This window comes from Pogona vitticeps, chromosome 5, assembly GCF_051106095.1.
Source record: "Pogona vitticeps strain Pit_001003342236 chromosome 5, PviZW2.1, whole genome shotgun sequence".
NCBI classification, from domain to species: domain Eukaryota; kingdom Metazoa; phylum Chordata; class Lepidosauria; order Squamata; family Agamidae; genus Pogona; species Pogona vitticeps.
The window spans coordinates 167,896,172-167,968,260 of NC_135787.1; the positions used below are offsets into that span (position 1 = coordinate 167,896,172).

At 41.3% G+C, this 72,089-nt stretch overlaps 2 protein-coding genes across 8 annotated transcripts; both read right to left on the bottom strand.

The window, feature by feature from the left end:
* Positions 1-1,638: 1,638 nt before the first annotated feature.
* On the bottom strand, positions 1,639-33,798 carry TOM1 (target of myb1 membrane trafficking protein). Of its 4 annotated transcripts, XM_020787667.3 has the most exons (16): positions 33,651-33,798; positions 23,100-23,184; positions 20,990-21,068; positions 19,994-20,143; positions 19,063-19,197; positions 17,951-18,097; positions 16,226-16,342; positions 15,857-15,990; positions 15,719-15,752; positions 14,926-15,040; positions 14,064-14,184; positions 8,057-8,132; positions 7,432-7,494; positions 4,831-4,890; positions 3,466-3,505; positions 1,639-2,817 (listed from the first exon to the last, which is right to left on the bottom strand). In XM_020787667.3, exons 1-16 carry the CDS (start codon positions 33,700-33,702, stop codon positions 2,669-2,671), a joined length of 1,557 nt encoding a protein of 518 aa, XP_020643326.3. In that variant the 5' UTR covers positions 33,703-33,798; the 3' UTR covers positions 1,639-2,668. The 4 variants fall into 4 exon arrangements, with proteins under 4 accessions (XP_020643326.3, XP_072856151.2, XP_020643327.3 ...); XM_073000050.2 differs by lacking the exon at positions 19,994-20,143; XM_020787668.3 differs by lacking the exon at positions 7,432-7,494.
* A 1,902-nt stretch (positions 33,799-35,700) lies between these two features.
* HMGXB4 (HMG-box containing 4) lies at positions 35,701-56,627 on the bottom strand. Of its 4 annotated transcripts, XM_078376197.1 has the most exons (12): positions 56,602-56,627; positions 54,872-54,977; positions 54,064-54,209; positions 52,614-52,731; positions 52,163-52,241; positions 49,451-50,442; positions 48,844-48,925; positions 46,129-46,193; positions 45,754-45,859; positions 44,542-44,711; positions 40,178-40,300; positions 35,701-38,177 (listed from the first exon to the last, which is right to left on the bottom strand). In XM_078376197.1, the coding sequence occupies exons 6-12, from the start codon at positions 50,348-50,350 to the stop codon at positions 38,133-38,135; spliced, it is 1,491 nt and encodes a 496-aa protein (XP_078232323.1). In that variant the 5' UTR covers positions 50,351-50,442; positions 52,163-52,241; positions 52,614-52,731; positions 54,064-54,209; positions 54,872-54,977; positions 56,602-56,627; the 3' UTR covers positions 35,701-38,132. The 4 variants fall into 4 exon arrangements, with proteins under 4 accessions (XP_078232323.1, XP_078232321.1, XP_072856150.2 ...); XM_078376195.1 differs by lacking the exon at positions 52,614-52,731 and having other exon boundaries at positions 56,443-56,625; XM_073000049.2 differs by lacking the exons at positions 52,614-52,731; positions 54,872-54,977; positions 56,602-56,627 and adding an exon at positions 56,443-56,542.
* Positions 56,628-72,089: the final 15,462 nt, after the last annotated feature.

The window sequence follows — 72,089 nt, forward strand, 5'->3', positions numbered from 1 at the left end:
AAGAAGGAAAAGACTATTCTAGAAAACAAAAAGGCGATCTCAATAGAAGCACAAATATTTGTCTTTGCGCTACAGTTAGATATGCCTGAGGGAGTGGCTGTAAGGGAATTTACATATACCACATGGGGATTGCCGTTGGTGTCCTATAATGTCTCAGCAGTTGGGAGTGTCAAGGGCACATCTTGGGCTTGCAATGTGTCCAGCTGTTATTAAACTTTCTCCCTGGCACCAGAAACTGTCTACTATACTCAGCTGACCCACTGTCTGTAGGGAAAGGCAACACATGCAAATCCCATTGAGTAAACCTGTCTGTCATAGCAAATGATTTAGGCTCCTATCCGTATCTATAAACACACAAACAAACACAAGACACCTGATCATTAGTTCCGCTTGCCGGAGCATCTGGGAGCAGAAATCCAAACTTCCTGAAGACCAAATGCTGAGGACCACTGCTCTATGGTCTACAGTGTAGACCATAGAGCAGGCTGTACACCATGGCCACATCCTTTTTGATGGCACTATCTCACGTCACCTCCAGACTTGGCACTAACAATTCCTTTGCATTGCCCTTGATGGCTTATTCTTCTCAGATCCTTACACATCCTTCTCAGATCTTGGAGCCTAGGGTCTGTGAAGTTGTCCACCAAGCATGAGAGGTATGGAATGTGGCCAATGCTTCACAGAATGTGCAGAACTATTTGTGCCTGTACTGTAGTACTACCAGGTAGAATTAGTGGCACAGTTTTGATACTTTTACATGTGCTACTGGAGCAGTATGAGGAAAAGACCCACGGAAGTGTGATTCAAGATCCATTTTTTTAAACATTGCTGCAGTACTACTGCAACCCCTTCTGTGCAGCAGGGATTCCAGTAAGGAGAAGGGAGAGCATCTATCAAAATCCTTGTTCTGAACACTCTTATGACCAATCTTTTTAAGGTTGTATGCTTTAGCATGTAAAGATCCTTTAAAAACACTTGGCACAGTAAACAAAACATTCAATGCACAAACAGGGTCCTAGGCTCATATTTCAAAATGCAGAAGCAAAATTGTGCTTCTTGTACCTGGACCAGTAAGAAGGGGGGGCAGGGGGAAGGAGAATTCAATCTGTTTCCTAACTCGGATGTTGGAATCTGAATCATTATATATTTATGCAATCTTACGAGTTTATTCATACTGTGAGATAATAAAGAGGAAAAAAATATCTTTCCTTGCTATACAGCTTGGAATTGATGGGCTTACTCCAGGATGAAGGCCGTGCAGCCCCTCAAGCACTGTGAGGCTGCCACCACTCCCATCAGCCTTAGTTGGCATGCCCAAATGGAAAGGAACACTTTGAGCTCCAGTTCAATAGCATCGGGGCAGGGGACATGCCCACCTTCTCCACTGCTAGGATAGTGTCAGGAAAGCCATGGCTGATTAAATACAAATTGTGCCTGTTCTGAGCCAAAGAATCCATCCTCCCTCTTTCCTGGCACCAGTTCAGACAGAAACCAGTGAAGGAGTCCTCCTCTGGCTTTGCTCCTCTTCCAGAACACCCCAACCCACCAGCAGCCCAGTTGGATCCTGCTCTTCCCCCTTGATCCCACTGTCCTTCATTTCAGTGAGCAAGATCCAAACATCAAAGAAAGCACAGACTCTTTCTTGAAGATGTATATTATGTTTAATATGGAATATAAAAGACATCTCCCAAATATATGGAATAATTCAACATCTCGCCCCCACCTTGCTCCTGGCCCACCACCTTTGAACACACTTGAATGCCACTTCTCAAGAGTGTTCTCTCCTGGCGCCAAAGACTTTGGCCTACATGGCAAAGGAGGAGATGTTGTGGGAAGGAGCGCTAAAGGAAAAGGCTATGAAAAGAAAAGCCATGATCAGTAAGTCACCATGATTTGTTTTTAAATTCCAAAAGAGAGAGTCTCCGTCCTGGAAAGCTCCAGGGCTGAAGACAGAAAGTGGCCATTCTTGGAGGGTTCTTGGGCCGCTGATAACATGCAGGCACACCCTTTCCCTTATGTTCCAGGATACTGGTACCTGGAGTCTACGCATACAACTCATCTGGTCGATAGGCAGGATTCTTTAAGCATCAAGCTTCATACAAGAAGGGCCTGCCCAACAAGGAGGGATTACGAGAGATCCTGTTGATGTTACAGCCTTGCCTCCTGTCTTGTCACAGCAAAGGGTGCCCACCCATTGCTGGGCTGCCAAGATCAGGCAAAGTACGGAAAAATGTAGGTGAAGTTAAAAGGGAGCTGCTCAGCTTTCATAATTCAGGACAGCTTCTTGTAAGACAGGCAAGAAACTACATATCCCACTATACCAATTTCCAGCATGGGTTTTACAGCTCTTCAATGGAAAGCTAAAACGGAACAGGAAAACACATTTCAGTCGGCTTTAATCCACAGAGGTGAAACCCCAACCCTGTCAACTCATCGGGCAACACATTTGGCAGCTTTATGAACATTTTCCCACCACTTGCTTCTCGCCCAAATGGAGCAATAATTAATCTAACTTCAAAGCAGCCTAGAAAAGGAGGAAGAGGGAGAGGAAAGAGAGTCTCTTGCTCTATTCACTCCCCAACTGCTCCCTGTCCCCCACCCAGAAAGGGGAGTGCAGTGCAGCACACAGGTCCTCTTGCCATCACGGCACACCGATCTGTAGCAGGGCTCATAAAGCAAACATGGCATCATCTTCTTTGTCCTTCTTCCGGGAAGGGGCAGAGCTGGCAGAAAGGGAAGGCGCTCCGGTGGGGGGGCTGGGAAGGTTGGGCAGCTGATCTGCCACCTTGGCGCGTTCTTCCAGGAACTTGTCAAATTCTGGCAACAGAGAACATGGGAGAGAATTTTAGAAGCAGAAGGAATCGAACCAGAGCTGGAAATTCCAGAGGGTTGCTCCTTATGTTGGAGGGGCCACATGAACAAAACACACTGCAGATAATTCTAACATTTATAGTTTGTGAAACTGGAGGTGGAGTCAATTTTGTGCACAATTCCTTCATCTGTGACATTTCCACATCTGCACAGGGCAGTGATGCATCCCAAAAGACTTCCAATGTAGCAATTAAATAACGGAAAGCTGAAAAATATGCACACTATTTGTGTGCATCTTCAAATACAGAAGGAATCCCTTATCTGCGGGATCCGTATCTGCTGATTTACAGTCTGAAAATATTTTTAAAAATCCTAAAAATATATATTTTAAAAGATGATGTTGCCAGAACTAGTCACTAGAGGGAGCCTGAGACCATGCTATGTATAGCATTCGCTAGAGAAATAGCATTGGGTATAACCCACATTTTTTAAATTCACGCTGGGGGGGGGGAGGAGCCTGGAACTGATCCCACACAGATACAGAAGTCCTGCTGTAGTATGTTTTATACACCAGTAAAGATGGACATGGTAGGTGGAGACCATCCCATGCCAGTAGGTGAAGTAGGCAGGAAGGAGGGTTTGGCAGTCACTTGCCTTCACTGGTGACACCCTTTGGATCCACTGTTTCATTTCCCTGAGGAGAGAAAACAAAAGGCAGTGTGGAAATCCTGGTAGATCAAATGGAAACTCAAAGGGCTGAATTCTGTGGACAGAAATTTTCATTCTGATGCAGAAAGAAACCTAGTACAGTGGTGCCTCGCTTGACGATGTTAATTAGTTCCAGTGAAATTGCTGTAGAGCGAAAACGTCGTCAAGCGAAATTAAAAAAAATCCATTGAAATGCATTGAAAATCGTTCAATGCGTTCCAATGGGCGAAATACCTGCAGCCATTTTCTGGTGCCTGTAATGCGAGGAATCTGTCCCTAACACAGCAGGGAGCCATTTTTTACAACTGGCAGCCATTTTGAAACCTGACGACCAGCTGTTTGCTGATCGTGGTAAAGCAAAAAATCGGTCCCTGAAACAGGGAACCGATCAACGTTAAGCGAAATTCCCCCATCTAAACATCGTTTTGCGATCGCAAAAACTTCAGCGTTAAGCAGATTCACCATCAAGCGGGGTAATCGTCCAGTGGGGCACCACTGTACGAGTCTGGCTTGAGCCTCCCATGCAAGTGGAAACTGGTGGCATTTCAAGGGGCAAACAGATGGAATATCGATATCCAGTGTGTGCGCGTGGGGGTATGCTTTATTTTAAGGTGACACTGTTTATCTTTTGAGGACTCCAGGATTGGATGTAAATATTTTACATTTCACCATTAGTCTGGCTTTGAGGGATTCATTATAGCCCTGGAGCTAGCAAAATAAAAAAAAAAGTGCTATGGGGCCACACACAACTTGCATCAGAGAAAGCTCAGTCTCTGTGTGAGGTTAGTGATCATGTTATTCCACCTGGAGAAAGAAACATAAAATGCCCCATCTCAGGAAACTTGAGTGGGCAAGTTGTCTCTTAGTTATACTGCAGCAGCAGCTTGTTCATAAGAGCATGAGAAGTAGTGCAAACAGGAATTAAGAAACTGAGAATTAAGAGTGCAGGAAAGGGTCTTATACTGAGCCAGGCCACTCAATATGGTCTACTCCTAGGGGTTCTCATCTTCGAGTTCCCCGATGGCCCTGACCTTCATACCTGCCTAGCCGGGGGAGAGATACAGTACCAGGATTTGTAGTCTAACAAAAGGAATAGATATGAGGTTGGAAACTACTGGTTCATGCTGACTGGCAGAAGCTCCTTGGGTTTCGGAAAAGAAATCTACACAGAAGCAGGAAAAGAATCTGGGATTTTTGCATGTAAAAGCATGTACTCTCCTGTTCAACTGTGAGGTCCTCCTTCAAGCTGCATGGCAGAATGTTCATAGTCAAAACTTGCTAACAAGCGAGGGCTTTGGTTTGGTCACTTACCACATCGGTGGACAGCCACTGCTCAATATCCTCCATGAGGTTAGCTTGAGGGACAGGAATCTGACAAAGGAAACAGGTAGAAGAAACAAGGTAACAAACGACAGGGAAAGCTCAAATTAAATCCCTTCGTGCCAAAACACTCCTTTTCCTCTTGATCATCCATTCAATTGAGAGCTACCTCCAAGGCATGCTTTAAATCAGCAGAGTTCTTACCACCAAATTCTAAGACAAATCATCTTTTAAGTGATGCCACTGAGAATGAATGGGTCAGTGGTTGCTTGGGCCTGATTTCTCAAAGGTTGACCTTGAATGATACCCATATACATGTTTCTGCAGTCATATAGACAGGGTCTTATGATCCGTATCAGTTAACCAGCAGCATCTGAGTTGACCCTCCAAAGATGACAATGTTGTGCATCTTCATAATTTTGATTGGGTATGTAGCATGAGCTAGAAGTACTCTGCTGATTTTTGTTTTGCTTTTATTAAAATTGCGCAGGAGGAAAAAAGTTTTTCATGATTTTTAGCAATAACAGGAGTGTTGTAAGAGAGGCATTTTTATGTAGCATTATAAATTTTTTTGGAATCCCGTATCAAGACAGTAAATCATAATATTGATATAAAAATGAGGAGGAGGAGGAGGAGGAGGAAGAACAGTCCAAAGCATAAGTAACTTCTGCATTTCTCATCATTTTAGAAAACAACAGTGTTATGCAAATCTTCTCCCAGAAGCAAGCGGGAAACTTCTGACTTTGTAAAAATGAAAGAGAACTTGTAAACCTCGAACGACATTCCAAAAGCAAAGAAAAGTTCTGCTGTGGCTGGTGCTGGCTGCAGGATGCTAGTTTATTATACGGATATAATAATGGAAATACAAAGCCATCCATACACACCCTGCTGTTTTAGATCAACATCTGTGTTAACGGCTAAGATATTTGGTCTCCATCCAAAACAGATTCATGCTCTACTGGATTCTCAGGAATTACATTGGCTTTCCAGGAAATGAACAAGGAGACTTAAGGAAAACAAAATCCATTTCCTACAATGATTCCTTCCAAAATTAATCTCAGTGCCAAGCCAAGTCACGGGAAAGATACATAAAAGGGGGGAAAGTGTTTTCAAAAACAAGGCAGAAGTATGTCCTGGCCCACCACCCAGCACCTTTTTCTAAAGCAAGCAGAAGCTAGTATAAATCTACAGAGGCCAGGGTGCAAAGGAAAATTTCCTTGGGAAAAAAGAGGCAAATTTAAGGAACATACAGCCAAGATTCCTCTTACCCTTGGAACAATTTTCTGGAGCAGAGCAGAATGAGACCTAAACAAGCTTAATGGAACAGTGTGTGTGGGATACCTTGGATATTATCTCAGTTTGAAGAGTAGGGCCTTATCTTTTGGCTACATTCCTCTGATACTTTGAATTGTGTTTCTTCCTTCTGGACCCCCTTAATTAAAATTACAGGCAGCTTGAGGCTGATCAAGTTTCTAGAAGGCATCTGACCTGAGGTGGCATTTACCAACAGCTACAGGGAGTCTTTGGGGGTCAGTCAGGTGGCAGACATGGAAGAAACTTGGTATCGAGTAAGGATATGGAAAGCTGGTATTCCATATATGAAAGCAAACCCTTTCCTGTGATAAGAAAGGCTAAGAGGCAGCCACCTGTTGATTCTTTCTTACTTCAATTAGTGATCTTCCTTGTATTTGTAAAAGGGACGTGGTGGCGCTGTGGGCTAAACCGCAGAAGCCTGTGCTGCAGGGTCAGAAGACCAGCAGTCGTAAGATCGAATCCACGTGACGGAGTGAGCGCCTGTCGCTTGTCCCAGCTCCCGCCAACCTAGTGGTTCGAAAGCATGCAAATGCGAGTAGATCAATAAGGACCACCTTGGTGGGAAGGTAACAGCATTCCGTGTTTAAGTTGCACTGGCCATGTGACCACGGAAGATTGTCTTTGGACAAACACTGACTCTATTTATTTATTTATTTATTTATTACATTTATACCCCGCTTATCTGGTCATATTGACCACTCTATGGCTTGGAAACACAGATGAGCACTGCCCCCTAGAGTCGAAGACAACTGGACAAATTGTCAAGGGGTACTTTTACCTTTACCTTGTATTTGTGAAATGTCTATAGTGCAAGAACAGGGCAGCAAGGGATCACATGACACTGCATGTGCCATCTCTAAATGGTGATGCAACAAGAGCATGTTCTGTTGGCTTCAGAGATGGCTGTTTTCTTCCCAGGAGTAATCAAACTGTGGCCCTTTAGATGTTGTTGGACTGCAAGTCTTCTCCCACCATTGGCTATGCTGCCTTCAGGACAGGTCTTGCTGTCCCAGAACATTTGGAGGGCCCCTACAGTTGTCTATCCCTCTAGTAATATGATTTTAAAAATTAATAATTAGCTTGAGTGCTCTCATCACACTAATATTTCCCCAGGCTGCAGACCCTTCGGGAATGAGAATTTGTACTATCAGAAGGAGTTCCTCGGCTTCTAGACTGCTTGCTGTCAGTCCCCACACGCTGTTCCACCAGGATCACACCCTTGCTTGGCAATGTGGAAGCTCTAGTAGCCTTTTTTCCTCAGTCACAACGTATTCTCACCATTCCTTGACGCACCATCCAGTTTGTGATGGGGGCTCCCTCCACTGAAGCACTTGGCTCTGGCTAGTTAAAAAAAGAGTTTGCTTTGAAAAATGGGAGACTAGGCTCCTCTCGGGATGCCATCTTCCCCGCGATCATCGCAAAGCGAATTTTCCCCATAGGGACCATCGCTAAGCAGTTTATTTATTTATTTATTTATTTATTTAATTTATATGCCGCCCACTCTACCCAAAGGTCTCTGTGCCTCGCTTAGCGATCGCTCCATTGAGCATCGAAATTGCTTAGCGATGGACTTTCTGCCATTGTTAAGCGATCGCTTTTGTGATGGCAAAAAGTCCATTGCTAAGCAATTTCATCCTCAACGGAGCGATTGCTAAGCGAGGCACCACTGTACATCTGATGGACTAGATAAATGCTGATCCTTACTAGTCTTCCCCAACCTGGTGCCCCCCCGGCAGCATGGCAGGCATGCAAGACCCATAATCCCCCACCCAAGGCAATACTGAGTAGTGATGCTGGAAACAGTAATCCAACGTGAGTGGAGGTCACCAGGTTGAGGATGTCTGATCTACATAAACCTACAATATATATCCTGTCTGGTCTTTACAAGTAGTGAGCTACTCACTGCTCCTGTGTTCTGCTGTCTGACATCCAAGGCTCCAGCTAGTCCTTTCCTGGCAAGAGGATCTTCATATTTCACTCTGAAAAACAGACCCAGATTAAAGAGAACACATCCACGAATAGGGCACATCCAACCAGGTAACCTGAAGATAATCTGGCATCCTGTTACAACCCGTACATCCAAGCATTGTCATGGGAATTTGTCAACATACATGTGTTCCTGTGGACAACAGGGATATGCTGAAAAGTGGGGGAAAGGGTGCTGTGAACCTTCCAATGTCAAAAGGATCTCTCCAGTTCATCAATTTTTCAATGTTTTATGCAGCACTGTGACCAGTAGAGGAAGCACTGACCTCCTCCTTCTAAATAAGCTTTCTGTGCCTTTAGGGACATCAACACATAGCCAATTCTGATGATCTGAGCAGCCAGGGTCAATACAGAATGCTGATTAGCTGCAATTACTGGACAATGGAAGGAAACAAGTGAGCCCAAAACAGCCTCTGAGGCTTATATATATATATATTTTTTTTTTGGGGGGGGTAGCCTGTCCCCTAGACATTACTGCTTTTGAAGCAAATTGTGAGTTCGGAGAACAACTGGCTCATCCCTGGCAACCAACCCCAGACTAATTTGATGACTATCTACCGAGGACCACAAATTTCCTCACCACAAGTGCTGACAAGTGTGATGAACCACAGGCTTCCTCCCAACATTGGATCTATAACATTTGGGCTATTGATTGTACAAATAAATTAATTGGTATAGGTGTGTGAGTGAGCAAGCAAGCAGACAAGCTGTATAGCTAGGCTAAGCAAAGATGTAAGTGTGGTTCTCACCCATCTTCAAGCAGTATCTTTTCCATTACTCTAGACTGGTCCACATATGTGTGGATATTTCTAATTAGTGAGCCTGTCAGCACTAGGTTAAACTCCAAAACTGTACCAAATCCCACACAAATTCCTTATGGATTTAGCCAATGTGATCTGGCAGAACAAGGGTCAGCCTGTGCCCTATATTCAAATTCTGGCTTGGCTCTGCACCAAGTTCTGGGCAACTAATCTGCCTCCCCTCAGCCCTAGTTCTGACTTTCAGGGGTGGTAGAAAGCAAAAGCAGATAAGGAATTCTGTGCTTCTGTATCCTCAGCCTTGAGAATAGGCTACCCATAAAAACTGCCCCATATTAGGATACTCAAGCCCTTACAAAAAACATTCATTGCTAAAGTGCATCTGTTTATGTTCCAAGTTAAAAAGCAGCAGCAAGAAGAAAACGGAACCCAGACATTCTAAGTGGGCACCAAGAAAACACAACGTCTGCATCCTGTATGTATTATTCAACTGAAGGTTACTTGCATAATTTATCATACTTTGTATAAATTATTCTGTACTTTTTACTATTTTGCACAAATTTATTCTGGTGTTGCTAGTCATGGGGAAGAAGTGCAAGGGATTACAGAAGATGCTAGAAATCTGATTGTGCTGCCCATCTGTTTTCAAAGTCTCCCACATGCAGTTTGAAGCACAACACCGAAGTCAAAAGTGGCTAGGGACCAACTTTTTAATCCTAGAAACAGGAACACGGCACCGTTGTCAACGTCTGCACTTCCCATGTGCTACTGAAGGACTACTGCTACTTCTACCCCATACCACCCATGCTCATGACTGCAATATACCTACTGATTTTTTCCCAAAACTTTCATTCAGGAAACACTGGTTAAGCATTGCATTACAGCTTGGGCAGACTGCTCTTTCTCCTAATTCATCAGGAGAGACATATCATATCAATAATTTGAACGTTTATGTATCCTTTTGTAGAAACCATTTAAACCAATGTTTTGTTTTCTCCTCTCAAGGCCACCACTACACCCTTTGCATTCTGACTGATGCGGAGTATGTCTTACACAGAAATGCCCGTGTTTCCTTGGGCGATGATGTCCCAGCAGGGAGCTCCCTCAAGCCATGCTTCTTCTCTCCCACCCATGGTCACTGGGAATGGTTCCCTCTCAGAGCCAAAGGATTGGGAAACTTTTGCTCAAACTTTTCAAAGAAGTGCTCGTCGGTGAAAGGCCCGCTGTGCACGATGGCATCAATGACGAAGAAAAGAGCTGCCACCATGCCGCTGACGAGGCAGAAGGGCAGGAAGGGCTTCAGCTGCTGCCACAGATTCTGCATACAGGTGTTCATAGAGCTCCGGGAAGACCACATGTCCATCAAACAGTGTCTCGATCCAACAGTGAACTGTCCCAAGGAATGAGGAGGGACAAGAATGCCTAGGGAGCTGCAGAGCAGACTGTCACAGTCCCAAGCTGGCTTGTTTGCAAGAGGATTGAAGCAGCTGTGTCCAGTGAGAGAACAAGGAATAAACAGACGGTGGCTCACACCTCACCTGACTTAGTTCCCGAAGGATCAGGCTCTGCTGGAGAAAATATGCTGCCCAGTTTCTCTGCAGCTATCCAGGGTGAAAGGAGACGAGCGGGAATGTAGGTCCAGAGGTTGGATTTCAAAATAAGATGGATCTCCAGCTTTTCTGTCTTGTTTCCATAAAAAACTGCTCTACTCCATACTCTCCCCTCAGCGGAGCACCTTTCCTGCCGTCTGGTATGCACATCCAGCATCTGGACTCTTGTGTCCGGAGTGCTCCTTTCTGACGGCGAACCAGGCAGCTCTCTGAGATGTCAGACTCTGCATTGGGCTTTTCAAGACTTCCAGCCGCACTCAGAACCGTGCCAGTGACATCTCAAAGCAGTCTGGCACCTTGCCTAGCTTGCTAAGCACTTGAGCGTGTGTGTATATGTGTACGAGCATTTTGCATTCAGGGGTAACCCAATGTACCCATAGCAAGCATCTGTTTCTAGCATCCGTAGCTGTCACTCAGAGTGCTGCCAGAGAGCTGGTGAAGACCAAAGAACGAGGAAAGTACAATTTCAAGGCAAAATCCTTTACCGACTCACAGTTCTTAACAATTATTTAATGCTTTTCAAGCAGGCAAAGTGATTCTGTTATTTCCCACGGTAATCCATCAACCATGTAGGTCAACCATTCTCACCCTCACATTGCAGATTATCTCCCACTCTTCCTCTCTCTTTGCAGGTGTGTGTTAGATTCTGCCAGTTTTTCAGGGGGTAGGTAGGTGCTAAATGATGGTGGATGAAAAACATTCTGCCTCAAGCAGCAGCAGTCCTTCTTTTGGTAGCCAGTAACCACTATGTTGTTTTGGAGGAATCTCTACAGAATATTACATCATCATGAGAAGAGGTTCCTAAGAAAACGTAACAGCCCCCTCCCCCACCAGCCACACTTGAAACAATGCTAATAATACTAGCAAATACAGGGACTTCTGATGGAGAAAATGTACAGTGGTGCCTCGCATAATGAGCACACCGTTTAACGACGAATCCGCATAGCGATGTGGATTTTGCGATTGCTTTTGCAATCGCATTGCGATGTTTTGAATAGGCAAAACATCGCATTGCGATGATCGGTATGCGTTTTGCTTACCGATCTTCGCATTGTGATGTTTTAGAAACAGCTGATTGGCGGTTCCAAAATGGCTGTCGAATCAACAAAATGGCCGCCCGCAGCGTTTTTGCGCTGATTTCTCGCTTACCGAGGCGGCGAAAATGGCGGCCCTATGGAGGATTCCCACTTAGCGATGAGTTTATCCCCCATAGGAACGCATTAAACAGAGTTTAATGCGTTCCTATGGGGTTTTTATTTCCGTATAGCGATGTTTCTGGATAGTGACGTTTTTCCTGGAACGGATTAAGGTCGCTATGCGGGGCCACTGTAGCTGCCATCATCAACAGTTTTGCTAATATTTTATTTTATTTTATTAGACTTATATACCACCCATCTAGAACATGACTACTCTGGCCGGTTTAGACAAAATACAAAAGCCAAAGATGCAAATATAATAAATGAAAACATAAAGGCATTACAAAATGAGGTGGTGTACAAGGGGGTGCTGATAAGTACTGAGCCTTACCCAGAAAAAACTGAGCTAGGAAACTACGAGTGTAGTCATAGTACACTGTACGGGGGGTCCAAATGGTAGACTACAGAACCTAAATTCATGTCCCACAAAGAACCAGGAAATTCATTGGGTAGCCTGAGGTAATTTCTCACCTGACCTGCCTCACAGGCTTATTGTGAGTATAAAAGGGGAAGATGAAGAACCATTGAAGGAATACATTACAATTCTTACTATCCCATAAATCACTTGGTTACTGCCAGGAAACACAGATGGTGGAAGCAAAATAAATTAGACATGTGGGGGGACGGATCGTTTGGGCTGTTTTCTAGCTCTTGAAATTGCCCCAAAGTTCAGCTGCTATGTTTCCTAAGGACCTTTGGCCCACCGGCTAGCAGCTCATGCTCTCAGCTTAATTTACCAGCTCTCACACAATCTAGAATTACCGTAACTGGGACAGTAAGGACAAAGAAGGCATATGACCTAAGTTGTAAACAACACTGCACGGTACAAGGGAAAGCAAACTCCCTCCTTGTGGGAAGATCACTCCCCAGACAAAAATAAATAGAAAGACCCAAACAGACATGGTAGTTTCTTGCGCACATGAGATCTGCTTGCAAATGGAAAGAGAAGAACACACAACAAAAATTCTGAAAATCCCATTTTCCACTGCATTGGAAAAAGCACTGTGACATAATCTAGCTGCAGTATTAGGCAAGCTTTTGTTCAAAAGCACAGCCTGTAAGAAACAGCCCAAGACGAATTGAAGCATTTGCCTTGTCTGGAGGTTATTCTCCGGGACTTCCCAGTATTCTGTGGAATGCTGAAAAACCATTCTGCTCTCCATTTGCACCATACTGTTAAAAAATAAATTGTCCATTTCCTTGCAGCCACCATTCCTTGAGAATATTAGAGAATAAGAACAGGCTAAAGAAGAAAAAGTAATGGAAGATAAAATATGCAATAAAGATGTTTCAAATCACTGTTCTATGTCTGTGTGGGTGGAAAGGGGGACGAGACCGTCACCAACAACCTCTTCTTTTCTAAAAATCAGAGCAGAGGTTTGCAATTAGAGCCAAGACCTGGAATTCCATCACCAAGGAGAATTCAAACTAGGAAATCAAAAGCGGGCATCGACCAGGCTAAGCAGCTCCTGTGACATTGCCTCCTGTACAACAAGTAAATGGAAAGCAGTGGAAGAGCAATGACATATATGTGTGCTTTGTCTTGCCAGGACAAACTGGAGACAAGCGGGAGGAACCTTGGTACACTTGGCATGAAAACCATTCATGACCTAGGTGCCCTGGGCTGGCACCCAAGGCCCCAGGGCAGAGGAAAGAGAAAGGACAATCATCCAGATATTACTGGATGGGAACTCCCCTCAGCCCTAGCCAACATAACCGAGGGTGGGGAACCCTAGGTGTTGTAGTCTAGTAACATGTGGTGGGCTGAACCTTCCCCACCTACATCTAATGGAGGTTCTACTTTACTTGCAAGTTTGCTGCTTGAGTCAACGCAACTCTCTTAGTCAACTGTATCCTTCATACTGTATACAAAGTCAATGTAATATACTGGACAGAGTGTTAGATTAGGACTCAGGAGAAATGGATAAAAATCACCACTCTGTCATGGAAACTCTCTGGAATGTAGCAATGGTAAACACCTCCTTGAAGATCTCATGTCCTTTGGAAACCCTGTTATTGTAAGTCAGAAGAGACTTGACAGCACTGAACAACAGCAACTACAATCCTAGATATACCATGGACTTGAGTTCCATGGCCCCTCCCTTCTTCTGTACCTGTGGCACGCCAAACTTTAAGGCTCAGCAACTTGCTTTGGTATATGAACAATACATCAAGGAGAAACTACGCACTTTTTTTAAAAAAATTGCATCAATGCAGTGAATATAAACCAAATTTTGTACTGACCAAATCTTAAGCTTCTTTAACATAAAGAAATTTACATGATTGCACTTGTTTTGAAAACTGCATTCTGGAAGGTTCACAATCATCCTTAATTCATTACAGACAATTTTGCCTCTTACTCTTTCCGTTGCTCTGCTAAGGAGCTGCCACGGGTCAGTGCAAACATGTCAAACTCTTCTTCCAGCTTTCCTGAATTGTTGAGGGACTGCAGACCCGCACTGACACTATCAGCACCCAGACCTGCAAGGTGTAAGAGACAAGATAAGAAGTTAACATCTAACACTTTATGTTGATATTAGATTCTGGAAGTTTGATAACAACAGAACTCAACTCCTATCTTGTCAGAGTTACGAATAATATGAAGTAGCATTTATGGATCCTGCCAAAAAGACAGGATTTTGCTTTCCAAAGTTATGAATATTCAATCAAACAGCATAAATGTGCTTTGTTATTGTTTAGTCGTTAAGTCATGTCCGCCAGGCCCTCCTGTCTTCCACTGCCTCCCGGAGTTTGGTCAAATTCATGTTGGTAGCTTTGGTGACACTGTCCAAACATCTCATCCTCTATCGTCCCTTTCTCCTCTTGCCTTCACACTTTTCCAACATCAAGGGCTTTTTCAGGGAGTCTTCTCATAAAATGGCCAAAGTACTGGAGCCTCAGCTTCAGGATCTGTCCGTCTAGTGAGCGCTCAGGGTTGATTTCCTTCAGAACTGATAGGTTTGATCTGCTTGCAGTCCAGGGGACTCTCAAGGGTCTCCTCCAGCACCACAATTTAAAAGCATCAATGAATATTCAATCATCAGCATAAATGTCCTAGCTCTGGTCTAATTCTGTATTGAAAGAATTATGCTGTTTTTTAAAGCAAAGAAATACAAAGAGAATGAAGAGAGGTAGTCTGAAGGCCAGAATCATAGCATGATGGAGGGGGAGAGGGAGGCTGACACGGTATGAGATTGCATAGCATAAGGCTAAGTTACTTACTCATTCCTGCAAGCTGCGATGACAGCGTGTTGTTGGGTTCTGTCTCTCTGGTCGCTGGTGTAGTGCTAGGTTCCACATCAATCAAATTGCCAGCATTTTCTGTATTATTTTGTTCCTTTAAAAAGACAGAAAGTCCACTTGCTGTTCTTGCATTACTCTCGAATACCACTACATTTCTGTTCAAACAGGAGGCTATCTAAGCGCTTATGTGTTTTGAATATTTGGGGATATGTAAAACCCTATCCATCACTCATAAGCCTGTGAAATGCTTAGTACAAATATATAAGTAAACTATGCAAGCAAATACTGTATCATTCATTTTATTCACTTTTAGTGTTCACCGTTAATTGGTCCAAGTGCCTTCTGAATCAGTTTAAAAACAAAGATACCTCCCTGCATCTCTTCTGTTGAAATCAGTGGGAATTGGCTGTACAGAAGACTCCTTTAAGTCTCCCTCTGGCTGAGACAACAAAACTGTAGCAGGTGGCACATAATCATGAATACAATTGTACCTGTCAGGTGCTGAAATGCTTTCTGAGTTATAGATCCCTAGAGTATGGCTATATTACACCCATCAGGGAGGGATCTGACTAGAATATAGTCATCTTGAAACCCTTTTTGGGTGCCATGGAATCAGCATCTCCAAACACAATTTAAAATATTTAATTCTGAGGACTGTACCTTAAGGTCCACACAAGCCCTACAACAGCTATCAAGCTGACCTTATTTTCCTGACAATTGCTGATAATAAAATGTTGTTTGCCTGCTTTAAAAGAATGGGAAGCTGAATCACCTTAGGAGGCTGTCCAGATCGAAGCCGTTCAAACCTATGGAGAAAAAGGAAGATAAGTGTCAGTGGAAAGGCTTGAACCACTCTGCTTCTGAGAGAGAAGAGGACAGAGCAGGACAAGGAAAAGGGACTGAGGAATACCGTTCATGGCGCAGGAAAATGTTGTTGAGGTTGTCATTGACAATGAGCAGCTCCTCTGTTAGCTGTTCATTGAGAATACGGGGGATCAGCTCCAGCACACGCTGCTGCATCGCTTTACACGTCCGGTTCAGTTCCTATCCGTAGCAAGAGAACATAGACTGTGAGAACTGAACCAAGGAAACTAAGCCAAGAAGTGAAAGCTAGTAAGCAGCCTGGGCTAAAAGTCCATTCCTGCTGTTCTTGGTTATCGATACAATGGGTTTTGTTTCTTGGCTAAAGCTAAGCCCACCTCAGCAGCGACTGTGTTGATCCAAATTAAATCCCTGCTCACAGCAATATAGGCAGATGCCTGTTCCAGCTTCTTCTTACCTGGAGCAACTCAAGATCAGAGGGGTCAGCTTGTCCCGGCACTAGCTCTGTTAACATCTCAGACATCACTTTCACATTTCCATTCACCACTTCTAGTTCACTGCGTAGTTTCCCAATCTGAAAGCACATGCATTCACATAAAGCCATTAAATCTAGCCAGGCCTTTTGTCATTAGAGAAAAAAGTCACTTGAAGTAGCCTTGCATATTGTGCAGCCCCAGCTGGACCTCGCTCAATGTACTTTGGTCTTTCCAGGATTTTAGGCAGATGACTTTCCCTCCTTTGTGATCTGTGATTCTTTAACTGGAAGAGGGACAAAACCTGAGACATATAAAAGGAAGTCTTCTTCCTCACAAACATTTGAAAATTGGATTTCTTTGACTCCTTTTTACAATTCTCATAGAGTTCTCAAATAGCCACGTAACTTGAAATATGCCCTGCTTCCTACTCCTGTGGCTTAAGCTTCTTGCTACATCCCTCCACTTTTCTACCAAGTATGACCTGTAATCGCATGGATGGGTGACTGCCTATGGGGAACAACACACAAAATGGACTGAGACAAGTTTAGCCAACATGGCTAAATGGGCAAGGGTCCCCCCCCCCAGGAGTTGGCAACTTGTGGCCCACAGGCCATGTGTGCAGCTATCCAATTGTATAGGCTGCTCAAAGTCTCCCTTCCACCTCATCTTTTTCAGAGGGAGGGAGGAAGGGAGGATTGTGTTACTGCGCTCTAGAATAATATTTTTCATGAAGCCAGCAATGATCTTCAGCCATTTCTGGTTTGTTTTTTCACATAGAAAAATGTCTTAGACAAGGCACTTTATTTTTACCTCTGACCTACACCTGGAACAAAGGGTTAATACTGACCTCTCTTAACATCAAGGATAGAAATTTTATCTCTTCCTTCACTAGTGAGGGGGAGCTAAGCTCTGGTGAATGAGTCAACCAAGGACTTTTTCCTAAGAGAACAGCTACAGGGGAAGAGGGGATGAATCTGTGTCCCTTAAAAGCCCAAAACATTTGCTGAAGCCTGGGATTTGATTTGGCTCCGGGGTTGCCGGGTGGAAGCATAGGCAAAACAACATTGTACCGCTCCCCCATCTTCAGATCTGGGCTCTGAGAAAAGGTGAGGAACACCTTGCCTGGCCACAGGGTGTCCTGGGATCAGAGCATCTAGCAGGCAAGGAGGTCTGTTACCAGCTCTGGGCAGCTAAGGGGTTATGGAGACATGAAGACCGGCCTCTGCCCATGATGAACATTCAGAGATGAAAATGTCCACTTAGTGCAGAAGCAAAGCAGATTTGACTTGCATTTGCCTTCTCTCTGTAGCTCTGAGCTGTTTAGCCGGTAGAGGTGTGTGGGCTTTTGTACTGATGGGTGGTCAGAGACCAGGGCACAGAGGCTTAGCAGGCCATGGCACTTCACTTTACCCCAATGCAGTTCTATGATGCTGAGGAGGCAGAAGGTGAGAGCACCCACTGGTCAAGAAGCAGAGCAAACCTCCCCCATTAGTCTGGCAAATGAGAGGCCTGTTATAGTTTCCCCAGACACATCATTGTACTCTGCTGCTTTTAAATGTATTTTTAGTGTTGATTTTATTTACAGATTTTGATATAAAATGTGCCTGACTGAACATCCAAATATTCAGATTGCTATAGTCTCTCTTAAAGAGAACATCAGGTAATGAATACTACAGCTTCATTGTTAAGACTCATGGTACTCTCACCTGCTCTGAGGTTGGCGTGATTGGAGCATCACTGCAGGCCCCTGGAGCTGCCGGTAGGGACACAGGGTGCAGGATAGACTCTATGGCTTGAGGGGAGTCTGTTGCTGGAAAATTCACTCCAGGTGTGGGGTCTGGAGTATACACACTCTAAATAGGAATTCCCAGAATAAAGACAAGTGGTTCAATAATAGAGGCAAAATATGAAGGAAATCAGTCAAATAATCCATTCAGAACTGCTCTATGTACATAGATTCTCTCTCTTATCCTTTGATGCTTATACATGTTGCTTTTTGCTTTTTGAATAACTATAGCCTTTGGACACACAGGCTATAGTTATTCTCATCTTTCTTAATGCTTTATAACAAATCTTTCAATATGGCCAAATCATACAATCATAGAATTGTTGAGCTGGTACTGACTCCAAGGTTCATCTTTTCCATCCCAAATGAAACAGGAGTCTATTTTGGACATGGGATTGGACTTGATGGCTTTATAGGCCCCTTCCAACTCCATCATTCTAAGATTAATACTGATTTCCTTACTCAAGCCCTTTATGCTTCCACGCTAAGGCTAATAAACCTCTCTGTACGGTCTTATTTCTTTCTTGTTAGTACTAAAATATATATTAACTAAGAGATAACATTATTTTAACTACGTAGTGTCATACATTCAAGACACTTGTAAATCCTTCTAGGAATCAAAATCATGATAGATTTTATCAAACACTAGAGAGAAAGATTCATACTGCCTTTGAATGGAATAGCAATTTATAGATCTTTGCTGAATAATATTAATCATCATCATCATCATCAAACTGCAAGCTGGAAGGGACTCTATGGATCATCGAGTTCCGCTCCTATCAACAGGCACATTGGAGAATAAAACTTGTAGTCTTCTGGCACTGCAGATGGATACCTAAACCACTACGTTATCTACGTAGCAGAAAATATGTGAAACACATATATTTTTAACATTTTATCTTGATCACATAATCTGGAGTCCCAACTAGATCTTGTCTCTGTCAACCTGCTCATATGTCCAGCAGCTCTTCCCCTTTCTCACTGCATCTGTTCAACGGCCCTTCTGCAAAGAATGAGTGTCATTACCCTTACCCTCTGTGGTGTATGAATGGGCGAGAGCATGTCCAGATCAGTCATGGGAAACTCCAGGCCTTTCCTCCTCAAGTCCTCGTAAACGGCCACAACTCCAGTCAAATCTGGTGTGCTACGGAATGCATCTGCCCAGGACTGGAAAGAGAGGAAGAAAGGTGCTACCTCAAAATATTGTAATACATATGCTTTATAATGCTCATTGGGGGAAAAAAAACCAAACATGTGTGTTTGCCATGATTACTTAACAGCACAGAGCAAACTGTAATACTAGAAGCAAAAAATAAAATAAAATCAGCTTACTGTTTTTTTTTTCCAAAAAATCTACCCCTTATGGCTGCAAAAATATACTTTAACTTTGTTAATTATACCAATTTGAAATTTCAAGAGCCCAAAAGAAAGCTGAATGTTTTAACTGAAAACTGGGCTTCAGTACTCTGCCTAACTTCTTGCCATTTTCCGTCATTAACAACGCCTAAGTAAATTATATGAAACAGAAAACATGACAGAACACACGGATGAAAATAAGAAACTTTATATTAAGTAACTGAACCAATCTGAATAATGTAGACTATAAAATAATAAAGGTTGCAGAACTGAGTTCCCTTGGAATATGTGGATTCCAGGAAGTTTAATTTTTTCCTAAAATATTTTAGTCTGGAGTGTCCACAGCCCTGAAATAAGTTCGCATTTAGACGTAGCACAGATACACATGGAGTCAGAATTTAATGTTCTGTTCTCATTGCTAGAAACTATGCTGGAAGCCCTCTGAGGGACAGGCACTTTGGTAGAGCATTTAATATAAAAAATGACACTTGAGTTAAACTTGAATTTCCCTGCTCCCTTCTGATCAGTTGTATAGCTTTTTTTTCCAATGAAGAAAGATAACAAATTTGCCACAAATGTGCTTCTTTATGCAACTCACTCCACTCACCTGTATGAGGGTTAGCACCTTGTCATGGACAATGGTTGGGGGGTTGTTTTTAGGAAGGATGGTCCGCACCAGTACACCTTCTACAAAATCCTGGCTAGCAACTAGAACGTGGAAGCGGTGGCCACAATTTTTGACACATGTTTCAAGAACCTGAAGAGCAAACAAGACATCAATGCTTTGGGTCCTCTAATGGCTTGCTCTGTTCCTTCCTGATCACGGAAAAAAGGCATGCAATTTGAAAACACACGCATCTAATCCAACTGGAAATATTGGTATTTCTACAGCAAATGCCTATGGGGCAAATGTCAGGAAAAAAATATATCTGACTGTCAAATCTGGTCAACCAAATTGTTGTTCTGCTGTCCAGTGTATTTCTGTTTGCTTTTAAATCAACACAACATTCATGATGTATTTAGGGTACATTTTGCTGCCTTCCACTACTTAATCTGAGGCTCAGCATTCCAGGTCAATGATCCCACCTCTTTTTCAGAAATATTCCCAAAACAGACAGCTTAGAGCAATGGTTACCAACCTTGGGTCCCTGAATGTTCTTGGAGCACAACTCCCAGAAATCCTGGCCACCACAGCTAATCATGAAGGCTTCTGGGAGCTGTAGTTCAAGAACATCTGGGGACCATTGTTCTAGAGCAGTGGTGTCGAACTATGGCCCTCCAGATGTTCTTGGCCTTCAACTCCCAGAAATCCTGGCCAGCAGAGGTGCTGCTGGCCAGCAGAGGTGGTGCTGAAGGCTTCTGGGAGTTGAAGTCCAAGAACATCTGGAGGGCCACAGTTTGACACCACTGGTCTAGAGAATGTGTGTGATCTTTACAGAACGTGTGATGTTACTACAATTCTGTTTTAATGACACAGTGTCTTTTATATCCCTCTCTTCACTAAGCCAATAAAGATTTAAAAAAAACAAAGACAGAAGGTGACAAATCAAAGATTGGAGAAATAAAGGCTTTGTGTTATTGTGAAAAACAACATCATACTCACTGTCAAAGCCAGCATCACTTCATGGAAGTTCTTATTCCCCACAATCCTCTTTTTTACAGCTCGGATGGCATCTTTGGGCCTGAAGAGAGGAGTAAGCAAGAACAGAGAAGCACAAGCATAGAGAATCACTAGTGCTGGAATTTTCCAAACAATTTGATTCAGTTAGCTTTATTCTTCAGTCACCTGGTGTCACACAACTGTCAAGCCAACTCAGTGAATAATTTAGGCTTGATCAGACAGGCATTTATCCCACTGTTTAGTCCCCTGTAGGGAAGAGTTGGTTCACTCTTTTCCAGTGATCATGTTGTGTGATCATTGGAAAACCAATCCTTGGAGTGAACTGAACCATTCCCCAGCAATCCTACCCATACTTTTCTGAACTCCTGTCAGGGGCTTCTACTTTTTTAGTGGAGGTAGGATCACACTGTTTTGGTCTGTTTTCAGTGTGTGAGAGATCACTAGATCACTGAGTATGGACCAAAAGCAAGCTTTCCTGGCTGTTAAGGCTCCTTCCAATTGGATCTCGGCAACAAACACTAGACCTGGGCACACCAAGTCAAATGAGTCTAATAGTAAACTAGGATAGAAATCAGCATATCTCATATAGTAAAATATTCTAACTGAAAAGACCAGATGGGCAATAGCTGTGGCTGACAACAGAAAACTGGGGGCAGAATGTGATGCAGGGCAAGACTGCGCACATGTTGGGACAGGGATGTGTGGCTCTGCGACAAAGACAGGGAGCTACAAGGCAGGGATGAGGCATTATCACCAGAAACAGATGACATGGCTTGGAAGTTTGCAAGAAAGAAAGCATCGTTTGGTTTGTGTATGGAGAGACAGAAGCAGCCCACATGACTACTGCTTTCTGTTCAATTATTATTATATGCTCTTCCTGTCCTTAATGTGAACTCCAGCTAGCCTACCAGATGTTAGTTACAGGGTGCAGCACTGATGGTTAGTCATTCCTCAGATTTCTAGTGTTTTAGCTTTGTCTACAGTGTATTTTGGCAGCAAGGGGGAAAAACAGATAACAAGGTGGAAATGTACTAGAAAGTCCACACTTCTTTTTTGATCATAGGCTCAGATTTTATTATATTTGAAATTTTCATTTTCATTCTCTATTATGTGGTCAGCCCCAAGTTAAAACAATATAACAATAAGACTAAGATTTAAAAAAATTATTAAAACATGCACATATTTAGAAAAAGTAGTTAGATTAATAAGGCCTTTTAATGAGACCTTATAACAGAAAACAGGAACTCAGCTACAGACACTATAACTGTTTGGTTTATAACTGCCAGCAAATACTCTAAATGCCATATGAAGGGCTTTCCAGGGCATTTTCTCTTAAGAGGACAGAGAAGTCTGTTACACTCATTTCTGTCAAGGCTACATTCAAACAAGACATGTGACAAAGACTCAGCTACTTCATCACCACAGGCATACAGCCGAACCTCATAAGGGATGATGTGATAGCAGCTTTCCAATATTACAGAAGGGAGACAGTTGAATCTCAGTGTTTGTTTGTTTTTTTTAGACCAGAACGTCTACCTAACGTGAGTAAAATCAGAACAATGAATTTTTAGCTGAGATTTTCCAGATTGAAGATTTTTCAGTCTGAAGTGGAAGAACACCCCACAGAGCAATGTAGAGAAACCACAGAGAAGGAAATGGAGAGAGAAAAAGAGAGGGCTACAAAGAACAAATGCAGCAGGGTAATCTGCGTGTTGTGAGAAAGGAAAAAGAACATCTTAAATTACTGAAAGTGTCAGGGAAGGAGGTTGAGACTGCTTGTAAACTGCTTCCCCGCCCTGCTAATGATGGCTAATGGTGTCTTTGGCAGCTGTGGTACAGAAACGGTTTTCAAGTAGCACACCAGTCCAACAATATTCTCTTCTATAATGTCAAGGGACTCAGCCTTGGGCTTTTAAGTTTAATAATGAACATTGCCTCCACCTACACAGATAAATTTTCCTGAACAGGGTGTGTCTGTTTAATGTGCCAGAAAAATAATGCATACTAGTGTAGGATGAGAAAACTATATTGGTGAGGATGCCCAGCGAGAGGGATACTGTCACACACGATTTAGCCACACTGCCTTTCTTACCCTTCCTCTGTCTCATTAATGATGTCACAAATCTCCATATTGAGGGCCCAGTCTTCATTCTGCAGGGAACCATCAGTAGCTTTTTCTAGGGGAAGAACAACAACAAAAAAGAATGTCAAGATTGACAACATCCGTAGCTTTGATTCTGGAGCAGTCGGAAGACTGTTACTTCCATTAGGGTTAGGACCAGATGCCAGGAAGAGGAAGGATTCCAAATATATATCTTTAATCTGAGATAGTAAGCTCTCCTCATATGACACACCTAAAGCCACTGTGTCTAAGGTCAGAAGATGGCTAGTTTCGGGTGTCATGACCTCAGACACCATAGCTGGGCACTGTGAGACACTTAGAAGCCGTGTGCTTGCATGGTCCACAGTTAACAGTTCATGTAATTTTGCTAAGGATAACAGAAACTCTTGCACACAAAACAGCTGGTTATAGCCTGGATAATGGTTCCCAGCCTTAGATAACCCAGTGGTTTTTGTACTGCAATTCCCAGAAATCCTGGCCAGCACAGCTGGTGGTGAAGGCTTCTGGGAACTGCAGTCCAAGAACACTTGGTTACCAAGGTTGGGAACCAATTGCTGAGAGTAAACTGTTTTCCCTTCGCGAATATGTTTTCCCTTCCTCACTAGTTCGAACACTCCAGCTACCTTCAGCAGCTCTAAGTTGTGACAGGTACTGCAGTCAAGCAGCAAGGTATATTCCAACCCTCTCTTTATGCTGTTATCTGCCTACTCATCCTCTGGCACTGCATAGAATCTCCTCAAAATAATGAGAGACAGACAGAGACACACACACAGAGAGAGACAGATGGACAAGGCAGGTAGGCACATAACCAACCCCATTTGTGAGATATTGAAGGGAAGCAACAACTAGTTGACAAAGACTGGCACATGGCACATAGGATTAGTACCTACACATCTGGAAGCCTGATGCTGGGGACAAACAGTGGGGAATGACTACATCTGTAACACCCTGTTTGTTATCATGCAGGGGCATCTAACTGGGCACAGAAATAGATGAGTTCATCCTTTAGAATTCTTAATAACTGCTGCAGAGAGAGTTCCTATCTTAAGCATACCTAGGGAGAAGAACATAAAAGCCTATTGTTCTTGTATCCCACAGAGACCACCACATGGCAAACTGACACTCATTCAGTGTATTTTGATATTTTACTACCACACAAGAACAGAGATCAAAATATATTGGGTTCTTCCTGGGCTATCCCACCAAACAGTGTCATCTCTATTTAACCTACAGAGCAAAGCTGGTGAATTTTTGCTTTCCAACCGTTTAGGACTTCCACTAAAACAGCCTAGTGCCACTGGTCATGCCAGGTAGGACAGATGAATGCTCAAAAATCTGGAGGACTCCAAATCTATTACAGAAGGTTCTTCAGAGGCGGAATTCACAGGATGGATAGCAGAACTAAGGCAAAGCGCTCTTTTCATGGTGCCCCATTCAGTGAGCTCATTCTGTACCTGCCAGAATGCTACTCATGGCACAGTAAGAACCAAGCTGATATTCCTCATCCCCAGTGATTCTACCTTGTGATCAGCTCAGTCTCCACCCTTCTTGGCTAGTGAATAAATTTGGGCAGGAATAACAAGGGAAAATACGATACCAGGCTAGCAGTGAGCAATCTACAAAATAAGAGAAAGAATGAAAGTAAGAGGCCAACTTAATCCACTCTCCATAGTAGCATCTGCAAACAGCCAAAGGGCCAAGTGGTTCCCTGGGCATTATCAGACGTTTCACTCACAAGTATAAGCTAGGGTTGCCAGCAACCTTTGTTGCATGTGCCTCTCTGTCTGTGGAAGGGTAGGTGGCTACCTACACCGTACATATCCTGACAACAGAAACAATCAAATATCTTCTGGCATCTTGAAGTCTTAAAAGTTTGGCATATATATTTTAAGTAAAAGTTGTTCATTTTAAAGACTCTTGGTTGTTTTTGCTGCAGCAGATTAATATAACTAAGTCCCTGGACAAACATGAAGTCCCTTGACAGTTGAGCACCTCAGAGGCAGAGCGATGGGCCAGAACTGAATATACCACTTAGGTATCAAAAGCCAAAAAAAGCCTTCCTCTTGTCAAGCTGGTAGCAAGTGTTAAAAGTGGTCACTTTGGAGGAGTGATCCAAGACACTTTGCTGCCCAAGGGAAATATCAAATCATCCTCCATCCATGTATATGGAATGTAGATCCAGAAAAACATCCTAATCTTAGTGGACTGTCTGGCTCCAACTAAAAGGAAGAAACTTGTTTAAGGGTGCAAGACAAGGTATGTCACGCAGACAGTTCTGACCTCCAGGAACTAAGAATGGCTAGGGGGCTCAGGGGCAATGAATAAGGGGCTGCCACTGCTGTCCCTTGGCCTCTTATGCCTGAGGTAGTTGCTTCACTCTCCCTATGTTTTGCTCTACTTGAGTTTTTATAGAAACTTCATTGCCCTCTGCCCCAATGCAAAAAGATCACATCAGGGTCTCACAATGTTTACTCTGCTGAAAATAATGTAAACAAATTACTCATACATATTCCTCTGACTGCCTGGGAATGAGGTATAAAGAGGTACATACACAGAAACATACATACATATATAGGAATCCTTCAAGGGAACAATACCCAGCCAAATAGCCATAATATCTGGCAAAGCCTATTAATCTAGCCAAATGTGATCCAGTCTTACTCTGGGCAACAACAGCTTAGGAAGGTGCGACCATTGCCTGCCCTTTAATGCATGTACAGTTCCTGCAGAGCTCAACAAATTACACGGTGTGATAGGAATGTCATTAGCAACGAAATTCAAGGACTGTGCGCAACTATCAAAAGTATGTAAGAAAGGCCACAGCTCTGCTGGCTAGCTCAGTGGTTTAGGTTTCTGGCTGCAGAACCAGAAGTTGGGAGTTCGATTCCCCACTCAACAAAGGTTGGACTCAGTGATCCATTGGGTCTCTTCCAGCTTTGCTGTTCTAAGATTATTGCTATTATATCTATTCAGTTTCTTTAACATGGTTAAATGGGAATGGCTAGCTCTGATTTTCCCTCATTGCTTTTTCTTTCACATGAACAATGACAAGTTTGAAGATGGGAAATTCCTGGTTGAAGGCAGCCTTTACACATAAATAAGGACACGAGTTCTTGCTCACAAGAGCCTATCTGCAAGCAGGAATGTCTCCTCTCCAGACCCTTCACTGCTTACCTAAAGATGGTGGGGTGGGTGGGGTGAGCTGCTGCTTCTCTAAGCAGGTCAAAGAAACAGTCTTTTATAATGCCTGAATAGGATTTTGGTATACTGTGTACTGAAAGAAGAAATTAAAAATCCAAACTGTTCACACACATTAGCCCTCTGAAAATGGATAGTCTCTAGAATATATCCGAGATACTAAAACTATCAGCAAAAGTCAAGGTATATAGGAGTCCAAATTCCACACCACCTCTTGTGCTTTAAGTCAGATACATGCAGCAATACATATGAGCAAGGTTTTTACAACTGGTGACTGTGAGCCAGGGGGTTTGGAACTTGCATTTCAGCCATTAACTCACAATGGGGCCACAAACAACCCTGTATAGTTCAGTCACAGTGTTCTGCCTGCAAAAGTAGAACAATAATACTGGCTTAGTTGGTTGTTGTGGGTTTTTTCGGGCTCTTTGGCCATGTTCTGAAGGTTGTTCTTCCTAACGTTTCGCCAGTCCCTGGGGCCGACATCTTCAGAGGACAGGAGTCGGAACACTGTCTGTGCTCTGCGTTCTGAGTCCTGTCCTCTGAAGATCCCGGTCACAGAGACTGGCGAAATGTTAGGAAGAACCACCTTCAGAACATGGCCAAAGAGCCCGAAAAAGCCACAACAACCATCAGATCCGGGCCGTGAAAGCCTTTGAGAATACTGGCTTACCTGTCAGAACTGTTGTACTGAGATAATGAACCTGAAACATGACGAATTAAAAATGTAGAAGTGTTGACCTGGTTCTAAGTTTTATTAAGTTCTGGAATGAAATTAATGGGGTAGAACAAAGGGGATCCTCTCTGGAGATAAAAAGGCCTGGGGAAGCTGGACACTCATGTTTCTAGGAGAGGACAATGTCAACACCAGGATGAAACCTGTCCTGTGGTTACAGGACAGAGGAAGGGAACCATGTTCCCTCTAATTTTTTGGAGCACTGGGCAGAGGGTCCACTCTGAGCAGGTGGGGTTCCAATGAAGACCAAAATCAAAGGGATGGCAACACTGGCTCTGCTGTGCCCCCCCTTCCCCGCCCCCACCCCAGGGGCAGTGCTGTGCAGCCACACAGCTTAGAGGGAATGGAGGGGAATTTTGAGCTTATCGTCAAATTTGATTCACAAAGGCTGAAAAAAGCCCTTCCCCTTTCACAAGGCCCATCCCAAGAACGTCACCTAGTGACTTTTGATCTGACAATCTAGGGTCAGGGTTTCCATATCTGAAAGAAAGCCTCTTTAAACATGCAGACAGAAATATAGTACATGCAAAATGTTGCTTTAGCAAAGCTGAAAGAAATGGATTATTTCATGTCTCCTGTGATTCCTTTGGGTGTCAGATGAAAAAAGTAAAGGTGGGAGCTCTGCCACATGGGACCGCTGGCACCAAGCTCAAAATCAAAGAACTGCCTCCATGATCTTCCTGCTAGAACTGACCCAACTACACAGGCACATGATTATCGACAAGGGCTGAGATTATGTCTGGCAAGTTGTTACTCCTAATACAAGCAACACCTGAGATAAAGGGGCAAGGAACAATTTCTCCCATTCCTTCAAGAAAGTACCGTATTTTTCGCTCCATAAGACGCACCTTTCCATAAGATGCACCAATTTTTTAGAAGAAAACAGGAAAATATAATCTGTTTTCTTCGCTCCATAAGACGCACAGACTTTCCACCACCCCCTGTTTTGTGGGGAAAAAAGTGTGTTTTATGGTGCGAAAAATACGGTAACTATCACTCAGAGTGGAGAAAAACACTAGTCCTTTGGAATATGCTTTTCAGCTTACTTAGTTGGAGACTGCCAGTTATGATTCATGGGCCTTACTTGCACAAGGGGTGCTGAATACTTCCTTGCACAAACTGAGCCTAAGCCCCACTACTCACACAATGCAATGCTGTATGACTGGTGTGGATGAAAAGAATTCCAGCCACAATCCTCTCATGTCAGTACATATGAACCCTAAAACGTGCAACCCTTAAAATAAGTGCTGCAGAGAGCTAGAATTTTAATTTTTCTAGCCTTTCAAATAATGCTTCCCACTTCTGTAAACCCAGGGAATAGGTTTTGAGTTTGCAACATTCCGTGCGTTTTCATGCTATGAAAATAAATGAAAAAGAAATCCTGGATTTGACTCTTTTGATGAAGCTTTCCAGAAACACAAAGGCTATTCATTGGTCACATGAAAGAACTGGATGCTGGGCTCAGCTTTGGGAACTGTAATTAGAACCATCCACACCTCATGAAATCTAATCCAGGCCAACATGGCTTCTGAATGACAGGGTGATTCAGACAACAGCCTCAGAAGCCACTGTGGAATGAACATCCAAATTGTAGGTTATCAAATAAGAGGACTAGAGATTTTGTCTGACTGACAAGCTAAACATTCCAAGCTGGCAATGCACACCAGCAGCCCTGGCAAATTTCAAACTCAGTTCTGAAAGGCATTAGCAGGGTGTGGTGACTGGCAGTTTGTCATATAACACTGAAGCACTATGTTCCACAGGCTGGTCAGGTTATTTTAGATTTCAAAGGGTGCTGGTAGGCTGTGACAGTGAAGTGTTTACTTGTTGTCTACAGGAGAGAGCGGGAGAGAAGATTTCTGGGATTCTCAGGATCAGTAAGCATCAAGAAGATGAGGAGGAATACCAAAGTCTTAAAAACTATTCTTAATACTCTGTACTGAATGAGCATATTTGGCAATTTTCAAATAGGGATTTAGCAGCAAACAATTAGCCTACCTATTCTCTATGAAATGAGGTTCAGTGCTGATTACAGTGGTGCCTCACTTAACGGCGATAATCCGTTCCAGGAAAATCGCCGTTAAGCGAAAACATCGTAAAGCGAAAAAAACCCATTGAAACCCCTTCAATGCATTCCACTGGGGTCAAAACTCACCATCCAGCGAAGATCCTCCATAGGGCAGCGTTTTTGCTGCCTGTCTTGCAAGGAATCCGTCCCAGAAAACAGCGGGGAGCCATTTTGTTTACCCGGCAGCCATTCTGAAACTGCCGATCAGCTGTTTTAAAATCATCGTTTTGCGAAGAATCGGTTCCTGAAGCAGGGAACCGATCATCGCAAAGCAAAAAAACCCCATTTAGACCATCATTTTGCGGTTGCAATCGCAAAAAGATCGTCGTAATGCAGTTTCGTCGTAATGCGGGGCAATCGTAAAGCAAGACACAACTGTACATTGCAGCAAACAATATATCTGTCTCCCTTGAAGAACATAATGCTTCAAAGTAGGTAACGAACAGAGATTTCTTTCAGTAATATGTTTGTACTGAAACATTACAATTTCATCCCATTTTTACTCAATGAACAGATAAAGAGCTACTTAGCCACAATACTTGGAAAAGTTCTCTTTTGGACTTTGGTTTCCAGATCTCCCAGTAGCCAAGCTGACTAGGGGTTTCTGGGACTTGCAGTTCAGGAGGGATATTTTTCAAGCTCTGAACATATTGTTTTGTATATTGGAGTGGGAAGACTGGGAGTTACTGGTAGATCTTGAGATGGTTGTCATAGATCAGCAGGCATTTCTAATGTTCAATTATTATAATTTTTTTAAAAAAAGATTGCTTTCTTTTTAAAAAAGGCTTGGTGAAATGGAAATGAAAATCCTAGTAAAGTAGAACTAGGAGTGAATAATATGTGAAGTGATTGTGAGATTAATTCTGGCTTTGAAGACAAATTCTTAGTCTGAGCATGTATTCAGCAGCATTCTGTTTCTAAATTTTAAGTGAATCTGGCTCTGGCTGGCAATCTTGAGCCACTTCCAATCTAGTTCTGCCTGTTGGATCTGGAGATTCTAGTAAAGGCTAAGCAGAGTTGTCAAGCCTGTTCAGTTCATCCCAGCATTTCTTTTCAGATTAGAGATTAGTGACCTCCTAGTAACAATCCAGTGTAGCACATGAGTGAAATAATAATTAAAAAATTCCACAACGCTATAAAGAGAATAAGATTGTCATTTCATATTTTTCTTGCTTCTGTCTCAAAGTCTGAATCATCCTTCACTGATTAGTCACTATCCCAAGGCCATGCATCAAGCAAACATGCACAATACCTTGGGTCCTGAACACCACATGCTCAGCAGTTGGGAACCACACCTACATGTGTATCCACACATTTCAACAATCTTTCGTCCTTTGTTTCCCTCAGTGTGGAAATAATCTCAGTGAGATTCCCATGGGGCAGGTACCTATAGGGACATTTACGGTCTTAATGGTCCATTTGTTGGTTCTGGCTGTGCCCTCCAAATTTAAAAGAGTGAATAGTCCTTTAAGACAGGCAGCATCTAGTGGCATCAATCAAAAAGGACTGTATGGCTGTTCTACCTTTTTTTCATATTAACAGATTCTTTCTGGTAAGAAAAAAGAAGAAGGGAGAAGCAGTAGAAAAAAAGGGACAGGGGATTACAAGTAGAAAATGACAGTGATTGAACATCCTTTAAGATTCTGCAAACTGAATTTGGCAAGGTACACAACTTTAAACAAAGTTTTCCTCGTGCCTTTTCATCTAATGATCTCCACTTGAAACTGTGTTAGTTACCTGGGACTTGAATATGAACAGGCAGAGACATCTGCTTTCCTGTACACTAGACGCTTAACTGCATCTTTAATTTCTAGAAGCTAGCTGAATAACAAAACTAGAGAATTTAAATCTTTACCAACATTTGGTACATCCAGAAGTAACCGTGGCAAAATAATATATTGGATTAAGCAGACACCTATTCTCAAAGTGTTTTTCTGTTCCTGCACTGTATTACCAAGAACGTATTCCAAATTTACATGAATTACTTATTATAAAGTCAGAAGAGAAGGCTTTCAGTTAATATGCAAAGTGGTAAAAGTATTGTTCTTCAGAAGGCACATGTAGATCTTTTACCTATGATGCCTCAGAGACAGAGTAGCAGACTGGGTCTGAAGTGAATCTATAACTTCTTCTCTGCAGTTCCTGACACCAAAATGTCTCCTCTGCGATTTTTGACACCAAGCTCAGTAAAGGATCATCCCAATGTCCCCATCTTTACAGAGCTCCCACAGCACATCTGCTATGGATATCAATGGACTGCCTTAGGAATACAATGTCCCTGCCCACACATGAACAACCTCAGCATTCAGCATATTTTGAGAATCCACTAGAGCCTTTGTAGACAGTGCCCAATATTGATACCCATCCTGAGCTACATCCTCTTTTATTGATTGATTGATAGGGAATTGTATTAGTGTGTTGCAATAAAACTGGAGTTTTACAGCACCTAAAAACTAAGCAAATTTATTATGGACTACACATCAATGAGATACATGAAGTATTGTCCTGAATTATACAGGTGATGTGTACACATGAGATGCAGGGGGAACTCTAAACAGTGACATCAGCAGAAAACACAGAGATGGTCGTATATATTTTTAACCAAAATTAATTTTTTAGCATTTAACATGTAACAAGATTCTTCGCTATGTGTTTTAAAAAGAATTATTCAGCCCAGGTGCCCTCAACATCAGAGACGACTGGCAACAACTGACATTTAAATTACCCACCATATTCTCAAGCAACACTGTATCAGAGGCACTGTAGCATATTTAAATAGCAGTTGAGAGGCAGCTGCCAAACAGTATGTCACTTCACATAACAGATAAAATGAAGGAATCTAACAGACACAGGAATCCCTTCATCTAGGAACTGGCCTTGCCCCCACTCTTATTTATATTCAGAGCTCACAATATGTAAAAACTGTATTTTCTGTGTACCTTGAGATTTCTAAACTGCTGCAGAAAAATCCCCAAATGTAACGAAAGGGAAGGCGGCCAGGGCAGGGGGAGCGCTCTTCTCTGCCATTTCCAGCAGGGCGACTGGATACCACCACCCTTACCTTCAAAGGTGGAGGAAAAACTTGGAAAGCATCCTTGACTGTGGGACTGACCCACATGGGCACCAGTGAATGGGTTTCTCTGCCTATCACTTATCTGTAGATTGTTGTAATCATTCCCTGTTAGATCACGGAGCCAGAGATATTTAAGGTTGCAAAGAGAACAAGAAAAATTACATAAACAAGGCTTTTAGTCAGTGAACAAGCAGAATATCTAAGGCACACAGAATAAACTAATCTACCACGACACCAGGCTCATATGACTGGCTAAAATCTTCCTTAACCAGTCTGATTTTCTGCTCTGAGACATGCCTCCCTTTCATCCTCTTTACTCCATCCAAGACTCTTGTGTGGCCTTAAAGACTAATGTGTTTTATTTAACCTAAGTTTTGGTAGACTTTAGCTCGTTTCTTCAGATACAGCTAACAAATAAAACTTAAGTCTTTGAAGTGCCACAAGACGCCTTGCTGCCTAACCGGAAAATCTCAATCTCTCATAGGGAGAGGCACAAATGAGTGCTTCTTAGTGCCTGCCTGGACATTATTTACTCTCCTACCACTTTTCCTCTAAAGGCAAAAAAGATTGGACTAGAAATCACTGGTTCTTAACCTTGGGTTACTCAGGTGTTTTTGGACTGCAACTCCCAGAAGCCTTCACCACCAGCTGTGCTGGCTGGGGTTTCTGGGAGTTGCAGTTCAAAAACATCCGAGTAACCCAAGGTTAAGAACCACTGGACTAGATTACCTTTAGATCCAATTCCAACTCTACAGTTACACGATTCTTATGACTCTTATTATGAATACCGTGTTTGTTTTTCCTCCTTGAAGACTGGCTTCAACTGAAAAATGAAAGAGGCCAGAAGCACCACCTCCATCCCTGCAACGGGTATGCCAAGACTTTCTATTGCGACACATGCTGCTCCCTTCGCACCTATTAGCCCAGTCTGGGTTTGGAAGCAACGGAGGAAAGCAATGGTTTCCTCAGTCGAGGTCGTGACAGCCAACCTAGAGCCCTCGCCATTGTTCCCGTGGAGCCCCCACTGAGGAGAGGGCCCAGGCGAGCGACAAACAACCGCTTGGGGGGGGGGGGTCCTTCGTACCAAGGGGGGCGTGGCCCCTTCAAACCAGCAAACTTTATTCTGGGCTCAAATCCCCCCCCCATCCACCACGCCAGGATTGGCTCAGCAGGCCCGCCCAGAGAGCCCGCCCTTTCGCTCGCTCCCGACTGACTGACACCTTCGCTGCCCGTCCAAACAACTTCATGTTCCTATTGGTTAGGAACCCCCCACAACCCCGCCTCCGCGGACTGAGAGTTCCGCCCACCCGAAACAGCTCACGGCTTGCGACTAAAAAAAATATCGTTGGAAAAAACACCCCAATAGGCATAGACGTCTGAGCTGGAGGGAGATGCGTAAAAAATAAAAATAAAGAGGTCGGGGGGAGAAGCCAGGTTTGGCGGTCTTACCGATACGCTGCCCTACGGGAGAGCTGAAAGGGTTGCCCAGGAGAAACTCCATTGCCAACGCGCCGTCACCGCCGCCACAGCTCAGCGGAGATCAGCTGACACGGCCTCGGGAGCGCGTCATGTGACGCCCCCTCGGGAGCGAGTGGGGGGGCGTGTCCTCGGCCCTCCTCTCCCTTGAACGCGCGCGCGCGCGCGCCCTCTCGCTTCCAAGCCGAGCTCAGAGGGCGAGCTTGGGACGTTGCGTGGAAGGAGGAGCTGAGTGGGACTTTGAGCCGGCGCCTGGCTTTATCCCAAACATGCTTACTCGGAAGTAAGCCTCACTGGCTTCAGTGGGACTCCCCTTCCGGGCAAGCAGGCTTGGGATGGCATCTTTTTTTTTGGTTTTCAGAAGTGCGTCCTGAGGTAGTCTGTTGGTTTATGACCACAGTGGCAGTGAGTGACGTCACGGAGGGCCACACCGTCTCCTAGCATCCCCCGTCCTGTCAGCCGGGCATGGATGGAGGCTCAAGCGGGAAAGGCTGCTCCAGAAATCGCGGCATGGCGCCTCTTCGCTCCAGATGTGCAAGAAAGCCACAGAGATGTGCCTCAGACGGAATAAAGTGCTTTGCCATTAGTAAGCAGTTGCTCAGTGAAATATTCAGGGAAAATGCAACTAGGAAAGAAGAAAGAAACACGACATTGCGAGCACTCTTACCCATAACGCTGCCCTTGCAAGGGAGCCGCTACGCCTGATATGTTCTAACCCAATATAGTATCCCTTATTGCGCCTGTTATTTTGCAAGATTTTCTTTTGCAATGCCTGCCAAGCAACGAAGGCTTGCGTTATGTTCCCACCCAGCCACAAGAGACGCGGGAGGACCACAACCTCAGCAATCAGGCAGAAGTGCTCCACTTAATTACCGTAATCTGCTTTGAAAGCAGTGGTGGTGGAAGAACTATACAAATGTTAATAACTATAAGTAAGTTTTGTAGCCTGTTGCAGAAGACTAGAAAGACAATCTTAAATTGCAACAGGAGGGTTTACAATTCGCATTTCCTGAGAGCTCACCCTACCCGATTTTCAGATAAGTAGTATATACCCTTTCCCTGAAAATAAGACCTAACCTGAAAATGAACCTTAATAGGATTTTTCAGGATGCTGGTAATATAAACCCTAAACCAAAACTAAGCCCTAGTTAAGTGAAACCCTGCTCTCCACCATTGTGCAGCAACCAGAAGATGATGACATGACTGTATTTAAATAAATGTAGATTGTTTGTTGTACATGATGAAAAAACATCCCCTGAAAATAAGCCCAAATGCGTTTTTGGAGCAAAAATTAATATAAGACCCTGGCATATTTTCAAGGAAACATGGTAGAGTCTGAATATATGAACCTAATGCTATTTATCTTTGATGTTTCTGTTTGGTTGTTTCTATTAAGTGACCTTCAAAAGCTAATATTTTTAACAGCCCTACTCGAATACAAAAACAATGGTTTTCTTTATTGAGTCAATTCATCTTGTTTGGTTATCTTTTCCTGCTCTCTTCATTTTCCCCCAGCACCACTCTTTTCCAGTGACTTTTATCATAATATGCTGAAAGTACTCTTCATATAGTTCACCTTTTGGCTTGGTTTGCTATAAGCAGCTACTGCTAACTCCGGTCTTATATTAGAATGGTGCTTAAATCCAATTATAGTTAATGGGTTTTATAGCAACTGTTCCTACTGATACGCACCACTTTAGATAAAGATTTCCAATCTAAAGGTCTAACAAAGATAAATTCTTGATGAAGAATTTTAAAAAATGAAACAAAATAAAAAAAACACAACCAGAACTATGTAGGTGTGCAGGAAATCCACAGAGATGTGGATCAGATGTTGCAGACTGAACAAACTGCTTTGCCAGCACTAAGCATTTGCCAGTACTAAGCATTCAGGCAAAATTCAACATATTAGGTATTTCCCAACAAATAAAGAATAAAGATGTATACTTCTGTTCTTTAAAAAAATTATATACATTAGAAAAACATTCATACAATACCATTTGGAGTCAATGATAGCAAATAATCAATGTAGAAAACTACAAGGTTTTATGTCCAAAGCTCTCCATTACTAAACATCACAAGATACATATTATACAAATGGATATAAATATAAAATAAAAGTACATCAATACATTTATTTATGTTTAAAAACTTCAAGTTTGCCATAGCACATATAGCAAAATCGAAGCAGATCCCCCTTCCTATTACATCATCTGACATTTAAGTACAGTATTAGAATCCAAGCTAAACAGTGAATCCTATCACATGACATGACAACAGGAATCTCTGAACCTTGGATTTTGTTGTTGCTGGCTTGTTGTGGGGAAACACAATGCTGTGCCTGTATTCAGATGACACAATAAACCACAGAGCAAAGTTCTGTTTATTTAGTTGTCCCCACTTTAAGTGGGAACATGTAAGCAGGATATACCGGCACATCACTTATCCTGGAGAAGCTGGGATTCCCATGGAACCCAGGCCTGTAATTTGCAAAGGCCCATTACAGATGCCGTCTAGAAATAAAGGAATAGATCCATTGATGTTCTACCACTTACAGAAGCCACTGGTCCAATAGCAGCTTTTGTTAGCAGAAATGGAGTGGAAAGCAATGTTCACCTCTTGCCCATCCTTCCTGCAATACACCTTTCCACACGTTCTATTCCAAATAGTCCAAACTTCTGTTGAACTGACTCTTGCTGATTAAAGTAATATGCTGCTGGAAAAACGAGTCTTCCATCAGCAGAGGGAAACCACTGAACATAACCCAAAGATTCAGATAACTAGAGTTAAAGAGATCCTACCAAGTTTGTCTTCAGCCTTCAAATGCTGCTTGAGGCACTGTTCAGACAATAAGATCAGATGTGCAGACTCTACCACATGGGCTTATGTATAGAATAGTACGTACTACAGCTAGCTTGTCCTTCTTAGGTTTAAGTGGAAGAGACCAGTGAATAAACAAATTGTTTGGATGAATTGGGAAAGAGGGATAGTAGAAACAGTGTTCATACACTTAAATGCTTGTTTGATCCTAATCAATTTATAACTCTGCTAATAAGAAATGACAACTCTTAAGTGCTTGGAAGAATAATGCACAGAATTTACTCCTGCTATCAAAATTACTGTCTTGTCATGTCAGCCTCTTCATTACAAAAAGCAAACAGGTTTAGGACAGAATGCAAAATTCTGTCTTGCAATTCCTTTCCTGCTATTTCCTCCCATTTCTGACCCTCATAGATGATGTTTAATTCCTGAAGGAAGTTCAGATAAGAGCTAGCTCACATTTTCTATATACTTCTGAAAGGAATTTTGATTTGTTTTAATTCTAGCTATATACAGAAATGTACAATATAAATTAATCTAATACAGAGACTACCTATGAAAGGGTAAGTAAACATAGTAAAAATACCACACTTAAGTGTGTGAAAGTATGAAGTGCTTTTCCAAAGAGGAACTGGCACTCAAAGAACTAAATTGGGATACAGCGCCTGTCCAACCACTGTTTTTCTCAACAATAACCCACTAAATGTCACTTTAATCACTGCTTCTACAATGTACATATCAGCACCATTAGTACAGGACTCTTCCTGTTTACTGCTGGTGATAAATAATTATTGGAAGGGAGTGGTAGAGGGGCCTACCCCCCTTATCTCTTTTGGTAACATCCTTAGCTACTTTTTTAAAAAAGGTACTGGGGACCATGGTTTATTAAAATTGGGATTAATCAGGTAGTGGGCCTTTTGGATTTCATTAGGGACCCTCTTCCTTTTCTTCCATTACTTCATTACTAACTAAATATACATCCAATTCATAACTCAATAAATATTCCAAATGCCACAGATCACAATGTAGTTAAAAGCTATGGAGGAGCTAGATGACATCCCTCTTCCCCCATTTTACTGTACATTTAAAATTAAGATGTCCTTCTTTCCCTTAACAATTTAAGAAAAAAAATCACTCACCACACCAGAATCAGTGTTTATCCTCCACAACGTATGATCAGGAGATTCAACAGGCTGATTCTTGGTGTTAAGACAGGCTCTTGGGGAAAAAAGTGAATTGCAACATTCTTTTCCAGCGCTGATTTTAACATGGACATGGACTCTTCAGTTAATAAGTTTTCCATACAACTGATTTCTCTCAGAGAAATAGGTTTTTTGTCATTTAAAATATTAACAGAATTGTATCCACAAAACCTTCTCAATTTTGCCAAGGAATACTGATCCTACTGACTTCTGTCTTCTTCCATGTGAAGGCCAAAGTATTGAGAGTCTTCAACCCTGTTGCCCACAAAATGGGTTTAGAACATTTCATAAAAATCATTTGTTAGAATGTTGTATTTCTATTCGTTAAAAGCCTACACGTCGATCTCTTAAAAAATGCCAGTTTACCACACGAATATATGCATATGTACACCAATTTCATGGTAGCAAGTAACCTCACATAGTCCTTTGCCTGTCAGAGCCCAGGCATTATGTAGGCAATATTGTCCAATGTGTTTGACTGAAAAAAGAAAAAAAAATAAGGTGAGCCAATTCATTATGTTGCAAATGCTTTTCAAGTTAATTCATGAGAAAACAAAATAAGAAAAAAAAAACACCTAAAAACATAAGGAGAGACAGAAAATGTTTCAGGGAGTTCCTAGAGAAACACAAAAGTCTGCATAACTTTTCAGATAAATAGGAAAATATTTCGTGTTTGGTCTGTTTTAATAGTTGCACTTGAACCAACAGAGGACTGGATTTTAAATTAACAATGATACTACATACGCCTACATACCCATTTATTTTAAGGCCAAGCCCATGATTCTTGGCTTGTCTTAGTTGCCTAGTTAATATTGGTAGTCTTCCGCACCTTGTTATGTTCTTTCAGTACTGTTCTCATAGGAAAGTAGTCACTTTAGACCTCAGGATGGTGTGGACTTCAGCAATATAGATAAAAAGGGGATGATGGGGATGGAAAAATTTGTACATAACTCCAAGGCACACGTTTCCATAGCCTTTAAATGGTTATGCACTATCATTCAGAAAGCCATTAAGATTCTGCCAACTGTGGATTTTCTGCTTTTAGCAAACTATGCTGAGATCTGCTTAGATATTGTCACGAATTTAAGCTGAGAGAATGTTTAGCTTGCTGCATTGTGTTCTAATTTTTCAGAGATAAGCTCCCTTAAACATCCTTGGAAAGACAGGCTATAAATATTTTAAATTCAATGTATTTTTCATAAGATGTCAAGGATGTAAACATACTTTAGGTAACACAGGACCTACTGGTAGAAAATATGGGCAGCATGTTGTATGAGGCACAACCTCTTCTCTGAAATATTTCAAAAGAGAGTTGGAAAAAGGCTGCCCCTCCCCCAAAGGCAAAAGATGTATTGCACAGCCAATGGGGTATACTGGTTGAAATGCCAGTTTAGGACAGCAAGACCAACATTCAAGTCCCCACTCACTCACAAAATTCATTAAAGACATTCACTGTTGCGTAGGTCTTTGGCAGCAAATTGCTGCTCATTCAGGAGAAGGTGACTACATTCTTGGGGTAATGTACCATCAGGCACCCAGCACCTAATCAATTTTGCCCCCAACACTCATACTATTTCTGATTGTGCAAGTATAAATCAACATTAACATTTTGATGTTATTTCTAAACAACATGATACTGTGTATGTAACAAATTGTAGCAGAGTTTTGCTATGGACAGGTAGCTATATAACAGCATGCTATCCCTTTAAAAGATATACAACAACTTTCGTTAGGTGTGGACTCCAGTGCAGGAAAGGAAAGACAAGAGCCTCTTAGAAAGGTAACTAGTAAATAAAAAACACCAAAATAGTGTTTTAGGAGACTACCTTTCCTGGCATTTGCCATTTCAAAATGAACTGGTATGTTGTCTTGCATTACAGTTTTAAATTTGGGGGTGGTGGTGGTTTCATTCTAAGTAATTAAATATGTTCCAAAAACGCTAATAAAAAATTTCCAACATAGGTGCACATTCAGGGTAAGAACTTTATTGTTCATTTACATTACTCCATAACCGACGTCTAGTAGGTATACAATCTTGCAAAAATACTACAATAACTAATAATGTAGCAATGAAAGAAGTATCTGTTGATGGAGTTGAATGCTATCACATTCAACTCATGTACAAAATACTATAATAATGAGAAAATAGGATTAACCCTGGAATAGAGGTACAGACAGAGAAGATGTCTAGACTCTATGGATCACTTAACAGCTTGTGTATCAATGGCGCAATTTACGGATTCTGTGTAAAAACGAGGTACATGTGTTAGGTGTCCCTTCACCTTCCCAGCATATCATGAGAAGAATTATCCACATGCATTACATGAACTGTAGAGATGGAGGGTACAGTGACAATGTACAGTGCTGAAAGGCAGCACCCCAGGAAGTATGAAGTAACAAATACAACTCATGCCATGAAGTAGGAAGCGGTAAGGGCTAATATCCGACAAGAACATTCAAAAATAAGAATGAACTTACCAAAACATGTTTAGGGCAACCATTTAATTCAGGTAGCTGAGATGTCAAACACGTTAAAGGACCTAGGGCACAAATTATTGAATCCAGGAGAACTGATAAGCTTCCAGATACAGCCACCATCCCCTAGAAAGCAAAAAAAGGACAAGAAAGATTATCTTCCTGTTTCCTAGAGGCAGCATACATGCTAAAAATTCCAGCTCGTTCTAGGACTTCTCTATTTGGAACTTTGTCCTGCCAGGTGATTACCACAAATGTGTCGGAGGCAACGCATATGGAAGGTGTTCAGCTTCCTCCTCTGCAGTGCACAAAGGGTCCAGGACTCACTACAGTACAGGAGTGTACTCAGGACACAGGCTCTATAGACCTGGATCTTGGTATATGTCATCAGCTTTTTATTGAGCCATACTCTCTTTGTGAGTCTAGAGAACGTGGTAGCTTCTTTGCCAATGTGGACACTGGTTACTTGTTAAATACCCCAATAAACCTTACCCCTGTTTCGAAGTTGAACAAATCTCACGTTTTATTCAGAGAAAAGGGAGAACGAAAAGACGAATCCTCACACAGACAGACACCCAAATGTGATTTAAAAAAACACTAAATGGTACATCTTTAGTTACTGTGCTGTGGACAAAAAGATTATGATTCCACTGAACACAGCCAGTTTTCAAATGTAGGGAATACTGCATGCTTTATACCTTTGGTTCTCCATTCGAACTCCTAAAACCCCTATAGTCAGGATGAACAATGATAAAGGATGATGGGAGCAGAAAAATGAAATGTTTGGAATTCCCAAGGTCCCCCACTCCTGTCAGAGAGATACCATTCTTACATATGCTCAAGAATTATTTCAGATCTGGCAATCCTCATTCACTGGACTGAACTCCAATACAGTTTCCATAAGGTTTGTATAACTTGCCACAGCTAATTCGACCTGACAATTAGTGTCAGAGTCTTTCTTGGCTGCATGTCTGGCTTTTGTCTTAATCGGGCAAATAAAATCCTCTCTGGTACCTCATAAATGAGGTTTGGCAGTCAACAGGATTCTAGCCATTCAGTATGACTATAACAGGATCTATCCAGATCAAACTAAAGGTCTATGTATGTAATCCAGTGGTCCCCAACCTTTTTGGGACCGTGGATTGGCTAAGCCTCTGAGGAAGGCGGGGCACCACTACCCCATGTTCACGCAGGTTTGTAATTATACTTTCTCACCATCTGTGAAAAAGGGACCCTTGCAACATTAAGACACCCAACAATTACAACTGCTGTGAATTTTTTTTTTTGCTGCCTGAGAATGAAAAGATCAGGCCTCCCTCCACTTAACAGCATTATTAAAAATGTGCATTTTGCCCAGAATTCAGTTTTTGCCAAAAAACCAACAAAACAAAACAAAAAAACCCACTACCTTTATGAATTTCTCATGAAAGTCCCCAAATGCAAAAAATTAATAAAAATAAATCATTCTCATATACTAAAACAAAATAAAGATTTATATCCCTACTATCAACACATTTCCAATCAATTCTTTATGTTTTCAATCTCCATCTTGGAACCTTAAGTTAAATACAGATCCTGAAAATTCTACATGTAGCCAAGACAATTTTTGATCTTTTCTTTCTCACCACTCCCCAAATTCTGCAATGTTCAACTTGATAGGCATGAAAGGTAACCTGTTTATGGTACTCTGGCGTTCCTACAAAGGCATTATTCTCTCACTTCTAGAGGTTTACAGGAAGTGAACAGTTACAGAAGTACAATATCAAAACTGTTATAAAGAAACATATTGCCATTGGATTTCTATGGCTGGAATTTTGTTTGTCAAGGCAAAACATAAAGTTACACCCGTCTTAAATGTGTCAGGCATTCTGCCTTGGCAACGACAGTACAACTAAATTGTGCAATCAATGCCTTGACCCTGTTACAACTGCTTGTGCAACTCACCAGCAGAAGTGCTTCATGGAGAGCATTTGTGCCTTGACACGACTGTACCATGGACATAACACCATGGCCTACCATGGACATAACACCGAGTAACACACACAGAGCTAGGTGATAGGATTTAAACCTATAAATCATTAACAATGGTAATAGGGAACCTCAGGTTTGAGAGACACAACTCGCCATCACTGTTTCGTAACAACAACAAAAAAGAATAAACACAAAATAGGTCATAGAAACAGCATTCCAACAGGATTGCCACATTGTTTATCGTTATGTGCTGTTCAGTCGGAACCAACATATAGTCAACCCTATCACTAGGTAAAGCCTTGTTAGGGGTAAGTGAGTAAATAAATACCTCGGGGCAAGTGAGCTGTTTAAAGAGTTTTTCCCCCCCAGTTCCACTCCCCCAGTGAGTTTCCATGGCTGAGTGGGGATTCAAACTGTGCTCTCTAGAGTCCTAGTCTGTATTCTCATTGCCTCCTTAGTCTCTTAGAATAGACAACAGTCTTGTGGCAGCTTATAAGAATATGACCAATTTCTGTTGCTTAACACAGTAAACTGCATGTCTTCCATTAGGATTGTGCAATTAGAGTAGGCCCATTTGAATCAATGGAGAAGCTGATTGACCCAATCCCCATCGACTCAAAAGGCCTACTGCAGTGTTCATGGATAGCTCCAGGTTATTCTGGTAGATACTGTACAATAATTTCAGATAATTCCAAGTCTTACTTCGACCTGGACTGTTTGGGGAATGTTGTCTGTATGGTCATCTGCTGGTCATCTATTAGTCCCTGTAGTTGGCTGGTGTTTCTTCTCTTGGATTTTAGGAACCTCTTGTTTTGTTTGAAAGTTCACTCCTTCTGAGAGGAAAGGAGCTGAAGCGAGGCTGCCTGTTATAAACCTGGCAGGTCTACTCATTAGCACTCGGCTCCTGCGCCTACATCCATCCAGGATTCTTAAATTTATTAAAAGTTAAAAATCTGCTTCATATATCAAGCAGGAGGCTATTATTTCACTTGCTTCATTTGTATGTTTAAAATGGAAAACAGTAATAAGAAACAACTCTAATAATGACCAATAGAGTTGAAGTCCTCAATTAAGCTCTCTGGCTTATCTGAAAAATCTCTTTGTTTGACCACGTTGTTCTGTTACTCACGGAGAAGTAGCTCATCTTTCTTGTTTCCAATGAATTTCCACTAAGTCTGGTAATCACTTTTCCTTTCTCCCAAGGCCAGAAGTATTTATATTCCTTTAGCTATTTATTCCTTTATCTTCATATGTATAAACAGGGTCAACGAATCCGCTGGCAAGGGCTGGGCTAATTAAATCCACTGGATAAAGTCTCTGGCTTCTATATCTATAGCCCTCCCTTTCTTCCAAAAGGGATAGATAAAAAAAAACCTTAAATTGTAGATGTTAAAAGCTATCTGAAAATTGTATATAAAAAGATGTTTAAAAGATGAAAAAGGACTAAATTAAAATAGAATAAGGAGGCAACCAGGAGAAAACGCTGCTGACACCCCTTGCTGGAACTGGAAAACCCCTTCCCCAGACAGCTACTCTACTGCAATACAATTTACAACGTTAAGCAACAGGCCTTTGGCCAAACATTTTTATTGGCATAAGCTTTCAGGGACTCTTAACCTGCTTCTGCAGATACATGTTATAAAACAAGGTTGTGAACAACTTTAGAAGCAAGCAGAAAAATAACCGTTTTAAAAATCAGAAATCAGACTGAGCATGCTTCCATTCTGACTCCAAATGTAGATGAAGTAGTAAACAAGCATAAAATCAATTTGAGTGAAGTGTTCTTCCACAATACTTTTTGAAGTAAGAGCTTTTTACTGTTAATGGAAGCATAGTTTCAGGGCAAAGCTATTTGGATAACTGCCAAAACCCATATATGGGTATTTTAATTTAATGACACTGGTAGTGTCGGCACAAACCACCATCTCCCAATAATACCACGGAATGAGAGCTGTAGCTAATTGGCAGATGCCATGTACGAATAAGAGCTAATGTTACATGTATTTTCAATACATTTATCCTGTTTCATATATAAAGCTAGGTTCAATAAAAAATAGTGTTAGGAGTAGAAATTACAAGATTTCCCTACCACCTTCATGTCCTTATTTCAGGCATATTAATGCTTTTTAAAAAACCAAAGACAATGTGACCATGATGATTAGCAATGTTTATGTAATAGTGGAATCTTGATCAATTAGTAAGATCCTTTAGGGTAGCATAAGATGGGATGGAAGATATGTGCTTTACTCTACTGGAATGGAAAGCTCTACACAGAACCTGCACCTCCTTAGTTCAAGTCACCTCACTTTGTCACCTGAATGTTGTACACTAGTACAATTAGCTATGTTGCATATAAATGAAACAACTTCGTTATAACTGGAAGTTCTAGTACTTACCTCTGTTTCTTGCAGCCTGTGTCCAATAAGACTCAGAGACTCCCCCAATAATTGTAGATGTGCAGCTACATCAATGGGATCTGTTTCAGGAACTTTAACTGGTGAGGATGACAACACTACAGTGCTAGATGGAGATTTCTTATGGGGTGAAAGCCCACCTGTTAGAGAAGCTGAACACAGACAATGAAACACTTTCAGCATTGTATTCCTTTACCATTCTGAAGTCCAACTATCTGAATACCTCTCTAACAAATCCCCCATCAGTAACAGAGGAGATAGGAATTCTCTCCCAGATGAACTACTAGACACAGACCTTCATTGTTCGGACACTGCCAACACAACTCTTCTCCCCTTCCATTTCATTGTGAACATTTCACACCACTGAGATTCTGCTCTAACAGTGCAATTAATGGCACAATTCAAATTGTTGCAGAGGAGTTTTCTTTACCTCAAAAAGGAACTAGCTAAAGCCCAAATCAGCAGACAGCCCATGACCACCTTAGTGACACTCCTGAATTTTCTGTTTCTGAACTTTTTATTTATTTATTTATTTATTGGACTCATATACCGCCCCATAGCGCTACAAGCAGTCTCCGGGCGGTTTACAATTTAATTATGCAGGCTACACATTGCGCCCCCAGCAAGCTGGGTACTCATTTTACCGACCTCGGAAGGATGGAAGGCTGAGTCAACCTTGAGCCGGCTACCTGGGATTTGAACCCCAGGTTGTGAGCACAGTTTTAGCTGCAGTACAGCGTTTTAACCACTGCGCCACGAGGCTCTTTCTTGATGGCCATGGTATTTTTTTTATTTCATCATACCGGCCATAGGGTATTGTTCCAGTTACACTGGCATAACCACTGTGCTGTTGGAAAAAGACTAAACAATGTTGACTTTGACCAGTTCAGCACTTAGGGGCTTGGCTTAGACCTTAAAAACTGAATATCAGGGCTCTTTTGCTATTTACACAAACCAATCCCCTCTCCCATTTTTGTCATTTCTTCCATCTCATTTTAAAAATACAATTAAGATACACATCAAATTTGTAAGAATTTTTAAAATAAAAGCCAGCAAATAGCATACCACACTGACCTGTAACACTACAATAAATAGTACTCTATTACAATACAGTGTTTTGGGAGAAAAATGTCCTGGAGTTTGTAAGCAACACGCTGATTGGTGAAACTTATGAACCATGGAAATGTAGGTTACCTTTCAGTTTTGGGGCACCCTCAGATGATGTTGCTTTCCTTTTCACTGTGGTAGCCTCTGCCTTGTTCTGCTTGTGTTGCAAATACTGAGCCTTCTGCTTCCAAGCCTTCAAAGAATAGACAAAATAAGTGTTTAAAAGCCTTTGTTAGTAGTCCAAAGGACTCTAATGGTGCTATTTATACAGCAAACTGCTGGGCAAAATTATTTTCCTGACTGAATGTTGACATATTGTAATCACAACTCTGGGGAAGCGTATGTCACACACAAGTAAAATGTGGGAAATGAATTAATGCTACAATTATGGTGGCCACGTCCTAGGGCCAAGCCAGATCTCTATAGCTTTCTTTTAATGAAAATATATTCTCAAATATTTACCAGTTTCTCTTTCTCTGGAAGCTGTTTCCAAACTTCTGCCAGTTTTTTGCTCAGTTCACCAAAATCTAACGGGGAACCAGAGAAGATAAGCAGTTCAGAATAAAAAATAGAGTTTTCAAATGTCCCCGAGAAATTTGACTCTCTCATGCATATTTAGTTAACAGCCTGGACCGAGGAGTCATGTATGTTTTGGACATCTTCATCCAAAGATGGGTGGTTAAAAAATAAATATACAGTAACATAAAACATAATAATAAAAGGCAATAAAATACCAGCAAACACACGCTTGACCAAAGGTCAGGTCATGAAAACAAAAGAATGAACTAGGTGAACAAGCTGCCTTGGGTCCTTTTAAGGAAGAAGGCCGGGGGGGGGGGGGGATAAATAAACAAACAAATATTTATATGTCAGCACACATAGCGAGTAACCCAATTAGACAGGTAACTTGTGAAATAGGGACATGTGAATCTGCTTAACGTCACTTGGTAAGTGAAGTTATTAAATTCCACTGACCTTGCCTCAGTGGGTACGCATATCTGAGAATAACCACATCAATAGCAGATATGGGACAGTAAATGGGAAAGCTTATTTGGGTGGTTTTTATTCCAGATGTGGATATACAATTCAGCACCCAGTAATAGATGGTGCGGGGTATAAAAATAATGGGTACCTACAGATGTGGGTAAATACAGCATTTACACTGTTTATACCTGTTACCCACTAAGAACTATTTTTTCTATCTACATGCCTTTCTGAAATGCTATTCATTCTCTCTCTCTCTCTCTCTCTCTCACTGGAGGAGAAATGGGTTATAAGTATCTAAATAAGACACACTTTTCTCCCACAAAACAGGGGGGGGTGGAAAGTCTGTGCGTCTTATGGAGCGAAGAAAACAGATTATATTTTCCTGTTTTCTTCTCCTAAAAATGGAAGGCATTTGAAATGGAAGGCAATAGAAACACCAGCAAATGGACTGACTAGCTTATAATGCCTGGGCAAACAGAAAAGTTTTGACCTTGTGCTAGAATGAATGCAAGCTCTATATCAGTTGCACCTCCAGATGGAGAGTGTTTCACATAAAGGAGAACCACAACACAAAAGGCTTCTTTTTAGTGGTATACAATAAATTACAAAAATTTGGTGCCCCCCCCCCCGTTGCAGATCTACTACTTTAGTAGTCCAAATTATTTTTGGCTTGCTAGGTGAGTATCAGAACCCTGAAATGGGATGATAATCAAATAATCAGCCCAATAAGATATATCCTTTACACTAGTGTAGTATGTTCCCATCTCACTGCAACCAATCTCTGTGCCAGTTACAGCCAAAACTTGGATGATTATGCCCTATCCAGGAACAGCTGTAGATGATAAACGAGCAGAAACAAAGAAAAGGCATAATGCAAATACAAGTTACTAATAAGAGGGTCAAGCAGTTTTGGTTTATTACATAATCCATAAAATGACTGGGAAGTCTGAACTGGGTTTTTGGGGCTGCAGAATCTCTATCTGCCAAAATCTATTTGCTTGTGGCTGTTCAGGAAAAAAGCACCTCTGTTTTGATTCTCCATGTCCTGCAAGCTATACTGACAGTGCCATCTTGAATTTTTGAAAATGCCCTGAGTTTCAGAACATGAACTTTGGGATTATAATCACAAGTACTGAAGAAAATAATTTGCTCAAAAAATCATTAATTTTCAGACCTTCAGGCAGCAGTTCTCTGCACTGAACTCAACAACACTTAATTCTGAGTAGGCATGCTCACAAATCTAAGGGACGTGGGGGCGCTGCGGGCTAAACCGCAGAAGCCTGTACTGCAGGGTCAGAAGACCAAGCAGTCGTAAGATCGACTCAGAAAGGGGCATTCAAATCACAACTGGGAAAGGCAAGGCTGTATCAAGCATTAAAGCATTTCTTCTATACAAACTGTGCTCTCCTTCTGGATTGTCCTAAGCATTATAATCACTGCCATGTGTTTTTACACATGCCTGCTTCTGAAGAATGGCTGAAAGCTGCTGGCATCTTAAAACACAAGAACTAGATTACAAAAAATACTGGGTGAATGGAACCTGATTTCCCAGCCTTTGAACAAGTACAGGAAATCCCAAACTATGTCCAAACACAAGTCAATCTAACATTTTAATCTTTAGAGGTTTAAATGACACAGAATCTAGGCACCTTAAGGAGTGCCTGTTCCCACATGAACCTGCCCATGTAATACATGATCAGTTGCAAAGGCCCTTTTTTGGATTGGACTGGTTTTGTAGTGGAGTAGGAAATAAACTGAAATAATGCCTTTTCAGTGGCACTTTGGCTTTAGATTCTCTTAATAAGGAGGTCTGTCACATGTCAAGCCTGAATCTTCATTAGGACCTACTAAAAGCTCTAATACCTGTATTGTCCTGAGCTTTTAGGTCTGAATTTATAAGTCAGTTCCTTTCTGTTTATGCCCTTTTGCACTGGTAATTTGCTTTTCTTATTTCTTAATTCACCATTATGGATTTGAATTTTTAACATATAAATTGCTTCAGGAATACTCTTAACTGAAGTCAGACTCCGGTGGTGGCAGTTAGGAAAAAGTAGGTCTTGCTAAATGCTTAAATTGCTCAAAGCATTTCTGTTTTTTATCCTGATGCAACTGCACCAGAAAAGTAGAATGGAAATTACTACACAACAACAAACAATAACAAACCCAGACCTTACAAGGCTGGCATTTTACCTATTCCTGGATGTTCAGCCACAATATTTACACGATATTCTTTACAGAATACTTGATAGGCAGACATGTTTTTCTTCTTTGGCTAAACAGAGGTAGGGAAAAAAAGGGAATATTTTTGTAAAACAGATACAAGTACCAATTTCTTCCTAGTGTCCACGGAGCTTTCTAAACAACTATCTTCTGGCGGTGCCCTCCATCATAAGGCAGTAGCAGACTATGTTTAAATTCTTTTCTATATGGCATGTGTCAGCTAACTACACCTTTCCAAAAGGACAGCTACAAAGTAATCCAATAATCTGATCTTTATGCCAAACACTTATGGAAGAAAAGCAGGCATCTCTTAAAGGTAAAAGTATTTCTGCAGATGCCTTCAGTTTTGCAAGACTGTAATGTAAGTATGTCTGGTTCCCACTCCTAGGGTTAATTTTACAAAAACAACCGCTAAAAGGCTACTTGTGACAGCAGAAATTTTGAAAGAGAAAGTCCTTTTCCTTTACCCCAAAACAGTGAATGTGGACCTTCAGATCTGTGGCCGCAAACAAGCTGGCATTACTAGAAAAAGAGCAATCATCATGTGTCACCGTTTTGCCAGGTGATTGCTTTTTACCTTTTCTTTCTCTAATTTCTCAGCCTTCTCTTTTTCTTCTTTCTTCTTCTTCTTCTCACCCTGGCCGTCTGCATGGAAGACAGGGGGCGACAGCGAGGGAGGTGGAGGAACAGGAATGGCAAAAGATGTGCTGGTGGGCGAGACTGGCAGTGGGGCTGTGACCTCTGCCACTGCCAAAGAAGATGTCAGCCCCGAGCTCTTCTTTGACTTGGAGTGCTTCTTCTCCCTGTGCTTCTCCTTGTCCTTCTTCTTTTTACTCTTCTTTGATTTCTTCTTCTTCTTTATCTCCCGGTAGGAATCGTCGATGATCAGCTCTCCAGCTTCCAGCTCACCTCCAGAAGATGAACCAGATTCTAGTTGGGGTTCCATGCCTGAAAGCTCAAACTCACTGCCTTGGCCCTCTGAAAAAAGGGATGCATCTGGGCTGAAGCTGTCAGCGGCTGGAGGGGTGTGTGGATCTGCTGGTGGCTTGTGCTTCTTTCGGGAAGACTTCAAGAGGCTATGCACGTCATGACTTGAGAGTTGAGAGCCCTGCTCATCCCGAGTGGACTTTTTAGAAGGTTTTTTAATGGCTGGAGCATGTGGAAAGGGCTCTTCTCCTGCACTCCCTCCCTTTTCTTTAGGTGAGAGGATGAGTTTCATCTTTAAGCCATCAGGCTCCCTCAAAGTCAGCATTTCAGTGTTCAGCAAGGGAGGTTTCATCTTTTTGGACTTATGGACAGCGCCATCATCCACCGACAAGTCACTGCTGCTCCCACTCAGCTTTTTCTTGTGGTGGTCCTTCTTGCCCTCTGAATGACCAGAGGCCGGGAATGAGGAATGAGATGATTTTTCAGAGGTCCTTTTAGAGGACTTGGAGCCAGTAGCCAAAGGTGAAGTAATGGCCTTAAGTAAATCCATGGCAGTATCAGCAGAAGGGGGTGTCAAAACAAGCTTCTTCTTGTTCTTGGATGATGACTCCAAAGGCAGGGATAGCTCAAAAGGGGAAAGATCTGAAAGAGTTGCAGGAAGAAAAAACATTGAAAGAGAGAACGTGCACATCCAACATCAAACACATCTACACCTATGCACACTTGCAACTTCAAGATCCCACAGCAGTGGGAAGTTTCCACCAAGTTTGTCCAGAGAGATTAGGTCCTCTTGGAGCTTATACCTGCTAAACCATATCAGTTTTGGTAGGTTCTGTTATTGTATATCAGTACAATTTATAGCGCATCTCATAATTCACATTCATGAGAAACTGCTCAGAGATTAAAGCAAACTACAAGATTAAAACAATTTCTGGTGTTTAGTTTAACAGGAAACAAAGTCAAAGAAACACTGTAGCCACAGACCAATCTAAAACTGAGGGCAGAGTAATAAAATACCCAGAGGTATAACTTCATGAAACCACAATGTAATTTTAAAAGTACCGGGAAATGCAAAAGGACTTTTCTTGTGATAGAAAAGACATTAATGTAGACAGCAACTGGACCTTTCTGAGCAGCACTTTCCATAGCTAAGAAGTCAAATAACTGAAAATAGTACTGAAGATAACTTTTCTGTTGCAGGTATCGTGTTTCCCCGAAAATAAAGACAGGGCCTTATATTAATGTTTGCTCCAAAAAACACATTAAGGCTTATTTTCAGGGGATGTTTTACTTTTTCTATGTATAACAATATACATTTATTCAAATATTGTCATGTCATCTTCTGGTTGCTGAACAATGGTGCAGGGCAGGATTTCACTTAATTGGGAATTATATTTGGGGTAGGGCTTATTTTCAGGTTAGGTCTTATTTTTGGGAAAACAGGACAACATGTATGGTTTAAAACAGCACATTAGATCAGATGTGAAAATGTGATGGGAGGTGGTGAAAATGCAGACACCGATCTTCTAGTAGTTGTATTTTATATAATTTGACATTTCCAGAACATTTTTAAAGACAGTCATGTGTATACTGCATTTCAACTGTCCAATTTTAGGTGGTGGAGCAAAAAGACAACTGCACCTATCTATATTTAAAGGACATGTTTGGGCATGTTGCAGAAAACAGGAAATAAATAACAAATGATTAATGACTTCTCTTTCAATAATTAGTTTATATTAAATTGTAACATTACTAATATTCCTCCATATCTAAAAAGATCCCCATAGTGGAATGTACTCTATATCCGATAACTTCGCAATTGTGTGCAGTTCCGTTAGCCAAGAGCAGGAGTAACCAAGTGTGATCTTCCAGATCCCATGATTTCTCATCACTGGTTTTAAGCAGAGATGAGCAGAAGATAAATCAAGGTAAATTTATCTACAGTTAGATCTCCAGGTGATATATGGTAGTTCATGACTGATTTCCCACACCCAGTATTTTAAGAATCTCAGCAGTTCCCCTCAACCTAAATTTTGCTGCCGAAACAAAGCTCTGGGGGCAGCAGGAACTGACTTTCCTGCAAAAGTACTGCCAATTCAACAGTGACACAGAAAACAAATTCATGGGATGAAGAGCATTCAGAAGTATTATCTTCTATAATTCTAATTCTGTGTTCATCCATTTTTGTGAATACTATTTTGTACAAAGACTTGGCTGTTGGATTTTGGGACTAATGAAAAAACAAAAACAGACCCCCTCCCCCAAAAAACGAGGTGTGTAGATTCTTGCTTTTCGGTACAATAAGAACCTGGAAAGAGCCACCTTTGATCACATCCCTCACTGGACTGTCTGTTATGCATACCTTTGTATCCGTGTTCATTGGAGGAATGCTTCCTCTTCCTCTTATGAGGCTCTGCCCCCAATAAGAAGAGTTCACTCTCCTGTAAAAGAAGGTAACACCTTTTTAAAGAAAAGAACAAGTTAAATATATATACCAGGGGGCAGGGGAGAATTGTACCTCCAAGAGATTACTGGATTGCAACTCGCATCAGTTTTAGCCAGCAAAGCAAATGGTGAGGAAAAAGACAGTGGCAGTCCAACAATCTTTGGAAGGTCACAAATTGTCCATATTTGCTCATAAATCTATATACTACAGGGCACTTCTAGACTTTGGAAATAAAGATGCAACGAACTGTTTGAATTTTAGAAAACTGCTATCAAGAGAAATCAGTATTTCTCCACTTAAAAGTGGAAAACAACTTCTCCTAGCCGAATTAGTATTATTATTTTTTTAAAAAAACACAAATAATCACCTCTAGACTAATAGGAGAAATTTCAGCTCAAAGTGAATGTTTTGAGGAAAGGCTGTCTGTATTAACATCCCCAAGGAACTGAATGAGGTAGATCACACCTCATTATTTTTCAGGCTATCTGCAGAATCAGGAAGACAACAATATATCAGTTTGCATTTTGTTAATGTTGTAAAAATGATCTAAACAGCCAAAACAATATATTTTGTAACAATCATTCAATTTTCAATTCAAATGTCAGTTTTTGAAAATTCCAAAAATAAGATTTCTGAAACAAGGAGCAGATAAAAAGTTACATTTCTCATCCTGGCTAGAGAATAAGTAGGACACCTGCTAAATAATAAGTAGGACACCATTTTAATTAAGACCATAAGTTCTTGAGTAGTACTAGGACTTTTATATCCACCTTGACTTATATGAAACCCTAAGAATCTTATTCTCTCACTTTTCTCAATGTGATATTTTCCATTACAAAGTTTTCAGAAATGCAGCCATATTAGTCTTTTTCAGTAACAGTGACAACAACAAAACCCAGAAGAAAATCTGAAGTAAAGAGCATAAGAACATCCATGCTGGATCAGGCCAAGGGCCCATCTAGTCCAGCTTCCTGTACAGTATCTCACAGTGGCCCCACTAGATGCCTCTGGGAGTACACGAAACAACTAGATACCTATCTCCTGATACCACTCCCCTGCATCTGGCATTTTGATATTAGATAAAGATATTAGGATAACTTTAAGACATATGTCAGAACTGACTCGATGGCATGCAAGTACTATTATTACTAAAGTGAACAGATTTATGAGCTTTTATGGATTACAATCCACTACAATCCACTTGAATTTTCTTTGCTCCACGACTGTGTCAACCAGTTGTGGAGCAAAAAAAATTCAAAAAGAGTTAAGTAACAGGGGCAGAGAGTAAAGAAAGTTACATGGATCATTTCTGGCATGTCATCAGAAATCTGAATTCAGATAATGGATTCCTATCACCCTACATTTGTTAAGTGAAAATTTCTTCCAAAGAGTTTTGTCACACTACATTTCTTTAGTGTCTTATGCAGAACCAGGAAGTTAGTATTATCGACAGATGAACTCGTATTCTAGCGACATATTACCTAGAGGGAATTTCCATAAGAATATACCTCTGAGTACCAGATCCTAGCAACAAGAGATAGCATTCTCCAAAATGCCCTACTTATGAACTTCTAGAGGAATATACTAGGCCAGGTTTGGAAGCACAATACTAGAATATAGCCCTGCTCTTTTCTACAATAATGGGCATAATATAGCCCTCTTCACACCTGCCCCACACAAACATGCACAAGAAAACTTTAGAGTCCCTAATTATTTGTTTCTATTATAAGGAATGCTGAAAGATTTCCAGTATATTCTGATACAAGCTGCAGCCTTCTCAACCAAGTCATGACAAATGTCTCCTCGGACGCTCTCACCTTCAGCTGTTTCTTTGAATTCTTTCTGACCTGAGCAGCTATCTCCTCCTCCTCCCGAAGTAGATCCTTGTAGGAACGTTTCTTTTCCCGCTGGGTTCTGCCTGCTACTAGTCCCAGACCATCAACCTGATCACTCTCTAAGCAGTCTAAAGGAAGAAATACATTTACATCAGGAAATAAATTGATTCCCCACCATCAGAGTAGTCATTGTGGCCACATGAAATGCAGGATTCACAAAAGCAAGCAAGCAACAAATTACACACACACACACGAAACAACAGTGGGATCTAAACACTACAAGACAGCACTGTCCCACGCTTTGGGGAAATGCTCTGAATTTTATGCTGCCACAGGGAAGGGAGAAATGTCCTACTCTTATTTTGTTCCAAGGGATGACAAGAACAGAAAAGGCTGAGCATTAAGCCTAGGGATCAGTGTTGTGCTGTATAAATCTGGATTTAGTCCCTAAAACAGGTTTGTAATTTTGCAGAGTTGATGGGATTATAAAAAGTACTATGTGGCCAATAGTTAATCAGCACTCTTGAATTATCATTTGTGAGACTCTTGTTTCAATCCAGGTGCTCTCCAATCTCTGAGGATAAGAAATCTCTGTGAATTTCGTTGTATGATATACTGTGTATATACTTACAATGACAATAAATTATATTATTATTATATTATTATTATTATTATTATAAGGATGGGATGTGGAATGCTGCAGAAACCCAATCCATGCAGGACACTGGTTTTCTTTTCTAGCCGCTCACTTCATGGATGTAACACCTCTCAGATTATGAAACAATCCTACCTTCTTTTTTCTTGGAGTCATCATATGCCATGGTGGTCCTGCAGGGGCTTGGGAATGTGTTGCCACGTCTGGGCTCCTTCCCCCGTTCCCGTCTACAGGACAAAGTCTAAGAAACAGAGAATGAGAATAACCCTCCCATAAAGTAGAATAATGCAGAAAGGGTCTGAATGGAGATTATAAAGCAGAAAATGGGAAGGAGAAGGATGTCAAGATGTGTCTTCTGCGTGGTTTATTTTCACCCTCAAGGATTCCAGGGTTCAGAGAAAGTAATAAAATGTAACAGGTATTTTTTTTATTCATCACATCTGCATATTAAAAGCAGCGGAGGGATGTTTCTCCAAGTCACCAGCTAACTCTCCCATTCCACTATTTTCAAACTCATAAATACCACATTAGATATTTTCTTAAGGAGAATAACCAAATGGTGTTCTCTGGCAGATGTATTGCCAGAGCTATACTAAAAAAAGCGCATGGTATTAAGTCACAGATCTTTTGAGCAAAAGGTTGTGAAGAGTGTGAACACAAAGAGAGAAAATGATGAGCAATTTGATAGATCTTATTCTGGGCTAAAAGAAATGGACTGGACAATAGAATCTGGTGTATCCGTTACATGTGATGTGCAATAGGGACAATCTTTGTGGAAACTAGGCATGGATGAACATGCATCATTCCTATACTCCGACAGGTGTGGTCCTCAGAATCAAAAAAGGGCAGAGGAAAGGAAGGACAAATGGAAGGAAGAGGGAGAGAGAAGATCAAAAGAAGCAGTCCTTTTCCCTGGGTCTCTGCAGCATTTCCAGCCTCCATCACCTCAGACGCTCAGGAATTACACTCCTTGAGCTGCCTATAAGGAGTCCTCCTTTTGCAGAATTCATTCTGCTTTTTAAAATGACAGACACCTGCTGCATGACAGACATGCCGTCTCTCCCCAAAACACAGCTCCAGTTTCCTAGCTCTCGCAATGAATTTTGAGTCTCACAATAAATTTCAAACTTCAGCTCCTAGACAAATATTTATTTGCTTACAAAAACCCAAGCCGTCCATACTTTCATGCATTTAGAATAAAACAGCCACAACACGCTAAATTAAGAGGTTAGAGGGAGGGAGATCTCCTGTTGTCATTCTTGATCCCTTCCAGCAAAGTACTTTACAGATAGTTCAGAAAAAAACCAGATAGTTCAAAAAACAGCAACAACAAATCTTCACTTCCAGAGAGCTTACTCATTAAAAGAGCAAACTGGTTATTTTATCCAGAATAGGAAGCAATAATTTCTATATTCACATACAATGTGAATTTCATTGTATGGGTATACAGTACTGTGTATATACTTACAATGACAATAAATAAATATATTCTGAACACTACCAAAAAAGTGTTTCTAGGTAAAAATTCCCACCAGGTTTCTTTTCTTTCTCCCCCCTCCCTCCCCGCAGCAGACTTTATTGGGTGCCACAAATATTAATTAATTAATTAATCCACTAACAGAACGCCAGAGACAGACAAGCCCAGAAAGCCTTGCTTTTGCACCCAAGCGGAAAGACGACGGTCTCTGCTCCCAGACGGTGCTTACAGTTAAAAGTCAGACCCCACACGCAGGCAACCGGCCATAAGGAGCAATCCAGCAGAGGCGCAAGTCCCCCGCCCGGCGCCCGAACCGCCGCAAACGCCGCAGGAAATTGGGGGGGGGGGTAGACAATTGCCGCGGGTCCCGGGAAAAAAAAAACCACACCAGGCGTCTCTCAAGCAGATTCCCGTCTCTCGCGAGATCTCAGCCCCGTCGTCTCGCGAGGCTCGGGAACGCGGCCATATCGCGCGAGTTCGAGACGAGGCTATAAAGGGCCTGGTTACCCTCAGCCGACCCGATTGTGATTTTTTGAGGCGAAGGGAGTGGTAGTAGTTGAGTTTAACGTGGGGAAGGAATGGCGTTGCCTAAATGGAATAAATAAATAAATAAGTGTCTTGACTATGTTACATTAGCGGCACCGCCTCCTGCCATGGGAAAGTGTTTTAAGTTTTGTAAGGAAAGCGTTTTATAGTTGTCGAAAACGTCCAGTTTTCCATCGTTCAAGCTTACAGCTGAAAAGGAAATGTAGTGAAGTCGTTAGAATACAGGACGGGGATCTGGTCTGTCGCCCCATTCTGTGGCACTCGCTGTACCCAGGCACGGAAATGCGAATTTCTTAAGTCGCACCAGGGAATTTGGGTCTATGCGATTTAAACTGCCCCTTAGTAAACAGGAGGCTTTTTTTTTGCTTGCAGTTCTGCGTGTAGTCCTGTGTAAGTGATCCCCAACCTTTGGCCTCCAGATGTTCTTGGACTTCAACTCCCAGAAATCTTGGCCAGCACAGGTGGTGGTGAAGGCTTCTGGGAGTTGTAGTCCAAGAACATCTGGAGGCCCAAGGTTGGGGACCACGCTTCCCACTTTGATTTCTTTATACGAACTCCGGACTGATTTGTATTTCCTGTTGTGCCATGGGATCCATGGGAAAAATTAGAAATCAGCCTGGCCCCAACTCATATCTTCCTCATACTTTCCCCTTGTAGGAAGGCTTTCAGTTGGACAAATTTAGATTGTTATGAAAATAAATACTAACATTCTTTGCTTTATAATATTTAAAGGCTAATGTTTTAATTTATCATGATTTTAATTTTTTTAAAAAATTCCTTGATCACTTGTGTTCTTTTATTGAAAGAAAGCTGGCATATAAATAAAGCATTTAAAAGTCTGTATAAATTGGTTAGAAGTGGTTTAACCAATCCTTCCTGAGGATTAAGGGATCCTAGGACTGCACATTTTGCTCAAGACCTGATATCTGGCAGAGTAATTACTAACCTTCACTGTAATATTGTCCTTGTTAGGAGACCAGCCTCACTGAACTCAGGATTTACTTTCTGAATTGTTGAAGCCTTTGTCTCCTTTCATCATCGTTTTGTCATTAAGTTGTGTCTGACTCTTCATGAATCCATGGACCAGAGCATGCCAGGCCCTCCTGTCTTCCACTGCCTCCTGGAGTTTGATCAAATTCATGTTGGTAACTTTGGTGACACTGTCCAGTCATCTCATCCTTTGTCGTCCCCTTCTCCTCTTGCCCTCACTCTTTCCCAACATGGGAAATCTCTCTTTTCCAGGGAGATTTCTCTTCTCATGAGATGGCCAAAGTATTGAAGCCTCAGCTTCAGGATCTGTCCTTCTGGATAGGTATGTTTTAAATCATACTGTAAAATAATTTTTGTCCTGTCTTCAAAATTACAGTTTTGAACTGTATGGTATACAGTAGATTAATAAATTTACATGCTATCAAGTCACTTCTACCTAGGACCCTCTTGAGAAATACAGGGTATAAATATTTTAAATAAATGTTATACATTATTATGGTGGCCCTAATTGGGGTTTTTGAGGTGTGTGAGATGTTCAAGGAGTGGTTTACTATTGCAACTCTTGTGTGAGTTTCTGTGGCCAAGCAGAGATCTCAGTCCAGATCTCCTGAGTAATACTCTGAGACACTATTCACGTCACTACACAGATATAGAAATACAGACTTAAAATGTATATCCCATTAAGATTTAACAATACTTATACTTTCATGTTACCAGTCAAATCATTGCACTTTTTGAAACCCTCAACATTTTACTCAAAAGTAAATTACTTCACAGAACACTCTTACTGAGAAAACATTTTCAGAACAATCTCTGATTCTTTGCTTCACTTGGGAATGGTGGAAAACAGCATAGTATGGAAAGCCAGTCTATTAATAAATGCTCAGAAGCAGTGAGAAAGGAATTACCTACTCAGAAGGAGAAAAGATTATTCTAGAGTAAGCATGGACAGCAAATTCTGAGAGCATCTGAACTCCGGACTGATTTGCATTTCCTGTTGTGCCATGGGATCCATGGGAAAAATTAGAAATCAGCCTGGCCCCAACTCATATCTTCCTCATACTTTCCCCTTGTAGGAAGGCTTTCAGTTGGACAAATTTAGATTGTTATGGAAATAAATACTAACATTCTTTGCTTTATAAGGCTGTATTTCCTGAGAATGCTCGGCAAGTTAAATTTATCTCAGCATTTACTTCTGTCATACTATCATAGCACCATTGAGAGTGTCCTAACCTATGGCATTCTGGCATGGTTTGGGAGTAGCTCTGTAGCGGACAAAAAAGCTCTACAGAGAACCATTAAAATTGCCCAGAATATCATCAGGCTCCAGCTACCAACCCTGGATGACATCTTCACATCCCGCTGTCTGAGGAAGTCACACAGCATCCTGAGAGACTCTTCCCATCCTGCTTATAACTTTTTTGAACTGTTACTGTCTGGCAGAAGATATAGAACAATTAAGACTCGGACCACACGTTTTCTGAATAGTTTTTATCCCAGAGCTATAATTGCAATTAATAATGAGCTTAAAGACCACCAGTAGTGAATAATTAGTTGGATTGTGTTACTTGGCCTGCGGTGTAGATGTTTGTATTTTTAGTGGGGGACTTTTAGTGGGTGGGGAGTGTTTGGTGAATTTTATGTGTGTGCATGTGTCTGGTCTCTGCGTGTCTGTGAATTTCGTTGTATGGGTATAAGTATATGTGTATATACTTACAATGACAATAAATTATTATTATTATTATTATTATTATTATTATTATTATTATTATTATTATTATTATTATTACTCCATCTCCTTGTTTGCAATAGAAGAAATAATGATGGTAGTAATAATTCATATAGCTGCACAAAAGCATATCATTTACAGACATGTTCTCTTCTTTGACCTCCAAATTCACAGGAGGAAAGTGTATCACATGGCTAAATGGGAACAAGAGGCTGAAAAGATTAATAGCATATTTTTCTGTTCCATCGATGCTTCATATTGCATGTAGAAGAGAAAGAGATCAGTTAAGAGTACATCCTAAATATGTAAAAATTATGAAAAACCTACATTTTCACAACCAAAAAAGTGATATCTTGTTTTATGGGTGCAACTACATTGCAGTTTGCTCCATTGTTTATGCCAGCCAAAGCTGGCACAGTTACATTCAATATATTTTCCATCAACTACAGAATGTATTTAAAATTGCTAGTGGCCCTGGATAATTTTTTCATTGGCATTTGTTGCTTTTTGTTTATATTGTAACAATTCCATTTGCATTGCTTTTAAAAGTTTGGCATGTGTGAATACTGTCAGTCCAAATGAGCAGTGGTGTGTGTGCCCTAAGTACTGTTGACTGTGGAGTGTCTTTTTAAAAATGTTTGGAAATTTAAAAGTATGCTTATACAGCGGGAACAGCTCTCTGCTCTCTCTCTAGTGAGCACTTCTTGTCTCTTCTCTGAACAATTTTTAAAATTATGCTTTCCAATTTAGTACAATGTCAGATAAGCACTGCAGTTTTACAAGTTCAGTTGTTATATAATATCACTGCTATGTCACTTGTCACAAAAAGAGGTGGAGAAGAGTGTGGTATTAAATACAAAGGAAGGTGGGCTATCTATGATCCCACTGAGAATTATAGTGATTCGAGGTGTGATGTGAACTTTTACCCCTAAAATCGCACAGCATAATTAAGCATTCTTTGTGAACTACAGCCGTAATTTAACTGTCATCGGAAATGTAGAATCAACCTGAGACAGCCTTCTTGTCTAGTCACACCTGTTACAGCTCTGATATATCCTAATTGAACTTCCATCCTTGAGAAAAGATTAATTGCAACTAACATTTTATTTGCAGTTGCTCACTACTCAGCTCTGGATCATGACACATAATAGGTGAAACGTATACCATTAGTGAACAAGGAAGGAGGATGCATTGAATCCTTGAAGTTAGTTATTTTAGTAAATGGTGTAGACTCCATATTAGGCTGTGTTCCACATTTGGTGTGTGAGTGAGAAAGTATATGTGTTTCTTTCAATCTCAGAAATGCCTTCATTCTTTGAAGGAAATGCATTTTAGTCAGTACAGTTCAAATCTGCATTCGCTGTCTACATAAAGCAGATAAAATGCTGTATTTATGCAGCATATAGTCCTCATGTGATGTACTTTCTGTTTTGCTGCATTCACAGAAGAGTTTTGAAATTTTGATCATGTATTCATCAATCTAAGTTACCAAGTAAGTGATACAGGTGATAACAGTACGTATATCACCAGCATTGTAGGAACTCTGCTTATACTGACCAAGTCTGTGTTTCTATTCTTTCTAAAACGTGAGCTAAAAAAATTAGTTTCAAGTAAGATGACTGTAGAGATGTACTAACTTGTAGATGTGTTTAACTGGCTGAAATCCTGTTCATGTAAGTTCAGTGTTGTCAGTCTGTTGATGTCATCAGCCAGGCCAATTTTCGAAAAAATAAACATTTCCCTCTACCATTCTGAAGCTCTCTAGGTCCTGAGTAATCCCTTTCATCATCAGAATGTATGTGGGCTGCTGGACAGGAGGGGAAATCTGCAATTACTGAAAATTGCTGCCAGCAATGATGATTTTCAGTAATTAAAGACTGCCTCCTCCTGTCTGCCCTAGTGGGTTTCCAATGATGAAAGGAATTACTTGGGACCTGTAGGGGCTTTGTAGTGGGTGGGTGGAAGTCTTTAATTTCCAAAAAAATTGCCCTGGCTGATGATAACATCAGCCTTAGAATGTGAAACTTTACACAAACAAAATTTCAACCGTTGTGTTTACAGGAAATCTTGGAAACCTATAATTTATTTGTAACTATGGCAAAGCATAGGTAACTGAAATAATTACATAGTCTTATGTTTCCCCTTGATTCCATCCCCACATTGTTTTCTATTTGTTTTTAAACTGAAAGCCTCTTGGAGATAGATGTTTTGCTTAAAACAGTGATGATCAATGTTGATTATTGCTTGTCTTCAGCAATAAGCAACATCTGATTTTGATCAGATTATGTATTCATCAATCTAAATTACCAAGTTACTAAGTGGCACAAAAGAGGATAAGGATTTTGCACCTTTTAATAATTATTTTGCAAACTGCACCAACTGTTCTACATACAGGCATGGTAAATGCAGCCTTTGCATCTAGCCATCTTACACCTGATGTAACGGAGGAAATAAGCACTAAGAGAGAGTGATCTGTGCCTGTTCTATAAATATTTTTGCATAGATGATCTTGCCTTGTAGCACTGCTGTCAACTTATCTTCATCACTTGCCATGCACTTAGTTCCCAACCATCTAGTAATGTGGTACAGTTCAAGCCGAATCTTTCCCTTGGAGACATGATAAGCAACTATATTGGGATGAGAATTTATAGCCTGCCAACTGCTGTCAAGAGTGCAGCTCCTATCAGCTGTCAGCAGTAATGTCAATGCAACATGCTAGAGCAGTGGTTCTCAATAGGGATGGGCATGAACCTTGGTTTGAAGGTTTGTGCCGGCTCATATGGTGCCACACATTACCTTCCCCACTGGAAGTCCTAGATCCCCCATTCATCAGCTGGCAATCACCCATGTCCTCCTCCTCTTCAGCTGTTTGATCGGTGTTCAGCAGGAACATGGGCATCCCTGCTCCACCTCCTCGGTTGATTGCCCACTCTAAGAAGGAGGCAGGACAGACAAACCCATAGTCTAGCCGGAGACCAGTCAAACAGATGTAGAGGAGGAGGGGAGGAGCACATTCTGACTGTGGGTCATTGGCCAGGAAGGTAGGGGAAAGGAACACGCCTATACGAACCAGTCACAAACCTTCAAAAGAAGATCCATGCCCATCTGTAGTTCCCATCTGTAGCTAACCCAGGTGTTCTTGGACTGCAGTTCTCAGGAACCTTCACCACCACCTGTGCCATTGGGGATTTTGGTAGTTGCAATCCAAGAACACCTGGGTTACTTGAGGTTAGGAACCACTGTGTAGGTTGCGACCTCTGACTTACAATAATTTCAGCACACTCAGGCTAGAAAAGAGGTCAACAGCAGCTGTATTTCCTCTGACCTATATGCCCTGTTCTTGCTAAATTCCATCTCCTGGTTGTCATAGATTATAGATTTTGAACCCAGTCACCTAAACTGTTGATCCATCTAGAGCCCAGTTCTATGGTCATTTACCCTGCAGTAACTTATGCTTTTTTCAGTTGCAGTTATTCTTCTATTATTTTACCCAAAGTTACATGGAATCCTGTTGTAACATAAAGTTACATTGGCAGAACTGTGCAAAACATTACACCTCAGCGGTGGACATCACACAATTTGTCCTGATCTGAGTAGTGGATGGACTATGTTTGGTAGAGTTGACCAAAGAGATCATCACGGTGATTGTGGAGTTTATGTTTCACTTAGTCTACAATGGAGAGCTCAGCCTTGCCAGAGCAGTTCATAAGAATATCCTTAAAGTGGATTGGGGGGGAAATGCTGCAAGTTACCAACCCAGTCAAATCTCACTACAATGGATCACAGCCAAGATAGGAATACTACATTATTTCCATAATCATCAGATTGGGTAGCAACTATCCCTCTTGGATGCAGAGCTGTTTTATGAGACTGAGATCCCTGAAGACTTCAGGGATCCACTACTCGGATCAGGACAAAGGAAGTGCCTGATTCACTTCTTAAAGGTGATAGTGACAGAATTCTTCATGTGTATTGCAGCTTTTTAGGAAGTCCTGGGGTGATGAATGTTTGGCAAATTCTCAAGAAGGCTTCACAGTACGGCATCAAATCTTTCCTGTCAGTCCTGTTTGAGTGTCAGCCTGGCTGTGGGTTCATTGTGGTCAATCAGGGACAGCTTGTTTACTTCTTTTCCCAATTAATATGCATAGAATTGGTCTACTAATCTGTTATACAGTGGTGCCTCGACTTACGAACTTAATTGGTTACAGAACTCCGGTGATAACTTGAAATGGTCATAAGTCAAAGCACCATTTCCCAATTGAAATGCAATTAATCCGTTCCAGCCAAAGAAAAAACAAAAATGAAAAAAAATCACTGCAAGACCCATCAGAAACATGATTAATCCCTTCCGGCCGATGGGGGTGGGAGGGAAGAAAAGCAATCAAGCGTGCAAGACCCATCGGAAATGGGGAAAAACACACCAAAAGCAACTAAGCCCCCAAGCCCCATTGGAAATGGGGAAAAACAAACAAACAAACAAACCCCCAAGACCCATCACAGCACAAAAACATAACCCCCAACCCAAAACCATGCTGCAAAACCCACCCAGAACAGTTTTTAAAAAGCAGAAAGCAGCACCTTACCTTACCAGGCAGCCTGAAGCCTTCTCCTATCACACATTCTCTAACTGCTGGAGCGAAAGAGCCACAAAGAAGCAGTCTCTTTGCCATGAACAGCAATTTGAATTTCCCAACTTTCCCCCCTGCCTTTTTGTGTTCATAACTGGAAGCTCCGGCTGCAAGTCGAAGCAAAATTTTGCGGCCAGAGGAGGTCGTAACTCAAAATGGTTGTATGTTGGGACGTTCATAAGTCGAGGCACCACTGTACTTGCACTCAGCCTTGCATCTCAGGTGTGAAACATGGCACTGCTTTATTCCCCCCCTCCCATACATATAATATTCTAGTCTGCTACACATCACTTTAAATGACTGTGGATCTCAATGTATATGCTCTTTTGGTACAGGTGACATTCCCTCTTTCTCAGCTTGAATGATGCTGCTTTTTCTTCTTGAGGAAAAAAATGGAAAACTACGGAAAAAATGGACAAATACGAAAATCAGAAATGTGCCCTTCCTCTGAGACTAGATTTGTTTTTTCTAGCTTGCCATGGAATTATTTATTTTCTTTTATTGTGTCTAGCTGAAGAAGCTTAAAGAAAAGATTATGATGACTAATAGCTTTGCAAATTATCAATGCTCAAACACCCCCATAGACTACTGAGGTAAAAGCAAACAGAATGAACAGCTGTTGGCATGCTTTAATTCTAATGATAAATGAAAATGAATTTGAAGACATTGTTCACATGAAGTCTAGCTATGTTCATATTGAAAATTAGAGATAAATTAGCCAGGCAAGGTGACTGAGCTCCAGAAGAATACATCTCGGGAGGAGGTTGCAGAGAGAAGGAAAGATTTCCCATTCTGTTGTGGGTGAAAGAGTAATAGAGACAGGCCTGAAGCTGAAAAACGGTGGATCACGATGGTTTGTGGTTAGCCATGAACTATGAACCAATCAGAAAATTGAACTGGTTCACGGGTTGGTTTTTGGTTTGTTCCTGGTCTGCCACTGCCACCCTGCAACCACTGCCACCGCCATCATCAGTGATTGCGCAGCAGAGCAACAACAAGGAGCCAGGGGCTGCCTCTGCACAGGTGCCCAACCCCTTGTTGACTACCCTGATAAACTGGGAGGTGGGCACATGTGCCCTGATCAACTGGGTTGCAGGTGCAGAGGCAGCAGGTGCAGCTCCTGGAAGGGAAGTCAGCTCTCTTTCTCTGGCAATGGCGGAAGCAGAGGCAGGGGTGGCAGGACCAGGGATGGAGGAGATGGGGGCAATGAGAAGGAGGCAGACAGGCATTTGTTTTGCTGAAGCAGAACAAAGTGCCAAGGGGGAAATAGTTTGCCACTTTGTTTAATCAAAACAGGATGCCTGAACTGGGTTGTAAACCAAACCATGAACCATCCCAATTCATCAGTTTTTGTAGTTTGGTTTAAGCCCATCTCTGAACAGTAATACAAGACAGCCGATGATACATTAAGCCTCCCAAAATTGTCATTATGACTTCCTATTATGATGTATTTGTTTGTTCCTCCTTAAAAATAAAAAAAGAGATAACCCCCCACCCAAAAATACTTCCCGAGAGCCGTATGCTATAGAATCCATTTCCTCCACACCAAGAATGGGCAATGTGTAGCTCTTCAGATACCATTATAGAGTGACTCGCATTAATTCTTGCCATTGGTTACATTAACTGAAAGTTGGAGTCCAACCTCAAACTCTAAGGGACACTTCTGTCCGTACTGTACACATTCAATAACAATGTCTCCAGTTAAGCAAAAAGTGCAGCAGCAATAATAACAGCTTTTGCTGCTCCTGCTGTTTCTTCCTACTGCAGATTGCATATCATCATAATTAATCCTGACTTCGAAGGAATAAATAATAATCTTAGAACTGCAGAGCTGTAATAGACCCTAGGGAATCGCCGAGTCCAGCCACTGTCAAGGAAACACAGTGGAGAATCAACCTCTCAACCTCTCACTCCACAGCCAGATGCCTAAAGCACTAAGTTGAAATTGTAAAAATGAACTGTCCAGCAGATTGTAAAAATAAAGTTGTATTTCACCCAAACTAAACTCCAATGCTATTCAGCCAGCATTATAAATCCTTCCTCCATTTCTCATTTATTTTACAGTGAATGATCACCTGTAATAATCCATACTTTTCATCTCTTACTACATGAGTGAACTGCTGCAGCTTTCTGCATTTTATATGCTCTATGACTTTTTGATCTTTATACATTTGCTTTAGTAGTACTTTGCTGGTTACCCTCTTAATTCAGTTTTTTTAGCATCCTGCAGTAAATCCATATTTCTAATATCCTTTATATTTTCCTGTGAAATATCCAGGATTTCATGCAATTACAGTATAACTGCCAGTATATAGTACCGTGCAGGGCAAAATTTCAGCGTGATTTAGAGTGTAGTACTTTTAAAAACATCTAATTAACATATAGAACACACTGGCTGAAATCGTGTGCAATTCTGTGTGCATAACTCAAAATTACACAAATCAGAGAGATAATCACAAGATGGAAGTGATGTTCACGAGGTACTTTTGCAGATATGCTGCACAATAGTTGTATTGTGAATCATGCTATCAGTTGCATAAATTGGGTGATGTGCACCGCTGAGGTGCAATGTTTTGCACAGTTCTGCGGATGTAACTTTATGTTACCACAGGATTTCAACCACTATTAACTGAAACAGCCACTCAAAACATTTTAGATGACAGATAAGTAAACATTCTGGTTTATGAAAAAGGTCATACAGTATTTTCATCTAAATTTTCATCCACTCTAGCACATACAGATGTGTGTCTAGTGCCTGCCGAACTATTATATCTTATCAATGGGCTTTCTGATAACACTCAAGGGTTGCTGTTGAAAATAAGAGCATGCCATCTAGGATCCATGATACAAAAAAGAAGAGAGGAAGAAGTAACACACTAACTTTTTCATAACATTACTTAATGATGTAACAGAGAATGACCAGGTGAACTGGCCACCATAGGAGACAATAGGGTGGGAGGGAGAGTAGCAGGGGTTGGGAGCCAAATGTCATTGGATCCAAGGCAGGAAGAGAAAGTGTGGTCCTTCAGGGGCGGTTGACTTGGAACTCCCATAATCTCACACCAGTTTCTGGGCTGATGTGTTTTGCAGCTGCAATAAAATCTGGAGGACCTTCTTTGTGGTAATTTGTATTCACAAAAGCACATTTAAACCTAATTTATATAATTTATGTAGAAATACATCTTTCCATAGTAGGAAAGATTGTCAGTAGATATTTTCCTGGTCAGTCTGCTATTCATGTGCTGAATGAGATCTTCAAGGCCTCTGCTCTCCTTCCATTTGATTCTTCATATTTAAACAGGATTTTGATTGGACCAGACCTTCAAACAGAGAGCTAAGCTCTGTAACATGGTATCCATGGCATATTATCTCACTTCTTTTCTCCCCAGTTCCAAAGCTGTTAAAGATACAGTGTTCTGGTTTGGTGTAATATTTAAGCTGTGCCCCATTCTATAGTCAACCTCTATCTGTGGAAATTAACTCATATATTATAAAATGCCTAAATTTTGGATAAGCATCTTCCCAAAGAAAGCAAACCTGGGTAAGTGCTGCAGCCCAGGAATTCTTCACTGGAGAAAAGAAGTGAGCAAAATACAGTACATTAGATTCTTATGTGAATGGCCCCTGGGTGGTGCTATTAGCTAAAGTTTCCTTTCTTTTGTCTCTCACTCTGCACTTCTCATTAAAATCACCAAATGCAAGTAAGCACTTTTCTTTCCTGCCACAGTTCCCTAACATATAATCACAGCAAGACTAGAACAGGCTTCCAAACCCTGAAAGTCTGCATTAAGCTTGAGAGTCTGCATTAAACATGAACCAGCCTTATTGAAGAGACGTTTCTTTTTAAACAAATATATATATATCTTCCACTCTATATTACCAGGATATTGGTCTTTCACCCTCAATTGCTTTCTTTTAAGTAGCTTCCGGATACTTGGAAATTGGAGCAATTACATTGAGAGGCACAGAATTCTGGTTTACCTCTATGCCAAGAACTCAGTCTTTAGCTAGGCTATAATTTAGAATAATAACACTACTGGATCTCAGTTGGTTCACTTCTGGCCAATTTCCTGGAAATACCTGGCCTTTCAGTAATTCAGGATGTAAATCTTCACTGTTTGAACTTTAGAAAAATTAGTGATGTTAATCTTCAGAAGCTTATCTGTGTTCATCAATCACAGAAAAAACAATCAAGGATCATGCAGTTCCTTAAAGGCAAACAGTTATACATGATACTGTATAGGGTTTTGTGGAGTATAAAAAGCCCACATCATCAAAGTTATTATGATTCTAAGGCAGCAAATGTATATATACATACATGTATATGGATACAAAATGGATACAGGCATGGATACAAAAATGTTGAACATGAGGCCACTCCGTAGCCAAAATGCAATGGGTTTGTGCCAGATTTGTACAAAATAAGCATATTCATAATTTACAGCTACAATATTTGGTGACAGCATAATCTTTGTAGCTTTGTTGTATTAATTTTATAGTTAAAATTTCAATAGAATCCTCCAGTTGTGCAGTGGGAAGGCATATCAGGAGTTATTTTGTCCGGCCTGTTGATGTAGAAAATCCACAGGTAGACCAACTCTGAAAGATTGCCTTCTACTTCTCTTTAAAAAGGTAACTATGATGGAGAGTCTGTTAGACTTCTAGACAGTCCATTCTGTTGTTAAAAATCATTTAAAAGTTTTCATTAATGTTTAGTTGAAATATGTTTTCTTGTAATTTGAATCAATTGGTTTGTATCCTGCCCCTGACCAACAGAAAACATGCTTGCTATATCTTCTATGTAACAACCTTTCAAATATTTGAAGATGTCTATCATTCCACCTGTCAATTTGCCTTTCTGAAGGTTAAACATACCCAGCTACTTCAGTTGTTTTTCAAACTTACCGATAATGCCTATTCTAGTGCTGAAAAGGACTCAGTTTGCAAAAGGAGCAGCAGATTTGCATTTATGTGCATGGCTCTAATATTGTTATGTTGAGTCTGGCTGTCTAAACAGGAAAGTCTATTCACAAAGATCTACACAAAGGTCCAAATTAGAGATGGGGGTATTTGTATACGAACACAGTGGTGCTTCGCTTAACGACGTTAATTCGTTCCAGCAAAATCGCTGTAGAGTGAAAACGTCGTAAAGCGAAAATAAAAAAACCATTGAAACGCATTAAAACCTGGTTAATGCGTTCCAATGAGCTAAAAACTCATCATCCAGCGAAGTTCCTCCATACGGCAGCCATTTTCGGTGCCTGTATAACGAGGAATCCGTCCCTAAGCACAGCGGGAAGCCATTTTGAGCACCTGGTGGCCATTTTGAAAATCTGACGATCAGCTGTTTTGATCGTCGTAATGCGAAGTATCAGTTCCCGAAGCAGGGAACCGATCTTTGCAAAGTGAAAAAATCCCATTTAAAACATTGTTTTGTGATCGCAATTGTGATCGCAAAAACATTGTCGTGAAGCGGATTCATTGTAATGCAGGGTAATCATTAAGCAGGGCATGACTGTATGAATATCCCGACACAGCTGGACTTAACGAGGGTCCACTCACACATCCACTCATGTGTCTGGCAGTGGTGGCGGCCTTCCTCTTCCTTTCAATCACTTCTGGAGCCCCACTCGACTAGCCACTCTGGGAGGGAGGATGAGAGTCTCTGCAAGGTTGCTGAGTTGCTAGCTGAGCAGGAAGAGAGTGATGATCCGGGGAGTGATTGGAAGGAAGAGCAAGGCCGCTGCTGCCGGCGGATGCATGAGTGGGTGGTTATGTGGGGGACCCTCATTAAGTCCAGCTGCTTGGGGGTATCTGTATTGGTATCTCTAGTCCAGATCCAGTAATGTCATTACATTTGTGCAACTCCCACAGCACAGGCAACTGGACTTTTGGGAACTGATATCCAATACCTATTGCACAAATGTTTTTTACATTACCCAGGAAAGCAAGACCCAGGTTGTTCCATCTCACAATGAGAGAGCCTACTGCTATGACTTCCTCCCTCCCTCCCTGACATAAGGGGAGTTCTCATAGATGTTATGAAGGGAAACTAGATGAATGGCTGCTAAATGCTCACTGCCACCCAAACTGTTATTACAATTTTTTTGCAAGTTTAAAAAAAAAAAACAATCTGTATAAATACTATACAGTAAAATGAAATCCAGTGTTAATCTTGTCTAGAGTAGATCAGTGGTTCCGAACCATGGGTAACCCAAGACTGCAATTCCCAGAAACCTTCACCAGCAGTTATGTTGACTGGGGTTTCTGGGAGTTGCAGTCCAAGAACAACTGGGTTAGCCAAATGGGAACCACTGGGGTGGACCCATTGAAATGAATGGGACTTCAGTTCACTGTGATCCTTCTTTGTGTCAGAAGCATCACAGTATATTTAATAAATATACCAGATAACTTCTGCTCAGTAGCAGGCAATGTGAAAAGCATTTCGGGCAGCTAGTATCAAGTCTTCCCTGGTAAATGTTATAGGGCATAGAATACACTGACATAGGTATGAAGTTACCTGTTCTTCTCCACACTTGCAAAGGACTGTATTTGCTGTGATGAATAAGTCTCATTCATTTCAATAGGTCTACTCTAAGTAAGACTAACATGGGATTTAGCTCACTGTCTGCACTTAACACTCCTTTCCAAATGACTGAAACCCTCCATACAGACAATTCAATTTCTCCCATCCCATCCTGACGCACAACATTTGTGTATTCATAAATCTGAAATAGCTTTGCAGTTTTTCTAATATCTGATGTTTGGTTTTGTTATCATTTCCCTTCATGAGGAAATTATATTATCAAGCTCTTATTGGTTTTAATGCACTGAGCACCATCAGATTTTGTTTTCCTATAACCAAGTAAAGCTTTATTATTAAAATAAATAAGCTTGCTTAATATGTCACATTGTCTGGCCTTCAGGCTATATCCAACTTCATCTTTAAGAGGAACCTGGCAAGATAGAAATTCCCTATCCCTGAGGTTTGAAATGAAAAGAGGAACTAAAGTGTGTGTGAGAGGGGAACATTAATGAAGACTCATCAGCATAAGAATAAACTCAAAAATAGACTTGACATCTTGCATTTGCATAACACCCTCAGCTGCTTCTATAGAGACAGGGATCTATTACCTCTGTTTATGCTGCTGCTAACTTAATTTATAGCAATTTATTCTCTAAAAGTAGGCTGTAATTCTCTTGGTTTGTAGGAGGAAGATGAAGGGGGAGAGTGACTCTGAATATAAAAATGATAATGCGTGTAATAGATTTCTGATAAAGTAGTTAGAATGGTGAGCAAATATCCAGGGTATGTTAAATGCATTTTAGTGATGCTCATCACACCCTGGCTCATCTAGATGCATTTCTAGATAGAAAGATAATTGAGTCACCTGGCCCATTATCAGCCTCTGTTGAACGAAACAGGATTTTTTTCTTCCCCTACTAGCACACGGCCATGGTCTCTGGAGGTGATGGAAGCAGTTGTCCAATGACATTCAGAGGGAAAACCACAGATAGGGAAGTGAAAAATCTGTTTTTCTTCTTCAGACTGTGTTTTTCAGTCTGTTTTGCAGGTTCTGTACTGGTTTGCAAGCTACTGCTTTTTTCCTTTCATCACGGAAATAAAGGCATGCATGCATTTTTTCTGAATGAATACGTTCTACAAATCTATCAATTTTGTATCCTTTTCCACAAATTAAAATGGGTTTATGTGGAGTAATTCCATTCATCATATTCATTTCTCAAATACAAATGTTTTCTAGTCATTTTATAGTCATGCATTTTAAATGTACTATATTTTTCCATGTATAAGATGCCCCCATGTATAAGACGCCCCCACTTTTCTAATCCAAAATTAAGAAATCTAAGTGGGGCTTAGCAAGTGTAGGGGGAAGGGGATCAAAGTGCTGCAGGATCGCTTTGATACCTGCTTTCCCCTCCACTTGTTTTTGTCCTCCCCTCAGGTTACTTCCATGTATAAGA

Coding starts and splice junctions, on each gene's coding strand:
- TOM1 (XM_020787667.3), bottom strand. CDS start 33,702: ATGGAGTTTCTCCTGGGCAACCCTTTCAGCTCTCCCGTAGGGCAGCGT. Junction 15,041..15,718: donor GATCTGGACAGCCTCCTAAG/GTGATTCAGCTT, acceptor GTCTTTTTAAAG/GAACAAAATAATACAGAAAA. Junction 8,133..14,063: donor TTAGCAGAGCAACGGAAAGA/GTAAGAGGCAAA, acceptor TCTGTTTTTCAG/AGTGAAATATGAAGATCCTC.
- HMGXB4 (XM_078376195.1), bottom strand. CDS start 54,902: ATGGCATATGATGACTCCAAGAAAAAAGAAG. Junction 46,194..48,843: donor GGCTGAACATCCAGGAATAG/GTAAAATGCCAG, acceptor GTTCCCCGTTAG/ATTTTGGTGAACTGAGCAAA. Junction 44,712..45,753: donor GGGTGCCCCAAAACTGAAAG/GTAACCTACATT, acceptor GTCTGTGTTCAG/CTTCTCTAACAGGTGGGCTT.